We start from the raw sequence: 61,254 nt of genomic DNA on the forward strand, positions 1-61,254 counted from the left end.
CAGAGTCTCTCTAATTCCTCACTGGCCAGCAATAACCTTGACAGTCTGGCAGCCATGCTAAAAGGGTATCCAGTTAGCATAGATATTGGCACCACATATTTTTGTATGAGTGTCTTCCAAAATGGGAAAGTGAAAATCACTGCAGATGACCAAGGAGATACAATCAACCCAGAATTATGTTGCCTTCACCAAACACCAAACACCTAACATTCGATCGGTCAATGCTGCAAAGAATCAGGTTGCAACAAAACCAATTAACAGGGGCAAGCATCTGATTGGTCTCAAATTTGATGATGCAATTGCATCGTCAGACAAGGAGCGCTGTGTTAGCACTGTGTTTCCTGGTGGTAAATGGCATAGGTAGGGCTAAGGTCCAAGTGGAGAGCAAAGAAGAGACCAAAAGCTTCTGTCCGGAGGAAATACCTTCTATGGTCTTGATAAAGAGGAAAGAAATTTTGAAGCATGTCTAGGGAAGACTGCTACAAATACTGAGGTCGCTATACCAGCCTACTTCCATGACGCCCAATGTCAGGCCATCAAAGATGCCAAAACCACCTTTGGTCTCGATGTGCTTTGAACCATCAATGAGCCAACTATTGATACTGCTGATGATAGGTGCTGAGAGATATATGTTGTTTTTAGACCTTGGAGGTGACTCTTTTGATGTCTCCATCCTTACCACTGAAGATAAGATCTTTAATTCGGGTCACAGATGAGGACCTCCTATGTGTCTGTCCAAGAACAATAGGTTATCCATTGCCTCCATATAGGTTGGGAATGTTCAACATACACTCTCTCATCTAGTAATGAGATTGGCCCCCCCATAAAGGTTTTGACTTCTATCCCAGGTAGAACACCCATTTTGAAGAGCTAATCATTGACCTCTCCCGTGGAACATTGGACTCAGTGGAAAAAGGGACTCCAATGGCTGAAGAGAGGTCAAAAGGATAAGAATTTTTTTGAAAGATCGTTGGATTTGGCAACGAAGAGAGCATTGGGTTGAATGATGAGGTTAGAAGTCAGACAACAGAGAGTTCAGAAAAGAGTGAAAAGGCTTTGATTATAGACAGCCTTCTCAAGAACTTTGCCTACAAAAAGGAGAAGAGAGGACAAATGTCAAGAAATAGTCATCTGCCTCTAAGCTGGGAAAGAAGATACTGGGCATCAGCAGAAAGAATTGGAGAAGATCTGCCACCCTGTCATTACTAAGCGGTATCAGAATGCAGGGAACTTGTTAATAACAATGTCTGGCGGACTCCTAAGGGCTAGAGCAGCCTAATCTGTCTTGCCTGTGGGTTCTTTGGTCAGCGACTCTAGATTTTCTGATCTGGCTTCTCATCATTTTCCTGTTTCAAAGCAGTGAGGTCCTGGGGTGAAGTTATTCACCTTTATTTGATGATGAGAAACCCCCAAATCCACATTTCCATCATGTGTAAGAACTATAATTACTTTACAACAGTCCCATAGTCCCCAAATGGTTCTTTGTTGCAGATTTCCCCAGTAATAAATTACAGAGTCCTGAAAACAGTCATATTCGAATTAGTTGGGGGGGGGGGTTTGGAGGGGGGGTGGTGATGCATTTCTTCTTCTAGATCTTCATCAAGGTCACAAGCACCCTGTGAGTGTCCCACAGGGCTCCCTCCTGAGCTTTTTTCTCTTCTCATTCTATAATCTTCACTTGGTGGTTTCAGCAGCTTCCATGGATCCACTTATCATCCCCATGCAGATAATTCTCAGATCTATTTATAATAATAAAACTAACAGCTATGCTTTAAGGTTTACAAAGTGCTTTACAAATATTATTTGAATACAAATCTTTATCCAGGTTTGAAACTTAGATGTCATCCTTGACTTTTTGCTCTCTCTTACCCCTCCGGGTTCAATCTGTTGCCAAGATTTGTTGTTACTTTCACAACATCTCTCCTATATGCCCTCTTCTCTCCAGTGATAACCACCACCACCCTGGTGCGGGTTCTCCTCACCTCACATATGGATTATTGTGATAGCTTTCCTATACTCTACGATCTAGTAACACCGACTTCCTTGCTGTTCTTTGCGCATGGCACTCCCAGTGGCTGGCCTCCATGCCTGGAATTCTTTCCCTCCTCATTGATATACTTTGGTTTCCTTCAGGACCCAGCTAAAACCCTACCTTGTAAAAGAAGTCTTTCTTGATTCTCCTTACTACTCACGCCTTTCCTCTAAGATTATATGCAATTTATCATGTGTGTGTGTGTGTGTGTGTGTGTGTGTGTGTGTGTGTGTGTGTATAATTGGTTTGCTTTGTAAAACAAAACCAAATACAAATAGGTACATTTGTCTGAGGAGCTATTTTCTCTCAGGTCCTCAAAACTGTCTCAAGCTGCTTTTCTCACACTTGTTTTCTTTTTCTTCCCTTTTCAGTAGGTAAGAAGCCACATTAGAAAAGGAAAAGTACCTTACAATTATATTGCTAGACCCAAGAGCAGCGCCTTCTTGTATACAGTAGGTGTCTAATACATATTGTTTGAATTTTCAGTTTTCCTTAGACTGGGGTCCAGAAAAGCCTGGCAAGGTTCCCCCCATACACACACACACATACAGCACCTTTTTTCCTAACCTAAGCCAATAGGAATGGTAGAAGGGATGGTATTAGTCACCCAGGGAATGCATTCTCCACACCCACATAACCTTTTCAGCGTCCCAGGTTCCCACACCATCCAAGTCAAGGTAATAAATGTCTATTGGCTATGCCCTCCAGCCTCAAATACCTCAAATACCTATGGAATTCAAGGCATTATGAATCATTCCCTTACTGCATTAGGGTCTGGGATATAAGGGGGGCTGTCTCTTGTGTGAGGAGGGATCAGGAATGTAAGGGGATAGGATGTGAAGGAGAGTGTGTGGATCTGGAATATGAGGGGTGTGTAGAGATGGGTCAAGGATAGGAGAGGGTCTGGGACAAGAAGGGGATGGGATGGTGGGGGGCATCGGTCTTGTGTGTGGGTCTGGAACTTGAGGGTATGGGGAGGTCAGGTATGTGTGGTGTGTAGGGAGGTCTTCAGTATATGTCTGGCAGAGGGGGGTGTGATGAAAGGGGTGGGGGTCAGGGATGTGAGGGGTGAGGGGGCCTACAATATTAAGGGTGCTTGGGGATCAAAGATATGAGTGGTGCGGTCAATCAGGGACATGGAGGGTGTTGGAAATCTGTGGTGGATGTATGGGGGCATCAGAGATGTAGTGTGTTTGGGGTGAAGGAGGTCTGGAGTGATTTTTTTACAGGGTTTTAAAAATACATGGTGAGGGTCAGGGCTGTGAAGGTTTTAGGACTCAGGGCTGCGAAATGGAAGGATGCCGTTTGGGAGAATGAGGGAAAAGAGGGGTTGGGGGGCTCCTGTGATCTGTGTGAGGAGTTCAGGGACAAGAGGGGTTGGGGGGCTCCTGTGATCTGTGTGAGGAGTTCAGGGGCAAGAGGGGTTGGGGGGCTCCTGTGATCTGTGTGAGGAGTTCAGGGACAATGGGGGGCTCCTGTGATCTGTGTGAGGAGTTCAGGGGCAAGAGGGGTTGGGGGGTTCCTGTGATCTGTGTGAGGAGTTCAGGGACAATGGGGGGCTCCTGTGATCTGTGTGAGGAGTTCAGGGGCAAGAGGGGTTGGGGGGCTCCTGTGATCTGTGTGAGGAGTTCAGGGACAATGGGGGGCTCCTGTGATCTGTGTGAGGAGTTCAGGGGCAAGAGGGGTTGGGGGTTCCTGTGATCTGTGTGAGGAGTTCAGGGACAATGGGGGGCTCCTGTGATCTGTGTGAGGAGTTCAGGGGCAAGAGGGGTTGGGGGGCTCCTGTGATCTGTGTGAGGAGTTCAGGGACAATGGGGGGCTCCTGTGATCTGTGTGAGGAGTTCAGGGGCAAGAGGGGTTGGGGGGTTCCTGTGATCTGTGTGAGGAGTTCAGGGACAATGGGGGGCTCCTGTGATCTGTGTGAGGAGTTCAGGGGCAAGAGGGGTTGGGGGGTTCCTGTGATCTGTGTGAGGAGTTCAGGGACAATGGGGGGCTCCTGTGATCTGTGTGAGGAGTTCAGGGGCAAGAGGGGTTTTTCAGTGTGTGGGGTCAGGAACGTGAGGGGAGGGCAGGTTTGTTTGGGCAGGTCTGGGAGGTGGGTTGTGAAGGTTAGGGAGATCTGTAGTATGGGGAGATCAGGAAAGGGGGTGCAGGCTAACTGGGGAGGGCTGGAGGTCACAGATGTGCATAAGAGATACAGATGTGGGGACCAGGGATGTGTCTGGGAGCAGGTCAGGAATGTGGGGTGCAGGTTCTCTGGGATGGAGATTGTGAATTTTGGGGAGTCATGAATATAGAGTATGAGCCATAGGGAGTGAGTCTGGGGGGAATCACACGTGTGGGGTGTGGGAATCACACCTGCGGAGTTAGGGGTCAGTAATGTGGCCTGGAGGCCATGAGGAGAGGAGGCCTCTAAGGGCAGTGAGGAAGATTAAGTCTCAAAGTCCTACAGCTACTTTTGGGGGGAGGGGGCTGGGGCTGCCCAAGCCCCATCTCCTGGGAGGATTGGCCCACTAGGTTTTGGAGGGAAGACAGTGGCTCTGGTTGCCCCCCCACCCCCACCCCAGCTTGTGGCGCCAGGCTCTCCGAGGCTTTCCAGTCTCTCCTAGTCCCCAGAGCTGATTGGTCAGCTCTCGGCCGCCTCCCTCGAGGATTGGCCCTCTGGGTTTTGGCGGGAGGACAGTGGCTCCGGCTGCTCTACCCGCCCCCACCCTCCCCCTCCCCACGCTTGTGGCGCCAGGCTCTCCGAGGCTTTCCAGTCTCTCCCACTCCCCCAGCGCTGATTGGTCAGCTCTCGGCCGCCTCCCTCGAGGATTGGCCCGCTGGGTTTTCGCGGGAGGACAGTGGCTCCGGCTGCTCTACCCCCCCCCCCCCCCCCGCTTGTGGCGCCAGGCTCTCCGAGGCTTTTCAGTCTCTCCCAGTCCCCAGCGCTGATTGGTCAGCTCTCGGCCGCCTCCCTCGAGGATTGGCCCGCTGGGTTTTGGCGGGAGGGTGTGGCCCCGCCCCGCCTGAGGCTCCGCTCGCTCTCTCACTTGGCACCTGCTGCAGCTGCTTGAAGGACGTGGCACCCGGAGCTGGGCCTGGGAGGAGAGGTCCCCGGCTGCCCCGCGAGGGAGCCCCGTGGGGACTGCTGGGTCTTTGCTCTCCTCCGAGTGTGACAGCCCCCGAGCAGGAGTCCCGCGCGGACAGTCCCCCAGCGCTCCCTCTCCTCGGGGGGTTGGCTCTCAGGGGCCTCTTTCTTCCCTCAGCTCCCACCTTGACACCTGGGCTTCCCCCCGCCCCCGTCAGAGCCCCTCCTTCCTCCCCCTGGCTCAGCACCCTCTCTCTCCCCCCAGGTCCCTCAGGATGAGCAGGGACAGCTCCCCAGACGGGAGCCCCGAAGAAGATGAAGGAGAGAAAGGGGGGCCGCGATGTCAGGTGAAGAGCCTGCTCACCGAGGGAGGGGTGGGGCCTCGGGTCAGAGATCGATGGGACCCCTCAGAGCCACGCGGGGCCAAGCAGGGAAGAACGAGGACGGACGTGGCTGGGACATTCCCCGTTAAAGGAAAGGAACGGGAGAAAACCTCCCCTCCCCCCCAGCCCATCCCCCACCGAGGCTCTGGCTCCCTGGTTTTCTCCACGACCCCCAGGACCATTCCCTACACTCATCCACCTCCCTACTGGACATCGCCACACGGATGCCCCGCCGAAATCCAAAAAGGAACCTGCTCCGGCCCCTCCACCCTTGCCAGTCACCGGGTTGCAACCCAACCCTCCTCCTTTTCCCTCTTCCTCAGCTGTCACCCCTCCCCCTCTGCAATTAGGTGCCAAGGTCTGTCCACTCCAGCCCCTCCCCCAACGGCTCTGTCCAGCATCATCCCCTCTCGCCCTAGTTAGTGCCCCTCTCCCATCCAGCCTTCCCACAGCGTCTTCCCGAAGCTCAGCTTCCTGTTTAAAGCCCTTGGCAATCAGACTGTTTCCAGACTCCTTGTCAGGCATTCTACATGCCATCCAAACCAGCCTTATTGCGTATTCCTTAGTTTTCCATCTACTACCTCCTTGCACTTGCACATTTCCCATGCCCCAAATGCCTTCCTTCCTCACCCTCACCTCAGCCTTTTAGAACTTCAGGTTCAGATTAGCTACCACCCCCCCCCATAGGAGACCTTCCTGTTTTCCTTCTAATTATTAGTGTTCTTCCTCTCCTTAAATCATCTTGTATTATTTATATCTGTTTACATGTTGAATCCCTCAGTGAGACTACAAACACCTTAAGGGCCAGAATGTTTTTCATTTTTGTCTTTGTATCTCCATCGTCTAGTGCAATACCACGCACAAAGTAGATAACAAATATCTGTTGGATTGAATTGCATGCCCAAGACAGTGTCTTACGTAGTAAATTGAGGAAATTTGAAATGTTTATGATCATTGGTCCAATCTGAGAAATGGGAGGAGACGAGAGGACAGCATGATCCTTTACCTGGAAGATAGCATCTCACTAAATGTCCTTAGAATTCAGGTGATACTTGCTGACACCTAGTGTTTTCACTTCCCTAGGGAGAAGACACTTTCAAGGATATATCCACATACTTCTCTAAGAAGCAGTGGGTGGAGCTGAGAGAATGGGAGAAAGTCCGGCTTAAGAACATAAAGCAGAACTATGAGGCAATGATTAAAATAGGTAATAGAAAAAGTTGGATAAGTGGACCAAAAGAGAGAAGGGTGTTAACCAGCCCTCAAATGCTCAACCCACACCCACCTTTCTCCTCCACATACTTTCTCAGCTTCCACAATTTATAACATACTTTCCTTCTTTATTCAATGATCTCCTTTAGGCTAGGGCCTGTGTCTTCATGGTTGTTTTTGTTTTTGTTTTTTTGCATTCTCTTGATGTTTACCAAGCTCAGTCCATATTTTTGCATCCCTTGCAGTTTCATGAGCTTACTGACACTATCTGCCCACCCTTAATGCTCCACTGTTGTTTTTCTTATAGATGAAAGTGGTTTGGTTTTCTTTCAGGTCTCAGTGCCCCTCGTCCAGCTTTCATGTGCAGGCAAAATAAGAGAGCCAAAGTAGAGGAATCTGGAGATTCAGATGAAGAATGGATACCTAAGCAGCTAGGTAAGGACAGGATATGGTTGGGCCTATAGGAAGGAGACTGGAAATAAATGAAAAACCTAACTTTTCTCCTCATCCTGCTCTTAGGAGCCATGAGGTACAGTGCTTCTCCCAAATCCTTTGACTAAATTAAGGATTTATTAAGGGCTATTATGTTAGACATAATATTGTTTGTGCTATCGTTAGACTTCTAATTTTCACTTGTTAAACTGCAGTTCTTTCAGAAAGCTTTTAAGGTTTGATTTCACAGTTTGTATTGGGCTAAATCTTTAAGAAGAAAACTGATTAACAAAATAACTTATTAAATGAAACTGATTAAATTAACTTGTGGTTAATTAAAAATTAAAAGCCATAGGTTTCCTTCCCAGTTGTTGGGGGTGGGTGGGAAAGGGAGCCTCCAAGGAAAAGGGGCTAACTTTTTGCTGTTTCAATGCATTTCTGAGGGCCACCTTTTAATTTTTTTTTAGAATTTTTACAACTTTATCAACATGCAAACTGATCCTAAGCATAAAATAAAAGTAATTTAAGATGCATATATATTTATAACATAAAAATAAGCATTAATGACGGGCTTGTTTTTAGATGCAAAGTTTCTCAAAACATGGTATCTTTCTAATATGAAAATGTTATACATGATCGCACATATATATCCTATATCAAATTGTTTATCGTTTTAGGAAGAGGGGAGGGGAAGGAGGAAGGAAGAAGAAAAATTTGGAACTCAAAATTTTGTAGGGGGCAGGTAGATGGCACAGTGGATGGAGCACCAGCCCTGGAGTCAGGAGGACCTGAGTTCAAATCCAGCCTCAGACACATAACACTAGCTGTGTGACCCTGGGCAAGTCACTTAACCCCATTGCCTAGCCAAAAAGAAAAAAAAATTGTAAAAATGAATGCTAAAAATTGTCTTTACATATAATTGGAAAAACTATTAAAATGATGTCTTTGATAATATCATAATTCATAATTCTTTTTTAAACTACTTATCTTTTTTTTTCTCACAATAATCTCTCCTACTTCCTCCCTTCTCTTTCCCTCATATCACCAAGCAAATTTTAAAAATTCTAAAAAGCAAAACCCTCAATATATACATACATATCCTGGCAAAACAAATTCCTTCGTTGGTTGTCTCCAAAAGTGCGTATCTCTTTTGGTGTTTTAAGTTCATCACCTCTATGGAGGAGGTAAATGGCATGTTTCATCTTCATTCATTTGGACTCATCATTTCATTGATCAGAATTTTAAAATATTTCAAAATTATTTTCTCTATAATGTTATCATTGTATAGATTGTTCTCCTCCTCTCTCCACCAGTTCATAGAGGTCTTTCCATACTTCTCTAAAACTGTCCATTTTGTCATTTCTTATGGCACTACAGTCTTCTATTACATTCATATCCCACAATTTGTTTAGCTGTCCCTAATAGGAGAACCCTTAGTTTCCAATTCTTGGTTATCATGAAAAGAGCTGCTGTAAATATTGTTATATAGGGAGGACCACCTTTTTTAGTCTTCAATCTGTTCTTCCTTCTCTTTGCTCAGGATTTCTATAGTGTTTTTAATCTACAGTCTTCTGCCCTCCTCCCAAACTTTCTCACATATCCCTCACACAACAGACATCATGTAGGAAGAAGAAATGCTAGATAATTTGGAGCAAATTTTTAGCTTTTACTTATGAGAAACAGCAGAATGTGTTTAATCTGTAACAGCTCCCCACTCTTTGCCTCCATTGGTCCAGGAAGCTTTATAAGAGGAAAGAGCTGGTCTTCCTAGATAACAAAGAATGATCTAAGCTATCTAGAGACAAAGAAATAGAGTGAATCATTATTACCCAAACTTTCCTGGGGCCAGAGAACACTTACCCCACCTTCTAAGAGGCAATGGCATAATGAAAGTGTATGAGCCTTGGAGTCTGAAGAGACCTGAGTTCAAAATCTATCTCTTCCATTTATTAGATGTGTGACCACGGGCAAGTCACTTCACTCTCTGAGTTTGTCTGCTTTCTAATATGGAGACAATCACATTTGTTCTAATGCCTTTTAAGTTTGTTGGGAGGATCAAATGAGATGTTGTATGTAAAGCAGTTTGCAAACTTTAAAGTTCCATACTAAGGTCAGTTACTATTAATCACCACTGGTAGAAACTTGTCGAGAGATAGTGTGGATGGATCTCAGAATACTGGGCAAGACACCGTGCTGTAATCTCATGGCAGAACTTGAATTAGAATTCCACAGGATGGGCAGTCAGGGACGTATGGTGATATGCATTCTTGTAGGAAATAACCATATTGATGGAAACCACAAATTCATTGGAATATTGGAGTGAAAACCTATCCAGAATGAATTCTTGGGGAGAATGGAGCAGATAAGGCCTAGTGAAGTTATATATTCTTTTGGTTAAATATAATAAAAAAAGTATTCATTGATGTCGAAGAAGAAAGTATAAATGCGGTCATGTCTGTAAACATTAATATACAAAAATCCAGTTTGCAGACTACACTTTGAGAATCGGTGGACTAAATTTTCTTCAAGGATAATCTGTTAGCCATGTAGCTTTATTTTTCTCAGAGACTTTATGAATCTTTCTAGGGTTTGATAATGGCTACAAATCAAAAATTTCTTTTATTTCTCATTCCCTTTTTAGTGAAAACCCTCCGGTTCCCATCAAGAGTAAAACAGAGGACACATCTAAGGGTAAGTTTCTCCCAGAATCTAGTGGCCTCAGCCCAAATACTTGATGCTTACTAGCTGTGTGACCCTGGGCAAATCACTTAACTCCAATTTCCTTTTAAAAAAAAAAAAGAGGAAAAAAAATTAATTCTACTTCAAAGGACCATGATTGGGAGAGCTAGAGGGGAGGGGGCAGAAGACAGAAGAGAAAAATCCCCTCTCTACGTCCAAAGAGTCATTGGGATCTTCTACTGCTGGCTCCAACTGTTAGACTATTGAATTAACAACTCAGCCTTTTTTTTTTTTTGGTGAGGCAATCAGGGCTAAGTGACTTGCCCAGGGTCACACAGCTAGTAAGTATCATGTGTCTGAGACTGCATTTGAACTCACAACCTCCTGACTCCAAGGCCAGAGCCCTATCCACTGTGCCACCTAGCCGCCCCTCAACTCAGCCTTTTTAAGGGCCATTGGGGCAACCAAATTTTCAGCCCAGCCAATGTTATTGCCCCTTTCCACTCCATTATGGAGAGATATTCCCACTGTGTAAAAGGATAATAGGGTATTACCACCTTTTTTTTTTTTAACACATTAACACCTGATCATTTGTGGCTAGTCAACTGAGCTGGGGGTAGGGGTGAGCAGAGGGAGCAAATACCTCCTTATATTCATGTTAAAATTAAGTATAATAGTGATTATAGACATATATATATATATATATATATATATATATATATATATATATATATATATATATATAAGCAGTGTTGCTTGCAGGAATAATCCCAAAATCTGAAATAGTTTTAGAAAAAAATTTATTAGGTCATTTGGTAGAGAACAGGGAGACAGAAAGGAGGTGTGATTCCCTTTCCTTCAGGCTCTGGATCTAGACAAGGGTACCTGCACGCAGTTAAGTAATTTTTCCGAGAGGACAAATTGAAAGCAAAGTAGATTTAGATGGATATCAGTAAATATAAACATTTGAGAAAATTTTGACAAAGCCAAAACACAAAAGGAACCTAAAACATAAGCTTGGGTGGATTCAAAATAAGACCTGGGTGAGGGGACCCAAACAAAGACTATTTGGGATGGATCTAGGATCTGGGGGATCCCAAAATTCCTTATAGCCCTCTCTGGCATTCCTAGAGAGTTACTGAGGTCAGGGCAACATTCTGGGTTTCAATAATGTCTAGTTAAATAAAATTAGGTCCAAACAATATTAATAAATGATAAAAAATTATCCATAATTCCCTCTTTTAGGCTTAAAGCCCAACATTCTCATATCAGCAAAAGCATAATTACAGACACAGAAAGTTGGGTTATGATTTCAAAGGGAGTTGATTGAAAATAACCCTGACTCAATGGCATCTTTCTCACTACCTATCTCATCAAGAGCTCGATAGAATGCTTTTTAAGTTGGAGTAAGAGCCAGATTGGTGACAAACTTTTCCCAATGTCTCATAATCAGAGGGATCAATTTGAATAAGTCTCAGGGGGTATAAATCAGGTAACTTAAACTTACACTAGGAAACAAGTGTACTGTGGCCATGAGTAAAACAAAAAGAATCATAATCCCATATTTCCTTCAATGTCATAAAAGCTGAACAAGCTTAGCTTAGCAAAGACATAATTTCATACATCTTTTAAGGGAACAGACCTTGTTAAACAGACTCTATAGGTAAACTAAGTCAGGTTACAGATTAAACTATATTTAGAGGGTTCATGATGATTGATTAAGAGGAGAGATTTACTACCGTTTAGCTAGGGTAGCTAACAAATAACTAAATCACTATGAAGCTCAAACTTCCCTTTGTCAAACAGTTAACATTATTTTATAAGTCAAGTTTTGGTAAGATGAGGTTAATAAAAACAGAAAACAGGCTTTCAGTTGACAAAAGATGTAGGAGGAATGGCCCTGATCCCTGAACAATAAATAAAAGGAATGTGGGCATACCTTCCTTGCAGGCAAATATAAACCCATAAAACCAAATAGTCAAAATAATACAATAATGATTGTCAATAACATAAAGTCTCCTTGTTCTTGGTAATCTACTTCCAATGCCCATGTAATCATCACATTTCATTGTGAGTCCCAACCGTCACATGTAGTTGTCTGAATCTTGGAAATATCTTCCCTTGAAAATTCTGGAATAGGCCTTGTTCACAAGGCAGCTCTTTCAGGGGCTCCTCCTAGTAGATCTACTTCTCTGGTTTCAAGTCACTTGCAGAGATTCCCTATTTAATGTTACTAAAATCTACCAGTAGCAACGACTTAATACAATTTAGTATAACCTCCTAAATTTGATTTTCCAGTAACTAGTTCATGTGGTGAAAACTAGCTCAAACCTTATGGAGCTAATTCTATTTGCAGTAGAGCTATAAGAAGAACATAAAATTAAGAACTCATAATTCATCTTAAAGTTAAAAGAATTTTAGTTTTTACATACTACTTGCTCTTTCTACCTTTACATGAAACCCATGCCTGATATGGACAATGCTATCTGTGGGTTGAAAGAAGAATCTTTAAAAAAAATCCATTGTTAAAATGAGTCCTTCTGTCTCAATACTAGCAGAAACTTCAAAATAGGAAAACACATGATTTTAAAATTTCTTTACAGTTATTAATGCAATTTTATATGTAAAAATCTTTAATCCAATTTTGAAAATGTATTACTAAAACATCCTCGTGGCCTAGGTATCCCATTAGAAACATTTGGATGTGTATGTGTGTGCATGCATCTTAGTTCTTAGGGACAACAGTCTCATCTTGTTTTTTTCAAACTGAAGTTTACTGCCCCAATAAAATTTAAAACTTTTACATCTTTATTCTGTTCCCCCTTTTTGAGGCTATATATTGTCCTCATACCATCCTGAACGAATGAGATATTTTATCTTATTTATGAATATGTATTCCTTCAAGGACACAGACTGACCTTACATAAGCATAACAGAGGGAAAACTCCCTTAGCTTTCTTTGATTCCAGGTAAGAGTCTTAGTTAACAGCTAGTCATGCATGCAAAGTTCCATATTATTCACAGGATATCATAGCCAAGTTCAGAATTAACCAGGTGGGAAAATTTCTTATTCAGAAAGGAAATAGCACAATAGGGAAACTACCTTTGCTTATGCAAGATCATCCTCTCACCCTTTCCAGGCACAAACATCCATTCTCAGACTGCATTCCCTTTGAGCAGCACAGGATCTTTCCCTTGAATGATGGACTATTGGCTTAATGATGGACTATTTAGACAGTCATACCTGAAATCAAAACTCAGAACAATATCAAATTATAGTCCCAAGATATTTTACCTACAATAGAAAATTTCACTAATCATAGCTTAGGGCTAGGTTATCACTTTTTTTCATGTTGCAATAACAATGAACAATAAACATATATAAGGTGTTATCTTATTTATCCTTCCTAGTTTAAATCTATACTGAAGCAAAAATCATTAGGAATTAAGAATAATCACATTCTGGAATTTCACACATATAGCAAATATATGATAGGTCATTCAAAACCCAGAAGAATACTATCCCCCAGATTAGCAGATGTCTGTATTGCCTGATAACTCTAAGGGCAATATAAAATCTTTGAATCTAAGATCTGTTGTTATAAGTTGACTCAAAGATGTAACTTCAGTACATCCAGTTTATTATGTAAAACCTATATCAGATTGTGCGCTGTCATGGGGAGGGTGGGGGGAGGAAGGGGGAGAAAAATTTTCAACTCAAAAGCATATGGAAGTGATTGTTGATAAATCAAAATAAATTAATAAAAAAAATACATCCAGTTTATTAACATTAACATTACTAATTTTCATAAGCAATGGTCAAATAATCTATCAGATAAAATTCACTCTTTACTACAAGCAAACTTGTAAGTTCTTTAGAACTTTGGAACTTGTTGTTAGCAGCTTCTCTCCCAGGTCAATGAGATCTTATGACCAAATAGAAAGTCCGGAGGAACCTGACAGGTAAGCACAACTTAAGAGGTCTGTAACACTTTATTTTCACTCCAAATAGTAAGTTGCTATCCATTTCAAAGCAAAATAGATCCAATTAAATATTTAACAGTTTTAAACTTTGTGACTACATTATTTAACAGTTAATTCAAATATCATGTAGACTAAAAAAGTGAAGTTAATTTTCTAATGATACAAATGTATCACCCTCTAGGTATCTCTTTTTAAATTAACAGCATTTCTTATACAATGATTTCCCAAAAATCATAGTATAAGAAATATTAAAAGCCTAAAAATAATATAAACAATATTATGTATTTTAAAACATAACACAAAACCCTTTTGGTCAACCAAATAACATCAATTCAGTTGAATGCATTTCTGTGAGGCAATCGGGGTTAAGTGACTTGCCCAGGATCACACAGCTAGTAAGTGTCAAGTGTCTGGTCTGAGACCGGATTTGAACTCAGGTCCTCCTGACTCCACGGCCAGCACTCTATCCACTGTGCCACCTAGCTGCCCCCCCCCCCGAATGCATTTCTGAACCTTCTTATATAGAAAATCATTATCAATTTGGCATTCTGTACCAATCATATTTAAAGCCAGTATAAAGTAATTACATGTGACAAAAATAATAATAAGCTAACATTTAAGTAGTGCTTTATATACCCACACACTGTGCCAAGCATTTTACAGTGTATCTCATTTGATCCTCACAAGAACCAAAACAAACAGAGGTGAAGTGACTTACTCAGGGTCACACAGACACACAGTGTCTGAGATGGAATTTGAGCTCAGGTTTTCTTGATCCATGCAGTTTTCAAGCATATTACTTCAGTGCCAAATATTAAGTATATTTTGCACTAAATTCTGATTTATCACAATTGTCCTAATAGGAGAACACATCTCACTGTAAATAAGAGCACATTGTGATTTAGTCTCAGGACAACTTTCAACCAGATCCAATTTGGATTTACAATCACAAATGATAACATTTAAAAATCTCAATTTTCCCAAGGGCCATTAGCTTAAATTACAGAAAGTTCTCGCTTTACTTAAATTTACATTATATAAATTTAACTTTAGGGGAAGAATTCTGAAAGAAATCCATACTTCCAAAAAAACACCTATTTTAACTTTATAGTACTGTGCTCTCGCTAGCTCTCTCTCTCTCTCTTGCTCTCCCCCCCCCCTCTCTCTCTCTCTGTCTCTCTGTCTCTCTGTCTCTCTCTGTGTCCTCTTGCTCCCTTGGGCTCTGCATTCTACAGCCTTCCACCCTCCCACCAAAAAACAAAGCAAATCAAAAAAATCCTCTCCAAGTGAAAGCGGAAGAATAGACAGGCAGGGTGCTGCTGGATCTGGAGCTTGGCTTGAGACTTCTTATGCTATAAAAGGAGATCTTTGCCTGGTCTGCCCACAGCCCACATGTCCAGCCCCTGTGAATATATCTTCCATTCAATTGCTTTAACTGCATGTCTGTCCCTGGCTCTTGCTTGTCTACTGTCCTCTCTTGTCTGTGTCAGTATTCAGCCCTCACGTGTCTAACCCTATGTGTTTTTCCTTTTGGTTCTGGCCACATCTCCCATATGGCTAGCCCTGGCCCTGGCGGTGTTCCTCCTTCTGCTCTCACTTCTCTGCCCCTGGCCCCCACATGTCCTTGAACCATATAATGGCCCCTTCCTTTCAATGGCATGGGTGCCCAGCCTCCTTCCTGGCTTCCTTCCTCCTTTCCTTCCCTATGTCCACAAGCAAATTTGCATTATGTAAAAACTGTTTTACATAGAGGTCTACAGAATGGTCCACTTATGTAAGGTAAGAATTGTCTGCGTAGAGCCTAGTGCTTTCAGTTAGCTCACTTTCAAAGATTCAGGGTAGCAGTCTCACTTTCCCCTCTTTTTCGAGCCCATGAGACTCTAAGAATTGAGACATACCTTTCTAATGATCCTTCAAAGACAGAATTTTAGTATGCTATAGTCAGATAATTCTATACTATAAATTTATTTCTATAGTTTCCACTTGGTAAATATTATAACTTGATAGAATAGTGTCTATCTAAGATTGCTAAGCAGCATTTTCCCAAAAAATTTCTTCTCTTATCTTTAAAAAAAAATTAACTTCTTAAACCTCTTTCCAAAACTCCAAACTCTTTACTTCGCGTTACCCTCTATTCATCAGTGCAAATGGTTCTACCTTCCTTTAACATTCCCTCCATTCTCCTCTTCTCTACTTGCTTAAACCTCCTCTCATGATCTTTCTTCCTTCTTTTCTTCCAGTGGGCTTTGAATAAAGTCCTTCCAAACTGAATCTTTCCTTTTATGTTCTGATTCCATACTTCACTATAGTCTCACTACTTTTCTTAAGTCCATCTCATCTTATTTTAACAATCATATTCTGATCTAATATTCCACTGAATCTCTCCTATACAAATGTCTTTATACAATACTAATTAACTGCTAAACTTTTACTTCTCAAGTTGCATAGTCCATTTCAATTTGAGTGATTTAGCTATTAGTTCATCTAAACAATCAAATTCTGTTGAACCATTTCAGACTATCTTCAGCTCTGTTATTCTCTAGTAGATGAAATCACCTTCACTAAAAACAGTACATCTATCACCTTCCAGGAAGAAAAGAGAGATATTTGCTATTTGCATTAAATCTTTAGCCTAGCTACAAACCTCCTAAAATCCACTAAGATATTTCAACAGTTACAAAAGCCTTTAAACCATATTATGGGAACTTCTAGTAAAGACATTACATTTCAGTTACAAATTTTAGTTTCTAATTAGTTCATAATGCCATAAATTTCTACAAACCAGGAAAAAAGATTTCCTTTCTTTACTTCTGCAATCTCCAATCTGGCCAGGGTTGCAAAGACAAAGAGAAAGAAGGAATGTTACAATTTTCCTCCTTATTCTCCACTGAAAATCTAATTAAAAAAAAAGTCAGTGGAAATAAATCCCTGTTCAATATTATAGGTAGATGGGAGAACTGTTTTAGGTATGAAATTTCATAAATCTTTCCCACCCTTGTAAGTTCCCTTTCTGTGCTTTCTTACCACAGTCTTTTTAGGTGACTAGGTGTTCCCCTTCAAAGTTCTCCAAGGTAAACATGTCTTTATTTGAACAAGAGAACTTCTGAGGTAGAAGCCCCATCAAAATCTACCTCACTGCCTGCTAAATACAAGTTTCCCTCACCAACATAGGATTATCCTAAGTGAACGAGTGTAGAACTAATGCCCATGGGCAGCTACCAGTCACAGACCAGGTATCTCAAGAGAGTTGAGGAAAAGGACGGAAGAGAAAGAAAAAGAGAAGAGGGGGGGGAAGCTCTACCAAAGAACCTTCAGCTTAATTTTAACCATTTTTTAGCAGCTTCTTACCAAGCCCTTGAGTGATCAAGTCAAAGAGATTACTCATTTGCAGATCAGCGCAGCCTGAGGATTTAAGGGAACCTAAAATCCCTTGCAGCTATCTCTAGCATTCTTGAAGAGTTACTGAGGTCGGGGAGACATTCTGGATCCAAACAATCTCTAGTCACATAAAGTTGGATTTAAACAGTATTCCCAAACAAACAGTTTCCCAAACAATATAATAAAGCATTGTCTACATTGTTGTAGATTTGTGGTATAGTTTGAGATCTGGTACTGCAGGGCCCCCTTCCCTTTTTTTTTTTTCACTTATTTTCTTGATAGTTTTACCCTTTTGTTCATCTAGATGAATTTTCTTACTATTTTTTTCTAGATCTATAAAGTAATTCTTTGGTAGTTGGATCAGTACGGCACTGAATAAGAAAATTAATTTAGGTACTATTATAATTATTAATCTTCCTACCTTGGCTTTCTCATAAACAATGAATATTTTTCCAGTTATTTAGATATGTATTTATTTATGTGGAGAGGTGTTTTAAAATTATTTTTTATTTTTTTGTAATTGTGTTCATATAGTTCTTGTGTGTTTCTTGGCAGGTAGGTTCCCAAGTATTTTATACTGTCCACAGTTACTTTAAATGAAATTTCTCTTTTTAGCTCATCCTACTGGGTTTTATTGGTAATATGTAGAAATATTGATAATTTGTATGGATTTACTTTATATCCTGCAGTTTTGCTGAAGTTGTTCATTTTAATTTTTTTAGTTAACTCTTTAGGGTTCTCTAAGTATACTATCATATTATCTGCAGAAAGTGATAGTTTTGTTTCCTCCTTGCCTATGTTTTTCCCTTTAATTTCTTTTTCTTCTCTAACTGCTATAGATAACATTTCTAAGTACAATATTGAATAGTAATGGTGTTAATGGATGATCCTAGTTCTTTTGCCTTCTGGAATATCATATTCTAAAACCTTCACTTCTTTATATTGGTAGTTGATAATCTTGTGTGATGCTGACTGTGGCTCCATAGTACTCGAATTCTTTCTTTTTGGCTGCTTGCAATATTTTCTTCTTGACCTAGAAGCTCTGAATTTTGGCTATAATATTCCTGGGGGTTTTCATTTTGAGGTTTCTTATAGGAGGTGACTGGTGGATTCTTTCAATTTCCATTTTGCCCTCTTGGTAATTTTCCTTTATAATTTTTTGACATATGATGTCCAGACTCTTTTTTTTTTGTTTATGACTTTCCAGTAGTCCAATGATTCTAAAACTATCTCTCCTCAATCATTTTTCCTGGTCAGTTGTTTTTCCTGGGAGATATTTCATATTTTATCCTATTTTCCCACCTATTTGACTTTGTTTTACTGTTTCTTGATGTGTCATGGAGTCATTAGCTTCCATTTGAGCAATTCTGATTTTCAAGGAGTTATTTTCTTCAACAAGGTTTTGTACATTTTTAACCAAGTTATTCTTTTCTTGCATAACTCTCATCTCTTTTCCAATTTTTCCCTTTGTTGCTCTTATTTGGTTTTTAAAATCTTTTTTTTTTCCTTTTAAAAAATATTTTCTTACCTCTAGGAATCCTTGTTGGGTTTGTGTCCAGTTTGCATTTTTCTTTGAGACTTTGCTTGTAGATATTTTCAAGTCATTGTCTTCTGTTTGTGTCTTAAGCTTCCCATTACCATAGTAACTCTTTATAGTCAAGTTCTTGTTTTGTTTGACTTTGGGTTTTAAGTTAATATTTGTCTCTGTTCACTAATGAGGACAGGCAGGGAATGAATCTGGCCTGAGCTGTCCTTTTATGTCTGTCTGCTGTTTTCACAGCTTTGGCTGGGGTCTTGCAACTTTTCAGTGCCTCCAAAATGGTGTGATCCAGGGAGAAGTCTGTTCATTGCCCTTCTCGTCTGAGGTCTACAAGTTTCTAACTTGTTTGGGTCTGTTGGCTTGGTTGTGGTTGAATTTCAGTAGACTGCTGCTGGACTCAATCACTGTTAGCCTGCTAGGAAGTTAGCAAATTTAGAGAGACTGAACTACTAGCTCCCTTTTGGTCTTAGTCTCCTGCCCTAGTTTTTCCATTGCAGGCTTATGGACAAGTCTAAAGGCTAGTCACTGTTCTTCTGGGTTCAGAGACACACAGCTGTGTTTCTGGAAATTGTTCTTTGTTCAGTATTCAGCCAGGACACCTCACCCCCATCCTTGCTCACTAATAATCACTCCTCTCCACCCTAGACCTGTGACCTAGAGCTGGGTAATGGGTGATAGAGCTGTCACATAGCACCTGCTCCCACACTCAATGGGTTCCCAGGGATAACTTTCTGCCCCAGTGTTCTGTCTTGGCCTCCTTTCTATGCCTGGGTGCTGAAATGTTCCTGTCCCCTCTGCTGCTAATGCTATGCTCCTAGCCATTCCCCACCCCAATGTCTGTAAACCTTTCAGTCTTTCTAAGTGTCCTGGACTGGAAAAATTATTCTATGACTTTTGCTTGGCTTTCCCAATTAGAATTTGGTCTTCATTGTTTTCTAGGAGTCAATATGGTGGAGAGAAAGCATTTTTTCCTAGTTCATCTAGCATTCCTCTTTCTAGATCTAGAGTGGAGACTTATCCTCTCCAAGCTAAACATTTATGTTCAACAAAAGCAAGGCAAAATGACTACCAGAAGAATTAATGTCAACAGATTAGAGCTATTCTCTGAGTGGGAACAGTTTGTTGCTAACTTGGAGGGCAAGTTGAACCAACACACAGTTGGCAACAGAAAAGGAGTGGGCAACTTTCAGAGATGTTGTATACAGCACTGCCTCGGTCACTACAACTGTCATCAATCAATGTTGGAGCCATGCTTGCCCAGGTTTTGGATAATTGATGATGCTCTCGAGCAGTCCCCAGTGGAGTGAAACAAGACTGTGTGCCTGCTCCCATGCTTTTTAGCATGATGCTTCCAGCCATGTTGTCAAATGCCTTCAAGGAGGATCAATATAGCCTCAAGGTCAGCTGCCTCACTGATGGTAGATTCTTCAATTTGAAAAGGCTACAAGCCAAGACCAAAGTGGAGGGAGTGTTGGTGCAAGATTTTCTGTTCACAGATGATTGTGCACTCAATGCAGCCTCTGAAGCTGAGATGCAACAAAGTATGGATTGATTCTCTGCTGCTTGTGCTAATTTTGGCCTAACAATTAACACCAAGAAAATACAGGTTCTCCATCAGCCAGCACTACGCCATCCATATGTGGAACCATGGGTTACAGCAAATGGAGAAGTTTTGAATGCTGTGGATAAATTCACTTACCCTGGCAGTGTACTTTCCAGGGATGTACACATTGATAACGAGGTTGACACATGCATTGTCAGAGCTAGCTCAGTGTTTGGGAGGCTCCAAAGGAAAGTATGGGAGAGAAGAGGTATTAGACTGACTACCAAACTGAAGGTCTAGAGAGCCATTGTGCTGACCTCATTATTGTATGCCTGTGAAACCTGGACAGTCTACTAGTGCCATTCCAGGAAACTGAATCGCTTCCATTTGAATTGTCTTAGGAAGATTCTGAAGATCACCTGGTAGAACAAGCTACCAGATATTGAGGTCCTTTCTCCAACTAAACTGCCAAGCATTCAAACTCTACTGCAGAGAGTGCAACTCCAATGCGCTGGCCACATGAATACCAAATGTATGCTTGTCAAAAAGACTATTTTATGGAGAACTCACACAGGGCAAGTGCTCACATGGTGGTCAGGAGAAGTGATACAAGGATACTCTTAAGGTCTCTCTTAAGAACTTTGGCATTGATTGGGTGACATGGGAGACACTGCCACAGGACCACCTAGCATGGTATGCTCTCATCAGAGAAGGTCCTGTGCTCTATGAGCAAAGCAGAATTGAAGTAGCTCAAAAGAAATGCAAGATGTGCAAATTTAGTGAATTCACCACAAATGTTCACATGGATTATTTGTGCCTGACCTGTGGCAGAGCATTCTGAGCTTGTATTGGTCTGATCAGCCACAGTCAGACACACTGTAACTTGACTCTAACATAGTGATGTCATTTTGGTCTTCTTTAAAAATGAAGGAAAACAATCAAAGATGTTTGGAATCTTTTACCTGATCTGGAGGTCAGATTCTCTTCTATTATTAATATCTTTCCTATCAATTTATCTGCTGATGGTCAAAGTCTTTAACAACAACAACAACCTTCTCAGTACCCTTGACTGCCTTTCACCTCTGATTGGAAGGCTGGAGGGCAGAGCAATAGACTTCTCCCAAAACCTTCCTTTATAGAAGGCTTTAGAACTTTCCAGCTAAACTTCATTTTCCATCAGCTGCTCTGCTTTGGTTTCTACTTTAGCTTCCTTTTGTGTATTGTTTTCTTCCATTAGATTGTAAGCCCCTTGAAGGACAAGGACTGTCTTTCTTTTTCTTATTTGTATCCCCAGTACTCAGCACAGTGTCTGGCATATAGTAGGTGCTTAATAAATGTTTATTCAATATATTTAGCCATTTAGAGATGATTGGTAAATTTGAAGAGAGCAGTTTTGGTTGATGGGGTTGGAACCCAGACTGTAGAGAGTTAGAGAGTAAAATGAAAGAAAACAGAGGCGTTGATTATAGAAGACCTTCTCAAGGAGTTTAGCCATAAAAGGGAAAAGAGATATAGGATTATAGTGACTGAGGATGAATTGGGTGACAGATGCACATTTATAGACAGCAGGGAAATGGACAGTAGACCAGGAGAGATTAAAGATAATGGAGATGATAGAGGGGACAATCTACTGCAGAAGATGAAATGGAATGAAATCAAAGAGCCATTTCTTCATGTGAGACAGGGACAAAGGTGATAGTAGTAGAAGATGCAGACTCAAGGAGGGTTTGGGACATGGCCACTATGTGGATTTATTTTGCTTAACCATGTTTTTTTTTTCTGTTACAGAGGTGTTTTTAAAAATGTTCTTAATTAGGGAGAGTTGAGGTAGCAATGGTAATGTCAAAAAAAGAGTGAAAAGAAGAAAGGACATTGAAAAATTTAAATAAGTATTCAGAGGAGTATAGAAGGTAGTTGAGAAGGAAACATAATCAGGATAGTTTTGAAAATAATGTGTTGAATTTATTATATATTTTAAAATTTTGACTCCAGTTTCTCTTCCTAGTTCTAGTTCTGCATCCCCAAATATCTATTAAAAAATTTCAAACCGACTGTCCCAGAAACATCTCAAATTCAACAGGTCCAAAATTAGAAGAACATCTTGTATTGAATTTGTATCAGCTCATCTTTCTTTCAAAACCCAGCCCTCTACCAAAAATTCTCTATTTCTGTCAAAGATACTGACATCCTTCCTGTCTCCCAGGTGCATAATTTTTGTGTCACTCTTCGTTCCTTAACTCTCCCTCTCTCCTCCCCTACGTATCCAAGCAGTTGCCAGATCTTGCTATTTCTATCTCTATAACATCTCTTACAACTGACTCCTTCTCTCTACTCAAACAGCCATCACCTTAGTTCTGACCTGCACCTCTGTCTCTTGGATTGTTGCAGTGGTCTCCCAGTTGGTATCCTTGTCTCTTTCACTCCATCCTCATATGTCTACCAAAGTGACTTTCCTTAAGTGTAAATGCGACCATTTACTTTACTCAATAAACTCCAATGGCTCCTTATTGCTTCTATGATAAGGTACAAATTCCTATTTATTTCTGTAAGCATTTATTATCTCTGCCTCTCACTCCCAATTGAAGAATGTACAAAAGACAAAACCCTCATAACAAATATACATAGTACAGCAAAATAAATTCCCATATTGGCCATGTCCAAACATGTATTTATCATTCTGCAGGTTGGAGCTACTAAGAAAAGAGGTGCTGGGATATAGATCTGGTAGTAGTATGACAGTCAAAAGGTAGGCACAGCACAGTAACTTTCTGGGCATATTTACAAATTATTTTCCAGAATGGCTGGACCAATTCACAGTTCCACCAAAAGTGCATTAGTGTGCCTCTTTTCCTATATTTCTTCTAACCTTTGTCATTTTCCTTTTTTGTCATCTTTGCCAATCTGACAGGTGTACAGTGGAACCTCGGAGTTGTATTATATACTTTTTTTAAAAGCAAGCAGTATCAGGGCAGCTAAGTGGCACAGTGGATAGAGCACCGGCCCTGGAGTCAGGAGGACCTGAGTTCAAATCTAGCCGCAGACACATAACACTCACTTAGCTGTGTGACTCTGGGCAAGTCACTTAACCACAATTACCTCACAAAAAAAAAAAGGCAAGCAGGATAGAACAGAGATGAATGGTTTCACGTATGATCTTCTCTTTTGTGTGTTCTACTCTATGTATAGAAATGCTCCTAGGTTTTGTTTTGTTTTGGTGTTTTTAAGTTCAGAACAGAAAAAAAATGAGAGTGGTTGAAAGGAAAAGCTAAACTTCTTTCCCACTGCAAGCCTGGAATATGTCAATCCTCGGAGCAAAAGCTCTGAGGGAGCATAACTGCAGTGATCTCTAGGCCAAGGCTTTCTGCTCTTCCTGAAAGGGCACAGGAGTGCCTCGGTTAAGAACTGTAACTGACATGGAAGTGACCCAGAGGGAACAGCGACTGACCTACCCATCAGAGATGTTGTGTCCTAGGAAGACCAAGCCTAGCTGAGCAGCTGGTACAGATCATATGGCCGCTGCTGAGCTTCATTAGGACTCTTCCAAAAGAGATAGGACGCTGAGGCCTATGAGTTGGGGAGAGTTGCCTCGGTCACCTGGGTTATCTCACTACTTTAAGTTTCTACTCACTCTCCCCGTGGGCATGGAATATATTTATGAGAGAGTTTGTCCCAGGTTTAAGTGGAGGGGTGTTTGTAACTGCAGTTCTTGCTATGCCATTTGAATAAATGCCTTTGGTAAGAGATAGCTGAATCTACTTGTGCGCTTGAGCCTGTACGTGTAAGTATATACAGAACATACACAAAATGAACATAAGCTAATTATGGGAGGAGCAGCTGAGGGCAATGAGAAAGGCTTTATATAGAAGGGGGCACTTGAGCTGAGTTTTGAAGGAATTCAGGTATTCGAAGAGGCAAAGGTGAGAAGGGAGAGTTTCCAGGCACAGGGCACAGCCATTTCATGGCACAGAGATGGGGGATGGGGTGTTTTGTGTGAGGAACAGCAAGTAGGCCAGTGTAGCTGGACTTGGGAGTGATGTTTAAGAAGACTGGAAAGGTCAGGGGTCAGACGTGTTTCCCTTCTATTAAACACTGTGTAGGGTGGCGGGGGATGGGGAAAGGTTTTGGAGTAGGGAAAGGATAAGGGAGTCCTCAGTCTGAAAGGAGAGACATAGGTCCCCACCCTGGGTTGGATAACTGTTGGCCTGCTAGTGAAACAATGCCTCCACTTTCAGAGAATTCCAAGTTTGATGAAGACAGAACAGACATGAAAATTAATTAAATTTAAGCATAATCTCAATAAACATCAGAATAGAGAAGAGAATCAGTAGGTTAAAGTTATATAGTAAACAAACAAAACAAAATGCTGGCTTTGTAGAATCCCAGCACTCCTCTTTAATGAGCAGGTCATTTCACCTTTCCTCATACTCATTCTCATCTTTAAAAACTAGGAGGTTGCACTATATGATCTTGAAGGTATCTACCAGCTCTGACTACTATGATCTCATCAGGAAAGTCTTCCTGAGGACGAGGAGTTTTGGTGGAATTATGAAGGCAATGGATTGACAACATTGCTTTTACTCTATTTTCTCTAAATGAATTTCTGAGGACTACCTCTTCAGTCTCTAGCCTGCACTCTTTCCTCTTTCTCCCCTCTATGATCAGTTTCCGTTATTCCTTTTATATCTTTCTCCAGACTCAGATTCATTTCTCTTTTCTGGTCCTACTCCCTACTCCTACTCCTGAATCCTTATTTACCTGGCTACCCCTCCACAACTTCCCTTCCCATCATAAATTTCCACAAATACCTGATTCCTTCTTTTTCTACTGAAGCACTTACCACTGGTGTTCATTTCCCCTCACAGATTTTGATGAGCCTTCACATATCACTTCTCCGCCAGCCCGCTCCCCTCACTGTTGTGTTCCTTTTCTTCAGTGTTGTTAAAGGAGTTTAGTGTGGAATAACAAACATTAAAGAGGGAAGAGAGTGAGATAAATGATATGTGTTTCCCTCAGAATGAGGAGATGGCCAAGGAACTAGCTGACCCCAAGGCAGAGGGAATGATGGATTTATCTGAGGAGTTGAAGACAGTAGTCATGAATAACCTGACCATCTCAGAAATCAAGAAACAGATGGGTCAGATGGATGGAAGCTGTACCACTAACCAACTGACCGAGGGAAAATTGGGTAAGAGGAAGAAATTAAGGAACTGATCCCTCTGATATCCCTATCTGAATTCCCTATTTCTGCCTTGGTCGAGGTCTTGCATGTTTGTGACAGGTCCAGGGCACATCTTGAGCTCAGTCTGTAGCCAAATGAGAACAGACAGTCAAGGATAAGTGGTTGTCCTTTTATGAAGGAAAAGGATTGAAAATCTGAACCTGAGAGAGGGGACAGCCTGTGCCTGACACTGGATCATGAAATAGCTGTAGACAATCAGGCACCATTCTTGCCCTGCCCTTGCCCCTGCCCTTCTTAGAGCTGAAAATAAGAGATCCCTGTAGGGAGTTTAAGAGAAAGGTACGTTTTCTTACCTGACAGAGACCACTTCTTTGCCTTTACTTTATTCCCACCACTACTGTCATTGACCCTATTCCAGAGTGCAGAAGAAAAGAGGCTGAAGTCCATATGTACAATTTGAGGGAACGAAAGTATCAAGTGTACCAAGAAATCTGGGACCCTCAGGATGATGACTACCTCTGTGAGTAGCCCTCCCATTCCTCTCTATCAAACATTTACCTTTTCCTAGTGCCAAGACGCCAACCCTGCCAGATTTCTCAGGGTCAGGATAAACATTTCGTAATGATGCCATCTAGTAGCCTCAACTTCACAGTCATACCTCTTCCCTCCTCAGGGGATTGTGGGCTTCCAAACTAATACCTAGTTTCAGCTGTTCCTAATCCTAGTCTCCATTGCTTGCCTTCCCCAGTCTGTGAGGAGTGTCAGACTTTCTTCCTGGAAACCTGTGCTGTTCATGGGCCCCCAAAATTTGTCCAGGATAGTGCCATGGTCAAGGGACATCCTTATTGTTCAGTCATCACCCTGCCCCCTGGCCTGAGAATTGGGCTTTCAGGGATCCCTGGTGCAGGACTTGGTATATGGAATGAGGCCTCAAATCTACCCCTGGGTCTGCACTTCGGGCCCTATAAAGGGCAAATGACAGAGGATGACGAGGCTGCCAACAGCGGATACTCATGGATGGTAAGATTGACTTCCACTCTTGCCCTCTGGCCCTCTTCTTCTTCCCCTCAATCCCAGTCCCTATTCTTGTAGAGCACTGCTTACCATACGAATGCAACTTAGGCTGATAATGCCAAGTATGGCGCACCTGGGGCTTCAAGGCTCTGTCCTAGGCACTGGTTAGAAGAAGATACATAGGAAGGAGAAAACCAGGTCCCAGGCCTCAGTGAGCTCCTGGTCTGATGGGGAGACATGTCTTTCACCCACTGGGGATTCCTCCTCCTCTATCCTGTTAGGACAAGGCATGACAGATACATGCAAAAGACCAAGCACTGTATCAGCACATTTAAGCTATCAAAATATAAACCGAATCAGTCCTATTTGAAGAGATGCAGAGTAAAGGGGTGGCAGTCTGCATGTGAAAATACATAGATTTAATGTTATTCCCTGAATTCCAGATCACCAAGGGGAGAAACTGTTATGAGTATGTGGATGGGAAAGAGGAGTCTTGCTCTAACTGGATGAGGTGAGAATAGCTGGACTCCAAAATCTAAATAGGTCAGCCCCCAGGGATGTGATTTGGCTCCCTAACAGACAGACCTCTACCCCATCTGCTTTTCCAACTTTGATTTGCCACCTCCAGGCCTTTCCTTTCTTTACCCAATAATCTCTTTACTTATTTTGGGTCTGGGGGGAAAAACTCCTGTCCAGTTAAAAAGTATTGAGTGCATCTAGCCTGGAGCTCCTGTGAGACTAGTCCCTGCCTTCCCCACTGCACCTCCCCTACCCCTCCTCCCCAAGTAAAGCAGTTAGCAAGCCACAGTTGATTATATGGTTAAGGGAATAGCTTAGTAGCCTGAATGTATGGGGCATGTGTGAACGTCAGGCAACAAAAGTCTAGTGGGGTGAGACCTTTACGGAGGCTACTGAATGTCTGGAAGAAGAACTGGGATTGCCATAGGGGCAAATCCCATGAGAAGGCCGTGTTTCAAGCCAGTGTTTTCCCTTCCCCATATGCCAACCTCAGATACGTGAACTGTGCCCGAGACGAGGAGGAGCAGAACCTGGTGGCATTCCAGTACCGCAGACAAATCTTCTACCGGACCTGCCAGGTCATTAGGCCTGGTTGTGAACTCCTCGTCTGGTATGGGGATGAGTATGGTCAAGAACTGGGCATCAAGTGGGGCAGCAAGTGGAAAAGGCCACTCACTGCTTTGACAGGTGAGCAGCTGGGGCCTTATTTTTGTGTCCTTTCTGCACAGGACCTTGGGCACGGAAGTTGATAAAACATGAGTTAAATCCAGATTCCCTGCCCATAACAGAGTGAGACCTAATTAATCCAGATTCTGTTCATTAGCAATAATTTGGATGACAATATATGTGATTTAGGGCATGGGAGTGGAGAACAGAGTTCAGATCTGCGATTTCATCTCTGTATGGAACTCCCAATGTAGAAACCCCTTCCTCCAGGGCACACTGGCAACTTGTCTGTAATTTATGTCCTGAAGACATTGAAAGTTTAAGTGACTTGCTTATGACGTACCCAAGTCAAGGATAGCACGTGAAGCCCAGTCTTCCTGACCACAAGGTCAGCTCTCTCTTTATGACACCTCTCATGCCTTTTATTGAGCCAAAATATTAAAATAACTTTTTCCTTTTCATAGAGGATCAGTATTCTTTCCAACCAAATCCTCAAAAAATTAAGGATTCCTTCTGTCTCCAGTCTAGGAATTTGTTTTTATGTAAAAAGACTTGCAATTTATAAGGTAGGCTCCACTGAGTTACCATTTTTCATTAACTTCATTTCATTTATAGGTCACTTTATAACATATTTAAAAGTAACCAAACTGCATTCTTTCAGAAGTTTTTATAATTCAGTCTTTTCACCAACTCAAACTGGTTTTCTCCCAAGCCTGTTCTTCATGGCTTATTATACATTGATTCTCCTTCAGACCCTCTTGGGCCCAGGTTTCTCCCCAGCCCCACTTTCCCATGCTTGGAGTGAGGCTCTTTCTGACTCAGCCTCCAAGAATCATTAATTCAAGATTCAAGATTCATTTCATGCACCACTTGCTACATGAAGCCCTTCCAAATCCCCCCCTGTGGCCAGTACCTCTCACCCCCAAATTCCTTTGCATCCATCTTTTAGAGGGTTATCCTCACACCTGTTGCCTCTCCCCAGAATCTAAGTTTCTACTCTAGTAGATGTTCTATCTTTGTGTTTCCAGCACTTTGAGTGCCTAGCCATAGTAGGTATTTGAAAATACTTGTTGATTGACTATGAATTAGTGAGGTTTATAGAAATGTTAGAAATTATGGCCCTGTGATTATCAACAAACATGTATCCACACATCAAAAAACCCAATTCATTTGATTTTCCTACATAGATGCATGTAGATTTTTGACATGGCTACCACATCCATTACCTCTGGGTGCAAGAACGGTGGACGGTGGTCTCTCCCACACTGCACACATGCAATCAGTCTATTTGCACATCCTGATACTTTCTGTGGTGCCAACTGCTAAGTGCTGAATTTTTTTTTTCCAAATCAAGGCTATGGCCACAAAGTTTTAAGTTAATACTGATATTTCAGTGTTTCAGAGTGCTGATTTCAGCGTGTACTTCCTCTACTGCTGCAGATTATTGCCTCACTGTGACTTTAGCAGGCAAGACTCATTTTGCAGCCAATCTGGTTATAAGCCCATCAGAACTTAGCTTGGTTGGTCCAGTTTAGGGGGCACCCAACAAGCTAAAGCTTGTGCCCTGTTGGTATAATCTTTGAGAAGCCATGAGGAGGCGAGCATCAGAGTAAGATACTAGTAGAAGAATCACAGGAATAACTCATATAGGATGTTACAATTTACAAAGTATAATTTTTGCTAGCCTCATTTTACAGATGGGGAAACTGAGGCTCAGGGAGGCTAGATGATGCGCCCAGGGCCAAAAAGAGAGCTAGGATTCAAATGCAAGTCTTTTGACTCCAAGGACTTCAATGTATTTTTTGACATAGCACTTCAGTTCAGGCAGCTCCTACTGAATATCACATGCAGCCTGTTGGAATTATATTGCAATCAGCACTGCTTCAATGCTGTTTGAACTCCTATATTCTAGGTCCTCTATAGGTCCCATTCATTGTCCAATAGGGGTCATTGACAACACTGAAGAAATAGTACCTAACGTGCCTTTGGATGAAAGAGACTGTAAGCAGGGTCACAAAATGGAGCAGAAGTTTCCCTCAAAAAGTAATTCAGGTTGTGCCTTATCTTAGCCTCCCAGAGGAGAAATGTCATCTTTATCCAGACCAAGTCCCATTATGATAGCTTAAGTGAACTCTGTTCTAGGTGAGGGGACACTGATCACCTACAGTAAGAGTTGTCATAACCCCAAGTGGCTCGTCAGGGAATACAAATGGGGTTGACTCAGGGATTTCAGAGGCAAAGCATATCTATCAAGACATTTGCCAGAGGCACATGAGAATGATAATGGATGCAGGACATGCTAGGGGGCAGCAACATGGGAAGAAAGAACGGGAGGTTCTGCAAACTGTCATCAGGCAGTAAGGAAAGGCTTTGACTCAAAATTTTCTTCTTCTTTAGGGGAAAGCCCAGGAATCTATCTTTGCCCTTCCTGCCCTCTGGGCTTCTCCACTCATGCCTTCCTCAGTCAACACATGCTGTTCAAACATCCCCCTCAAGCATTCCTGGATTCAGGGACAGGAAATAATTATGAGCTAGATCTCCATCCAGACCAGCTGCTTCTACCTGGTTACAGGTGTGTAAGTGACAAAGCAGAAATGTTACAAAAAGAACATTCTAGTTCCTTGTGCGGGAACACCAGACAAGTGGATCTGAGGGAAATGCATAGGCTGCCTCAGAGCCTGCAAGTGAGAGAGAAGGAAAGCAGCTCTGGGGAGTGGGATCTCAGCAGGATCCAGGGGAAGAGCACTAAAAAGACCGCACTGGCATTCCAAGAGGGAGATAAACAAGAGTTTGGGCCATACAAGTGTGGTGAATGTAAGCAAGAATTTACATACAAGTCAGTCTTCATCAGACACAGGCGGACACACTCGGGAGAGAAGCCTTACGTGTGTGAGAAGTGCGGGCAAGGATTTGCACAGACGTCAAGCCTCATCACACACAGGCGGACACACTCGGGAGAGAAGCCTTACGTGTGTGAGAAGTGCGGGCAAGGATTTGCACAGACGTCAAGCCTCATCACACACAGGCGGACACACTCGGGAGAGAAGCCTTATGTGTGTGAGAAGTGCGGGCAAGGATTTGCACAGAGGTCAAGCCTCATCACACACAGGCGGACACACTCGGGAGAGAAGCCTTACGTGTGTGAGAAGTGCGGGCAAGGATTTGCACATAGGTCAAACCTCATCACACACAGGCGGACACACTCGGGAGAGAAGCCTTACGTGTGTGAGAAGTGCGGGCAAGGATTTGCACAGAGGTCAAACCTCATCACACACAGGCGGACACACTCGGGAGAGAAGCCTTACGTGTGTGAGAAGTGCGGGCAAGGATTTGCACAGACGTCAAGCCTCATCACACACAGGCGGACACACTCGGGAGAGAAGCCTTACGCGTGTGAGAAGTGCGGGCAAGGATTTGCACAGACGTCAAGCCTCATCACACACAGGCGGACACACTCGGGAGAGAAGCCCTATGTGTATAGTCAAGGATTTACCCATAAGTTAGACCTTAGCATATGTAAATGAACTAGCGGGACATCTTACACATGTCAAGGACTATGGGCTAATTTGCCAAATCTGATCAAATATAAGCATACAATATAAGTACACATAGCCTGTACTAGGTGACACACATAGGAAGAAATGGGATCCGTTCTTCTCTGGTCACTGCGAGGCAGCATTCAAAAAGCCAGCCTGACTACTGCCTAATCACTATTCTGAGCATGGGGCAAAGAGTAACTGAATAGGCACAAGGCTCTCAGCAGAGGGATTTGAATAGTTAGGAAATGTTCTGAGGTTTAGTTTGGAGAGATTATGCTTTTCCTGTGTTTCTATTATGTATTTCGTTACAATAAACTTTTCAAATCTTTATGCCTTAACACTAAGAAAGGATGGGGGCGGGATTGGTGGAGAAGACAGGAACCAAGAGAAAGGCAAAGAGAGCTCTTAGCCTAGGCTTAATACCTCATTGTGACTTGGCCCAAATGTGGATTCAATCTTGTAAATTTATTGAAGAAAACAATTCCATACATGGAGAAAGAAGGGGACTAGCCCCTGGGAGCTGTAGGGGTACCTGGGGAGAGTAAAATGGAAGAAGCCCCTGGACTTAATCAGGGGTCACTTGTAGAATTCATGTTCCTGCTCATCCTTCTTAATGACTGTTTTGTATGCCTTCTCAAAATCTTTGGCCAGCACAATGTATCGATTCTCACGAACAGCTAACATTCCACCCTGGAAGAACAGGGAACCTGGAGTTAATACATGAGTCTTCCTCAAAACACACCCACATCTCAGACATGTATATTTAAAGACGAAGGATGAAAATGCCTTCTCTTTCTCAGCACCCTCAGACCTGGAAAGGCCATGCTGACAGGTAAAAGGTGCCACAGTGCACAGAACTCTGGGTTTGGAATCAAGAAGATGAGTTCAAATATAGCCTTATACACTTACTAGCTACATGAACCTGGGCAAGTCACTAAACTTGTTAGCCTCAGTTTCCACAACTGTAAAAATGTGGATAATAATAGTAACTAGCCTGCAGGGCTGTTATAAGGATTAGAGATTATCTGTAAAGTATTTAGCACAGTACCCGTCATATAGTTGCCACTACATAAATGCTTTGGAGAAGAAAATGGCAAACTACTCTTATATCTTTGCCAAAAAACAAAACAAAAAACCCAAATGGGGTAATGAAAATCAGACACAACTAAAAAATTGAGCAACAAAAATATAAATGCTTATTCCCTCTCCACCTTGTCTTATTTTTGTATCCAACCCTGTACAAAACATAGCGAAAATGACTTTTAAATTACTGAGATAAGGGAAAATGGGGAAAAAACCAGGCGTAGTAGGTGATCTATACACATCTATTAAGGCAGAATAAGGGTTTTGATGGGGAGAAAAATCACTCACCTCCTGACAGATAGAATTAATATCAGCTCCAGAAATCTTATCTGGGCGGGCTACATCTATGGGAGGAAGAGTCAAGGAAATGGTTCTTTGAAGAACATAGAGGCGGGTAACTGGTCTCTAGTTGGAAAACCAGGGACTGCCCTTCACCTCCATTTTCTCCATGTAGAATATAAGGCATAGTGGTAAAGACTAGGTGACTTTTTACCACTGGGGGATGGCAAGTTGGGGTGAAGGTAGGGGAATAGGATGGTAGGGAATAGGATGGTACACAGGTAAAGAAAAAAGTTCCTCCCCATATCCGTCCTTAGAACAGGATACAATCTTCCAGATCAACCTCCTCCGAGAGGTTCATCTTGCTGGTGATAGTAGAAAAAATTAATCTTTTCTGTCGACGGTCAGGCAATGGAAACTCAATCTTACGGTCAAGCCGGCCAGGCCGGAGTAAGGCAGGATCCAGAGTGTCTGCCCGGTTTGTGGCCATGATCACCTGGTATTGGAGAAGACATCATGCCCTCTTATCCTCCAGACCCCTATCCTCCCAGAATTTCACATGGCCTCCCAACCACCTTTTTGGCCCTGCTCCAGTACCCTTTCTGTTTCCCACCCAATCCTCCAACCTTGACATTGACATTCTGGTCAAATCCATCCATCTGATTCAAAAGCTCAAGCAGGATCCTCTGAACCTCCCGGTCAGCTGGAAAGAAGGTCCCACAGTCAGTCCAAGAGCCCTCCTTCCTGGACTGGAGTCTGGGACCCAGCTCCTGGTCCAAGTTCAAAACCCATCCTCCCTCCCAACCTCCAGCAGCACATTTACTCACCCCCAGTTTGAGCATCAAATCGCTTGGTAGCAATGGCATCAATCTCATCAATGAAAATGATGGCAGGTGCATTCTCTTTGGCCAAGCGGAAAACATCCCGAACCATTCGAGGTCCCTCACCTAGGTACTTCTGCACAAATTCTGAACCCACAACCCTGATAAATGCAGCTGGGGGTAAGAAGGCACAAAATCACACCTTTTCCTCAGAAGCCTGAAATTCCCATCCTCCCCTGTGTTCCCCTATCACAGGAGAGGGGAAAACAAGTCTAGTAGTAGGTTCTGAATAGGGGGAAGGGAAATAAGCATTTATGAAGAACCTACTATGTGCTAGGCAGTGTGCTAAGTGCTTTACAAATATCGTAATTGGATCCTCACAGTAACCCTGTAGGGTAGTGGTGATTATTATCTCCATGTTACAGTGGAGGCAGAAGTTAAGTGATTCGCCCTGGATCATGCCGATATTTACTAATATCTAGGGCTGGATTTGAATTTAGGCCTTCCTCACTCCAAGCCTGGCACTCTATATATACACTGTGCCACCTATAACAACAGGAGCAGAAAAGAAAAATCTACTGGCCACAGAATTTACAGGGCTACCAGACAAGAACAAAGTATTTTTCACGTCTCTAAGTGCCTCCGGTCCAGAACTACTGAATCAGAGTCTGGCTAAAAGAAGAAGGGAGAAAGGAATCAGAAACTTAAAAACTCCTTTAAGGCAAGAACTGATTTTCCCCCTCTTCTGTACCACCCACCTCCCCACCCCCCAATACCCAGCATAAGTACCTAATAAATGCTTGTTGTCAAAATGAGGAGACAGTAAATCAAAGCGATGAACTCAAATAAAAGAATCCCATATTTGTGGACAAGGATCTCTCACCTGTTGTGTGATGGGCCACAGCCTTTGCCAACATAGTCTTTCCACAGCCTGGGGGCCCGTACATAAGGACTCCTCGTGGTGGGTCAATTCCAATCTGAAACCCCAGAGAAGAGCAAGTTAAGGAGTCCAAGCCAAGGTTCCAAATATGCACTTTACCCCTATTTCTATGCATTCTCCTCACCTGTTTATAGAGCTCAAAGTGGGTCAGCGGAAGTTCCACAGCCTCCCTCACCTCCTGCTTCTGAATATCCATGCCTCCGATATCAGCATACATGACATCAGGCTTCTGGTCTGGAGGGACACACGACCTTAAGACTTGGCCCTTCGTAGTCAGGACTCTGTTCTCTCAAGGCAGTACAAGGCAGAAAGACTTGACTCACCCGGAGAACTTGGGTCCGAATCTCAGGGCTTACCTGGGTCACCTGGGCAAGTTATTGAAACCTTCCCGAGTTACAGTTTCCTCCCTCTTTAAGAGGAGGGAGGGTGGACTACGTGGCCTTTTAAGTCTCCGTTAGCTCTAGATGGATGATCCTCGCCTAAGGTGGCAGGCTAAGTCAGATATCAGCAGGGGTAAGGGAGGCTTTTCTCCTCACCTGAGGTCAGCATCATGATGCTGCTATCAGCTTCTGGGGGCAGAACATCCACCAGAGCATTGCTGTGTTTGTGGAGGGCCACAGAAGCATTGGGTTTCAACAGCTCCCTGTCAATGGTGCTGAGAATCCGGACATAGTAATTAGAACCTGGAGAGAAAGGTAAGGAGGCAAGCGGGGAAAATGAGGCCCATCTTTGGCCCCTTCCCTCCCATGCACTTGCAAGCAGGGACTCACCCGCTGGGCAACAGGGTGAAGTCTCCCACTGGTACAACAAAGGCTTGAAATGGGACCCCTCCCCAAGGGGCATTGGGTCAGCTCAGGTCTCAGGAGAAGAAGGGCAGCCAACCTGATACTGAGGGGTCACTCTCAGCTCTAAAACTCTCCAACGGGAGGGTGCCTGGGCCTCAGTTTACCAGTGGTGGAGCCCACAATGGCTGTGTTCTGGTCCACGGCCTCCAGAAACTGCCCGATGACCAGGGGGATGCTCTGGATGCGCTTCACCTCCTCCTGAGCGTGCAGGAACTCCTTCTTCAGATTCTTCTGCTCATCCTTGATGTACTCCTCCTGCACCTCCAGGAACTCCAGCTCTTGCTGCAGTTTCTGTAGGGACCACCAAGGCGGCGGCGCTCTGAGCTACCACCCGGTGTGCGTGGCCCGGGGCCGGCGCTGGATACGCGCAGGGCGGCGGGCACCGAGGGCTTCCCCTCCCAGGGGGGCGGCCGGGGTCCCCGTGCTCACCTTGTAGCGGCTGTACAGGTCCTCTAGGTCCTCGGGCTCGGGCCCCAGGAAGGACAGGCCGGTCTGGGGCCGGGAGATGGACAGGGCCGGCAGCTCATCCTGAGGGCCGGGGAAGAGGAGCGAGGGCGGTCACCTGGGGTGCCGGCCCCGCTCCTCCGTGCCCTGGCGCCCCCAACCCGGCTTCCACCGCCCACCCCCTACCCCGTGCTCCCCCGCTGGGGCCGCCGAACCCACCCCCACCCCGGACCTGCGCCTTCTCCACTAGAATGCCGATCTCCTCCATGGCAAGCGGGCCGAACCTGGGCCTCCGCCGGAACTGCCTCAGTCATTGCTTCCGCCGCTGTTCCGTCACCGGAAGTCCAGCCCCTCCGCAAGGGCCTGTGGGAAGTGTAGTCCGCCTCCTGGGAGTCCGGAAGGCGTTCCTCCGCGGTCGGCGTTCCCACCACCCCCACCCGGATCAGTGCGCCCTCCCCAGCCTTCCGCACGGGGCTTTGGGAAGTAGAATCCGGACCCCCGACCTCTAGTTCCCCTCTCGCCCCACCCGCAGTTCTGGGGTCACCAGGAGGTGAGAAGAGGCTGTCGAAAAGTTCTACCGCCCCCTACGGAGGGGTAGGAAGGCGCATGCGCGACCCGGACCTCGAGGCTTCTTCGGAGTCGACGGGGGCCCCGCGGCCTACAGGCTGGAGCGAGGACCTAACTTTGAATCCCACCCCCGGCACTTTGTGGCGGGGCGACCCTGGGCAAGGCCCGAACCTCTCAAAGCCTCGGTTTCCTCCTCGGCCACGGGAGGATCCATGGCAGCCATTATTTCTCGCCCCACCGGTGGGTCGTTCGGCGAGCACCCGAGGAGCGCGGGCCCTGGGTTCCAATGCCGCGTCCGACACTTACTGTGTGTAGCGAAAAGGGCTTACTGCTGGGCCTACACCCCCTCCCCCCAGAACTCCGCGGGGTGCCTCCGAGGTTGTATTTCTTAATTTGATAATTGGACCGAGATAAAGCTTCCCCAGCCCAAGGGGCCCAGCGAGGTCCCTGGCCTCCCCCAGTGTACAGCAGACCTCCCGTGACTGCCCAGTGGGCAGCGCCTCCCCCATCCTCCCTCCCCGCTGCAGTGCCCCTGCCCCCTCCCCAGGGCTGGTGGGTGACTGCAAATTATTGCTACCCCCCCAGGGGTCACTGCTGATTACTGCTACCCCCCACCAGGGGTCACTGCTAATTACTGCTAACCCTCCCAGGAATCACTGCTAATTACTGCTAACCCCCAGGGGTCACTGCTAATTACTGCTACCCCTCCCAGGGGTCACTGCTAGTTACTGCCAACCCCCAGGGGTCACTGCTAATTACTGCTAACCCCCAGGGGTCACTGCTGATTACTGCTAACCCCAGGGGTCACTGCTAATTGCTGCTAACATCCCCCCCAATGGGTACTGCTAATTATTTCTACCCCCAGGGGTCACTGCCAATTACTGCTAACACCCCCCCCCCCAGGTGTCGATGAGGTGCTTGTGCTTGTACTTGGACCCAGTTTCTCCCTAGTCTCTGAAACACTGTCTCTGACAACCACTCCCCAGCGCAAGGACACTGTGCCTAGCAGTTACTCATGCTGGGCCCCAGCACCACCCTTATCTCTCTCCCTGGTGCAGCTACACAGAGCTGGACTGCTCAGGCCCCAGTCCTCAGATCATGTCTCTGGAAGCCTCCCAATTCCTTAGTAAGTTCCTGTCTTGTGAGAAAGCTTTCCCTTGTTGTAGCCCATTCTCTCATCTAGACAGAGGGAGAGGGGTGCCTTGCCCAGCCCAAGGAGTTTTGTCCTTGGCCAGCCCAAGGACTCTTCCTCCTGCCAGACTCCAAAGATCCATGCCTCTGTCATCTCCCTCCCTGTCCAGTATACTCCCTGTACTTTCCCTTCCATAGCCCCCAAAGACACCTGCACTTTTAGATTACCTCATCAATGTCCCTGGTATTCCTTTCCCATGCCCTTTTCCATATAAACCCTAGCTCCATCCTCAGATTCCTTAAGAATCCTTGCCTGCTGAAAAGCATAACAATAAATCTTTGCCACCTTGACTTGAAGAATGCTTGAGTCTGTGAATTCATTCCAGACTACTAGACCTGTACTCTGGTCTTTGAGGGGTCTCGGTCTCTGAGACCAAAACAGAGTCACTGCTAATTACTGCTAACCTCCCCCCAGGAATCACTGCTAATTACCACTAATATTAGTGGGTTTCCACTTTCCCTAGTCCAGGTGCATTACTCTTTGCTTCCCCTTCCCACTTCTGGACTCCTCCTTACTCCTTGTCCTTTGAAGGTGAGGAGGTCATGTGGGGGTGTATGTGTACCCCCACACCTGGCTCCTTCTCCCCTCTGACACCTCTCATTCTCTAGTATCCCGCTCAGAAACACTCTTGTGTCTGTCTCTCTCCCCCTCACCCTGGGGGCCCTCGAGCCCCTCTCTCCCTCTTCGGCATCCACAGGCAGCTCTGTGGACTGGCTGCGGATGAACCAGAAACGAGCCTTCAGAGGCAAGAGAAAATCGGGCCTCTGCTAAGTGAGAGACTGAGTCAGGAGGCCTCCCTGAGGAGGCCTGAGCATCAGGCCTGGATCGAAGAGGCGACCTTTGGGGACAGTCCACATCCTGGAGCTTAGGAAAGACACTTGTGGAGGAATAAAGCTCGCACACAGGATGATCCATCTCAGGGGGTGACGCTTCACAGAGGAAATAGTCCCTGAGGACAAGTGGGAATTTAGCCATGAAAGAAAGGGTGACCGGGGTAATGCCAGGCATGGAGAAGAGTACGGAGCCCATGCCTTTGACAAATGTGCCTCTTGATCCTCAGGACAACCATGGGAGGGAGTTGCTGTTCTAGCTGAGGAAACAGGCAGACAGGTTGAGTGAGGGCTTGAGCTTACACATGTGGCAAGTCTGTAAGGCTGGATTGAAACAGGTCTTCCTGACCCCCGGCGAAGTGCTCTGTGCATCTACCTGCTGCCCCGCTCCCCTTCCCTCCCCCCCCAAAAAAAAATCCGTATTCTGCATTTTTGGCCCAAACCTGTCAGACTAAACTTATTGATTAGATTATTTTAAGGCCCTCTGCTTAGAGAAGAGTAGAGCTCTGCACTGCTTTTGAAAATCTCCAGGGCTCAAACCTTAGTCTGGTTACAATGTATAGGGGCCACAAATAAAGACGAAATTTCAAGATCAAAATAGGAGTACAAAGTTCTTACAAGTAGTTTTGTTTCAGAGGCACAATAGCCCAATCCCTTGGTGAAGGCGAGGCCATATTCTTTTCCTTCTTTTGGGGGGGTGGGGCAAGGCAAACCTTGGGGCAAGGTAACTTGCCCAAGATCACACAGCTAATGTCAAGTGTGTGAGGCTGGATTTGAACTCAGGTCCTCCTGACTCTAAGGCTGGTGCTCCATCCATTGCTCCACCTAGCTGCCCCAGTAGTAGTTTTGTTTCCAACTGATTAGACCTTTTATAAGAATATAATCCAGTGCAGAACATTGTCAATTCATGTCAGACCAAGGACCTCAGACAAAGATATTAATATATATATGTGTATGTATGTGTGTGTGTGTGTGTGTGTGTGTATGTATATGTAATTCATATTTCTAAATATGGGGACCCTCGAGCCCCCTCTCTCCCTTTTCCACATCCACAGGCAGCTCTGTGGACTGGCTGCAGATGAACCAGAAACGAGCCGTCAGAGGCAAGAGAAAATCGGGCCTCTGCTAAGTGAGAGACTGAGTCAGGAGGCCTCCCTGAGGATGCCTGAGCACCAGGCCTGGGTCAAGGAGGCGACCTTTGGGGAGAATCCACATCCCGGAGCTTAGTTACTCAGCGTGCCGGCGCTGTGTAGGCCTCCAGGTGGTGCTCTCGCCCTAATAGAGTAGGTATTCTCTTTTTTGCTGGGGAGTGGTTCTCTTGGCTTTTCGTAATCCTTACTCAGTATGAAAGGAAATAACTTCTAGTGTTTGCCGTGCTTTCCCACTTTTTCATAAAGAAAACTTTATTTGGTACACATGGACAATTGTGAATATCATAGAATTGCCCAGTGTTTATCAGAACGCAGTCACATAAATTAGTTAGACCCTTGACTCTGTTACTTGCCAGCCGGTAAAGTAGTCTTATTCTCCTTTGAGTTTTTAGAAGATCCTTGTGGGTAGCCTCCATTTGAATTCTTGCTTTGGATTTGATAGAGGGAAGAACTGAGAATTCGGATTCATAGAGATAAGTTGTTAGAAATGGAATGAAAAGTTCTGGAGTCCATTTGGTAAGACTGGGAAATGCTTTTACAAGGGTTACAGTTTTGTAACTTTACTCATTGGATATCAAATCAAAATTGTCCCTGGACCCATCGAACAAGCTCCTTGTGTTTGTATGGTAGGAGCCCCAGGTCCAGCATATGGGCACAAAAATTACCAAAAAGCCTTTTTCCAAGTGGCTTCCATCACCCCCTCCCTCCACCTCTGCTCTCACAGAAACCTTAATTGCTTTTCCAACTTCAAGACACTTTTAAAGACTACACATTCACACTGTAGGTCAGAATGCCTTTAATGAAATCAAAAGTTAAAAAAAAAAACTCTAAAATTTCCCAGGGGCTGTTACAAGGAAGGCCTGAAATTTCCATTTTTTAGCATTTGCAGCTACTCCCATTTAAATCTGCACTGTCAGTCACCTTCCCCAAGGCAACAGACACTCTCTGAGGCTGGGGAGGAAGGCTTTCAAGACATACCCAAGAAATTTTTTTTAAAAAGTTAACAAAGTGAGAAACACAGAGTTGGAAGTGGGGAGGCGGGGAACGATTTAAAATGTCATCTAGTGCAATCCAGATGCAAGAATCTCTCTAGCATCTCTGATAACTGGTTATCCGGGTTTTAGCAAAATAACAAGAGTTAGCATTTATACAGGGCATCCCGTAAGTCTCAGTGTATTTTAAAAACTTTAATAGTTTTAAATTTTTATGGTTTGCAAAGTGCTTTACAGGTTAAGCACCTTGTCCATTTTCACATGTCTGAGGCTGGATTTAAACTCAGGTCTTGGCTTCAGGTGCAGCAGTCTATCCACTGCACCCCCTAGCTGTAGTTCACCTTCACTGATCGATGTGAAATTACTTTCCCTCTTCCAGTAACCAGATCACAATGCTGTAGAATGAAGACTATATTGGGGGTTTTCTTTAATCTCATTTTCATATTTCCTAGAAATATTAAGAAATAAATACTTCTTCTGTCTAAAAATCCCTTCCTGACATTGCCCTGTTTGAAAGCATGCAGAAGGCCAATAATAAAAGACCTTTCTTAGGGAAGCGAGCTGAGAGTAGAAAGCAGACTTTGTGCCAAGTATCTCTTGCCTGGTTAAGAATGTTGCCTTCCCATAGGGCATCTAGGTGGCGCAGTGGATGGAGCACTAGCCCTTGAGTCGGGGGGACCTGAGTTCAAATCCGGCCTCAGACACTTGACACTAGCTGTGTGATCCTGGGCAGGTCACTTAATCCCGATTGCCTTGGCTCCTTCCCCCCCCCCAAAAAAAAGAGAGAGAAAAGAATATTGCCTCCCCTTCACCAAGGGATTGGGCTATTGAGCCATCTGAAAACAGGCTCTTTTCCCATGCCTGAGAAAGAGTGGCCTTGAGGACTTACCTTTCTCCATACTGAAAAAGGAGATGATACTGAAACTGATAGTGTCTTTTCAATATCCGAGGGGAATGATCCAAGAAGGAGTGTTAACCTCCAACTATATTTCAATGTACTGTGATTTTTCTTCTGCAAGATTCCTATAAAATTAACCTCAGCTCATCTTGGGGGATGGAGGGAGAGGAAGGGAGAAGGAAACCATACCAGTCTGGACATTTCACTCCCTAGACTAGAAATGATTTGAATGTTAGGTTCATGTCAAATTGAATAAGATTTGTGCCTCAATCTCAAAACTACTAATATTTTTTTCTTTTACATCAATGACATTTTGGGATACAAAATGCTTTTCTAGTTAAACTTCTACCCTTTCTGGAGGAACATGGAATTGTACACAGTTTAGTAACAAGAAACTACCAAGTCTGAAACAACCTTTTTTTTTTTTTTTGGTTAGGCAATGGGGTTAAGTGACTTGCCCAGGGTCACACAGCTAGTAAGTGTTATGTGTCTGAGGCTGGATTTGAACTCAGGTCCTCCTGAATCCAGGGCCGGTGCTCTATCCACTGCGCCACCTCGCTGCCCCAGAAACAACCTTTTTTTAGATTGAAGGATGCTGCTCCATTGGGGTCAGAGGAAGCAGCGAGCTTTTCATGAAAGTAAATAGCAGTCCTGGCTGAAGAAAATGGCAACCCTCCACCCTGATATCTGTGGGAGAATGTGTGTGTGTGTGTGTGTGTGTGTGTGTGTGTGTGTGTGTGTGTGTGTGTTGGCAGAGATCTTGAAAATATAATGGGATTGCTGTGTTTACTCTGGGGGTCTGGCTGGGTCTCCACTATATATATATGGAGGTAGAGTCCTATAATTTCAGATTTACAGATGAGGGGACAGCTTCCAAGATGGCTAATTGGAGAGGGTACAAAACCCAAGATCAGTCTCTGCCAATAGCCTGGGCAGCACAGAGATGTGAGATCTCAGATCACTTAGTTGGACCTGGAGGCTCCCAAATGGTTCATGGGTCACTTAGCCAATAAACTTTTATTTAGCATCTGGTATGTGCCTATCACTAATAGTAAATGATGGGGTTGGGATCTGGGCCCCAGAAAGGAAAAACCCTGGACTTTCTCACGTGGCCAAATCTTTGGCATTAGCCTAAGGCTATAATCCCATCAACTGGCCTTTCATTGTGGCTACACCCAGTCTCCCAATTCTGTTAACCTAGCCTGGCCTTCCTTTGCCTTACCTCCCTTATGTATGGCCATTTCCCACCCTTAATCCTAGCTAGGCTCCATTCTCCCTTGGCCTTGAGGTCCAGGTCCCAGGAGTTCTGTTCACCCCAGTTTACTGGCCACTCCTAGGTCCCTCCCACAGTCTTTCTGTATATAAGGCCCACCTTGTCTCTATTAAGATGCCCTGATTCTTATAATCTAGCCACTATAGAAGCAGCTATAGCATGGGTCCCACTGACAATGGCCTTGGGCTCTAGGGCAACCTTTGCCTGGAAGCATCACCCAGGTTCAGCACATCCTGCTCAAGGGGATGAAGCTGGCCTCCAAACTTGGGGAAGCATGCTCTTTTCAATTTGTAGTTTTAACTGTTAATGATGAGATGTTGAGTCTCTGTGAAAAGTAATTTGGAAGTGCATGTAACAAAACTGAAGTCACCTGATTGGTAATGAGTTTGTGTCATGTTTCAAATTGGTGAACTTTCTGTGTCAGTTATGTCAAGCAACTTTTCATAATTTGGTTACCGCTAAAATAATTTAGCTATTGCTGGTTATTGTTTTAATGTGTAAACTAGCCAAAAAGCTTGTTTGGGTTATGTATGGCTTGCTGAGAATTTGCAAGTGTATAGAAATCTCTAATGATTGGCTTTTTACGCCAGGATAAATTTGGGTTTGAGATGTAAATCCTGGAAAAGTTTTTCCTTAACTGTGATTAGTAAAACTTACTGTTTGAGGTAAAAGCTCCTAGGATTTTATTTTGGGTCGTCTGATGGATCATAATCTGTCGATAATCAATAATCCACCATCTGAGAGAAATGCCACAAGCTACTCAGAGAAGGTGATACTGGTAGGATGTCAGCAGTGGGAAAAGCTGAGAGGCTAAGAATGGGAGCCTCCTGGCATAGTTTCCCTATTATGTTCCTGTGAAAAGGAATGTTTCTTACCTGGCTGTTCCTGAGTCTGGCTATGAGGTGGATTTGATACTGCGTGGTTGGAAAACTGAATTATCTGAATCCAAACAGAGCTATCCTCTCAAATTTGGGCCCTAAATCTAGTCCCTGCTTTATATCTGGGCCCTGCAGTTTTTTGTGTCAGATTTATGTCTTCTAGACTATGGGCCATTCACCTACAGTTGGTAGCAAACAGTGGGTACCAGCCAATATCCCCCTCATCATTCCCTGGATGCAGCCTGTTCTCGGTTCCAGTCAACCTCCTCTTTGGGACCTCCTGGGCAAACATTTGGGGGGGGGGGGGGAAAGATGGTGCCTGCCCTTAAGGAGCTTACAATCTAAAAGCACACAAAAGGAAGCTGTGAGGAGTGGGGGAAGGTACCCAGTGTGGGTTACCTGATGGATTCCAGTCCAAAGGACTGCAGCCAGGTGGGCAATGAAGGGGTGCTTGGCCTGGAGGAGTTCTTTGCTTCACCCTCTGGCTCTCCAAATCAAGGGAGGCAACATGAACAGATGGGGGTAGCACTTTTTTTTAAATACAAGAGGTCCCATTTCTGGATCTAATAGCCATGCTTCACATTTCCCAGGAATTCTAGGGCAGTGACTAACTAAATGGAATGGCAGAAATAAGACTGAAAGCTTGTCTTTCTTACCTCTTCAGTGATGGGGTGAGCTCAAGCAGAGATCTTCACCCCTCATCCCAAAGGGAATCTGACTCCCATTTGTCTGTAGACCCCAGCTCCTTGTCTCCCTCTGAAAGCCCTAGCCCCACCTTTTGGCCTCACTCAGATGCCTTCCAGTTCCCTTCATTATCTATTCCCACTGTCTATTCAATCTCTCAGACCTTCCAATCAGAATTCTTACCTACACCCTTTTCCCAGCCCCCTCCGCTGGACACCCAAAGTGATTTTATTATATATAAGATCCACCCTGGCCCCCATTCAGATGCTGAGAATCTCTCATGCCCTAAAGACTGAACTGTTGTCATGCCAGCTCATCCTTACATCCTTACAGTGTCACCTGGCCTATGTGTTTTATCACTAAGAAACTTTTCCTCTGGCTGGAAGAAGATTTGAGTTGAATTCATTCAGCCAGGGCTCGGCGTCACAATCTCGGGGGTTCCCAGCAGCACCCCACAAACCTCTAGACCTCTTCACATGGGGATAGTGGGCACAAACTTGGAGAGACTCAACAGGGAGGTATGTGAGTAAGGAATGTCCCTGAGGTAACTCATGGCTCTGGATGGGAGACTCTGAGATCTGAGCGTCATAAAAAGACAATAATACATCTCACCTGCTATGTGGAGCCACATCTGAGCCTCTCCACCCTCCTCATGGTAAAGCTGGAAGCTACCTTCAGGCTGCTTGATAGCCTTTTAGTGACAACAGAGATCTTAAATCTAGGGTCTTCAGAGACAGTCCAGTATTTCCCACCCCCCCCCTTAGCTGGGCACTGAGTCAACTGTAGCTCTCTCAGCAAAACACTTCTCAATCTGAAATCTCCAGTGCTACTAGGTCTGCTCACTTGGTTCTGAGGTATTTTCCCATTTCAGGTTATATTATATAACATTATATTTTAATATTATATTTTAATATTATATTTATAATATAATAATAAATATTGATATGTGATTATAAGATTTAATATTACATGATTAATTTTTGGAAACAGGAAAAAATCTTGACAATTTAGAGGCTTCAAGCAAAATAGTGATAAATAACAAATTACAAAGTAAGAGATATAAAGCCATTAGCAGGATCACCTAACAGGGCTCTTTTGTCTCTAAATAGTCTGACTTCTGCCAAAGAAAATGACCTTGAGGCATGTTCTTTTAGTGAAAGAATAATAGAGACTGCTTTATATTATATTACTTTATGCCATATTACATTACATTAATTAATCTCTCTTTTCTTCAAACTAATCTTTAAATTCTGTCTCCCATCTTTGACTAACTCTTGCCTCAATCCTAGGTCCCCTTTTGTGAAGTGACTCAGCCAGTGAGAAATTCACATTTGGTCGCCTATGATAGGTAATTTATAATCTTTCCATAGTGGACAAAATATTCTAGTGATCCTGGCTTCCTTTTCCGAGTCCACATGAGAGTCATAATAAGCAAATAAGTTTCTGGGAAACAAGTCACCTGGGTTGTCTTTCTCTGAGAGGCCACGGCCTCTCAGCTGTCTGCATTTCTGTCCTGCCAGTGAGGGGCTGCTTTTCTCCTCACACAAATATCTGTTTCCCTGCCCCCTTCCAATACATAAAAATGGCCAGCTAAGAAAAGGGAACTTTTTTACACTTGTTGTGCATTATGCAAAGAGACATAATGGAGACAGTGCAGAGAATGCACTGAAGTGGTCAGAGGGTAGGGGGTACTGACCTAGATGGTGTTAACTTCCTCAGTGCTCAGCAGTGAAACTTTTCCACTTCCTTGGACTTCTTGAGATTGCAAAGAATTAGAAACAAAACAGGATATCCTTACTTGGAAAATGGATTAAAAGAGAGAGAGAGAGAGAAAGAGAGAGAGAGAGAGAGAGAGAGAGAGAGAGTGTGTGTGTGTGTGTGTGTGTGTGCATGCGCCCCTACTTTCTCTCCTCTCACTCCCTTCTTAACCTCTTACAATCTGGCTTCCAACTGTTATAAAGATGACCTCAGACTCAGTTCCAAAGACTGGTGTCTCAGAGACTTATTAAAGAGGTTGAAGTGCGTCCTTTCGATTCTCCAGAGAAGCCAGCACACCTCCTGGGGAGAACAGAAATACCCACTTAGAAGGAGCCAGAGCAATCTTTATAGTTAGTAATTGCCTAACTCCTCCCTTCTGGATCAGGATTGGTCCTAATCCTTCTAGGTTACAATCTTCCTTATATGCCCCACCCCTAACATACATTATGTGCCTAGAATTGTGTTATCACTCCCCCCTTGGACAGAGAAGTTAGCCTGTCTTTGCTGATTTCTTATCTACTTAAGTGGAAACTTAACTCTTTCATTTCTCATAATCCTTACCTTTTTTTTTTTTAAGTAAAGATCTGGTTTCCACACCTTCCCAATTTCTTTATCCTCTAATCTCCTTAACATGATTTCACATTCTCCATCACTGGGGAAAGTCTCGCTGACACATAAGGTATCATCATCCTTATATTGCCAGACCCTGCCCTCTGAACTGCCACTGTGGGTCCTCCTGGGATAATCTTTAGTGAGGGATGTCTCTATCAATTGTTGTGCCAGTTCCCTAGTGCATGGAACCGCACAACGTCCTACAGCAGTTAATACTCCTGAATGGATACAGCCATTCCTTTCCACTTGCCAAACCAGGATTCTGACTATCTCTTTAATCTGTTATGTGTCCAAAAGTTTTCTGCCAGCTCCTCAGCTAAAGTGGTTGCAATGCCTTAGTGATGGTTCTATCTGGGGCTGTGCTGCTGCGTGACATTTCATCAAGGGATCTTGGGGACTTAAAACAATATGGGAGAAGGGAGGAATTGGTTGACTCATTGACAAAGTAAAAAGGGGGCAGTCCCCTTATTAAGTACAGAGGCAGAGAACCAAAAATACCGATAACTTGTCCATTTAAAGCTTCGGAAGTCTCAACTGTCTGACACTCTGGACATCATCTGGCGAAGTCCTCTGGTCCAAGTGCTGTTCAACAGTGTCCAGCAGACTCTCTTCTTGTAGAGATCCTCCTTCTTATGTTCACTCTCCTACAAGATTGGTCTCAACACAATTTTTAAATTACCTTGCCAATAACCAGGGCAAATAGTGAAAGTTAACTCAACCCCCATGTCTCCACTATTACAAGGTCAAAATTGGAACCTTGGTCAATTGTCATATTTTAAGAAACCCAAATGAGAAAAGTTAGAACCTACCCTTACACTCTGCATTACTTCTAGTTTTATACCTTGCATTAATTCAGTATTCATTCCTATTCATATTCCTCCATCAGGAGGATGAGATTCCACTAAAGAATTAATAAGACTTCAGTACATAGTGTAATGCAGAACATTATTTTACCATTTAGGTAGTAGAACCCTTTAGGCCATGGAAAACTCCAAATTCCTTAGCAAGACCCTTATCTGGCTGCTCAGGCCACAGCCCTCAGATCATATCTCTGGAAGCCTCCATTGTGAGAAAGTTTGCAGAGCATTATCATATCTACACAGAGGGAGAAGGGTGTCCTTGACCAGCCCCCGAAAAAACCTCTTCCTCTTGCCAGACTTCAAAGATCCATCCCCCTCCCTGTCCTGTATACTCCCTATATAAACCCTAGCTTAACCCCTGATGGGGGCTGCTTGATTTGGACGTGAATATCCCTGGCAGCCACGCGCTAATAAAGTCCACAATTTAAAATTAGCTTGGGTGGTCAACTCGCTCATTTCTCGGTATAACAATAGTGGTTAATTTAAAACCAGTACACATCAGATACTAAAACAATCCCAACTTCTAGTCATGTACAAATAAATAATCCTTAATTAAAATGGATGCTTCTTTCAAGGCATTTACAATATAAGTCACAAGCTATTCTTTTAACATTAATTAATTGTATCAAACTGAGACAACTTACAACATTAACATTAAGTATTAACTCAGAAGCAGAATAATGTCCTAGTTCCACAATCTCCTGGCCTAATTATCCTCATACCACTATGAGAAATTAAAGGATCTTGACTTATACAGGAATATACTAGTAACATATCAAGACTGAATACTTAGCTCTGTAGTTCTGGGCCAAATCAATTTTATACTTGCATCTTACTATAATGACCTCAGATGTTCCCATATCAATCTATTTTTTTAATAGATTCGATATTCATGCTTACAAAACTTATGATTATAGGAATTTGCTATGAAAGAACAGGGAACATGTAAGGGAACAATGCTTCCTATGTATGATGACCCACTGCATTGAGTCAGGCTTAAAGTCTGCCAGGTATCCTAGTGGGGAAACTGAGTCAGGAGAATCCTACCTCAGCCATGCAGAAAAGTGATTCTCCCAACCTTCCCATGAGAACACTCTCTTGCAGCTCATAGGTACAACTCACAAACCTCTTGGCAGGTTGCTGACGTCATGGGTCAGTAGCTCAGTCAGTTCCTTGTTAACCATACCTGGAGTTAGACTCAGAACAATAGTTCATTAACAGTCCCCAAGAACTTGGATATAGCAAATTCTCCTCATCAGGGTTTCAGGTGTGACTATAGTTTCACATTAATTAGGGAACATCTCCAAAGTGAGCTCTAAGTAGTTCGCATACCTTCCTACACATGTTCTGGTTCCTAATAACATCCTAGGTAAAATCAAATTTCCATTAAGATCATAAGTTGCTACTCTAAATAGATTTGCCTTTCTGTTTCTCAAGTTTATTTATCTTTCTGTAACCATTCTTAATCTGAAAGAATGAGACACTTTCAGAGCTTGAATCCTATGCATAAAAGTTCAGATAGTAATTTTAACTCTGCTAGGCCATGGAATGAATTCAGATCAAAATAGTAAGATCTTCCCTACTTACATCTTATATGCTTTAGTATTAATCACTAGTCTTAGATCTCTGATGCTGCTTCCATTGAGACTATTTCTCTAAGAGCACCCAGTTAAGTCCAATCCAAGGACACAACAAACCCAGGAATGAAACTCTAAGTTCATAGTAGGTTTGGACATAATTTTTTGACAAATAAAAAGTTAATAGGCCCTCTAAAAGAATATCAAAGATTTCATCAAAACATTTTCTTCATAAAAGTATCTCTTTTTAACTTAAATTCAGAAATACATAAGCAGTATATTAAAAACTTGAAAACAGAACCGATTAAAAATCTTTCTTCCTGGACTCCTTCACCAGGTCCAACAGTCACCTGGGGCCACTCCCACCCCAATAGACTGGATTTTTTTTTCTATTATCTATGCTAGCCCATTATTGTTTTTTTACTGGTCTGATAACCTCAGGCCACATCCTGATTCAATCTCAGTGACACTCCCAATCAAGGAATTTGGTGGATGGGGGCCTAGATTTCCTAGGCCCCCCAGAACGCGCCTTAAGAGCCTGGCCCATTTGGCCCATCCCCCAACAAACCCAGTCTTTAGCCTAAAGAAAGCCTGGGTTAAAAAAAAATTTTTTTTAATTTCTAATTGAGCCCCTGATATATGAGAGAATATTTCATTAATTCCAAATCAATACATATCAATAAATTTTCCACAATAAAATATGTATGTACCACAGGGCATACATCATAAAATTATTTCCACAATTGTAATAAACTTTGAAACAACCCATTATCACTTTAGATGAATGTACTCCCAAATTACTTTGCACAGAGAATCATTCATCTCATCATTAATATGTTGGAACTATAACTTTAAACCACAACATATTTTTATAATAGTCAAGATTTTGAATGAAAACCTGCTGTCATATTAAATATCAATGTCATTATTGCTTATAACCAAATATACCTCACTAGGTATTTAACAGTTTCACATTATCTCATTTTTATCACTAAAAGACCCATTCCAGGTCAAGAGTTACTTTAACACCATTTCTATCCCACAATGGTCCCTCAAATTTTACAATCTGAGAGTTTTAGAAATACAACGCAATTTAGAAATACAGTAATAACTTAAACCATAAAATTCAGATAACATCAATTGCAATTTCCAGATTATCACATATAGAAATGATCACTCTTATTACTTTTAGTATTTTTAACAATTACATGCCACATCTAACATGCCATTGATTTTTTTTGTCCCATAACAACATTATTATTTTTTTCTTTATAGAACAGTAAACTTAAATCCAATCAGATCCAAATTTATAATTGCTAATGATAAACATTCAAAAACTTTTTTGTTTTAAATCCAGTACTCTTAGCCCTTTAAAAGGAAATATCCTCCACAAATTTATATATTCCCTTAAAAAACACATGGTGACGTTTCCTGCTCTAAATAATTCTCTCTCCTTTTCTTTCCTACTTCCTTAAGGGAACAAAAAAAAAGTCCCCTCTTCTTCTTAGAAGCTTATCAGATAGAGCCACCTTCCTGAAAATTTCAGGCTTCAGCAATTTGAACAGGGCCTAACCTCTATAACTTTATTGGTTTTCAAATCAAGCTACATTTTCATTTTTCAGTCCTTCTATTTAAAACAGACCACTCCCTAATTGTTATAAAGATGACCCCAGACTCAGTTCCGAAGACTGGTGTCTCAAAGACTTTTTATTAAAGAGGTTGAAGTGTGCAAGTGAAAAAAAGGAGAGCAAGCTTTATAGTTAGTAATTACCTAACTCCTCCCTTATGAATCAGGATTGTCCTAATCTTTCTGGGTTACCATCTTCTTCACATGCCCTACCCCTCACATACATTGTGTGCCTAGAATTGTGTTATCACTCCCTGCCTGGATGGAGAAGTTAGCCTGTCTGTGCTGATTTCTTATCTACTTATGTGGAAACTTAACTCTTTCATTTCTCACACGACCCACCTCATTAGTTTGAAATCTTAACTATTATAAAAATATGTTGTGGTTTAAAGTTATAGTTCCAACATATTAATGATGGGAAATCTAGGCCCCCATCCACCAAATTCCTTCATTGGGAGTGTCAGTGAGGTTGAATCAGGATGTGGCCTGAGGCTATCAGACCAGTAAAAAGACAAGGAAAGACAAGGATGAGTTAGCATAGATTTTCTCTCCTTCCAAGGAGGTGTGCCCATGAGAATCGAAATGATGCACTTCAACCTCATTAATAAAAAGTCTTTAAGACACCAGTCTTTGGAACTGATTTTGGGGTCATCTTTATAACAAAAGGCACCAGTAATCTCTTCTTTGCCCAACCCAACCTCCTCTCAATCCTCATCCTTCTTGACCTCTCTGCAGCCCATCACTGGCCCTCTCCTCCTGAGTCCTCTCTCCTCTCTGGGTTTTCATGCCCCATCTGACCTTTCCTCAGTATCTTTCTCTGGGTCATTGTTGCTTTCATGTCCTTTGTTTTCACTGAGGGTGAAAATTATTTGGGAAGGGAAAAACAAAAATTATTAGATAATTGCAGAGTGTCCTCAGTTAGCCTGGGTCACCAAGCCAGCATGAACTACTTTCCAAGACAGAGAGAGAACTGGTGGGTGAGATTGGTAATCCACTGTTTTCAGTGACTGTCAAAAATTGTATGAGAACAAGAGAACAAAACAGAGGATGGTGTCCTCTAATTATAGGCCAGGGGAGGCTGTGTTTTTATTTCTAGCATGTACCTTTCCTTTTTTTTTTAAATTGTAAAAAGAAGATTTGTTTTATTAGGTTTTTTTTTAATTGCAGATTACAAGTGGAAGCTTTACTGAAAAGTAAATTAAACAATATTCAAGTCCTCTGATGTAAAGCAATCAAAGAAAAATTTTAGGGAGAATTTGACTGCCAAGGTCAAAGATTCTATGAAGAAATGAAAACAGTTTATGAAACCAACATTCCCAGGATCCTCAAAGAACAACTGCTCCAACTTATTGTAAATGGGTGCATACATTAAGGATATTAGCAGTTCTGTGCAACACAAAAATTGGTTTTCCCAGGAGACAGCAGCATAGACTCAAGTTTGTTAAACAAATACATTACTCCAATGCATCTGGTAACTCAGCAATTTGACACTTTTTTGAGGTTGATAGCTAAGTTTCTTATTTTTTTTTTTGTTAATTTATTTTGATTTATCAACAGTCACTTTCATATAGCATGTACCTTTCCAAGAAAGGACTTGTGATCTATGTGGCTTCCTCATTCCAGACTCACCTCATTTCCTTTCCAACCAAGTTATAAGGTTGGGGAATTAGGAGAATGCCAGAGACATACCTGTCTTTCAGCAAAGCATTAGATAAAGTCTATCACCCTAGTCACATGAACAAGATGAAAGAGTTGGGCTTGCCTCAAGTGAACAAGCAGAGGTAATGGGGGTTGCCATGAGTGATTTTCATACACACACACACACACACACACACACACACACACACACACACACACACACACGATGGGGTAATTTTGCAATGATTTGTATAGAGTGAGAATATTTACTTTCCTACCTTTGTTGTTGGCAGACTTGGCTTCCCTTTAGAGAAGGCAGTGAAAAAGCTTAAAGACCACCTCTCCCTCACCATGCTTTCAGAGAGCATGAAATAGTTTTTGAAAGAATAAAAGAAGCCATTCAAGGTGAAAGGAAGAAAAGAAAAAAGGAAGGAAGGAAAGAAGAAAAAGGAATCCAGTATTCAGAGAGGAATACTGATCTCTGTCAGAGTGAAGAGTGCATGTGAAAAAGGAAAGATTATAGATTTAGAGCCGGAAGACTTAAAAGGTCATCAAAGGCAACTCTCATTTTTCAGATGTAGAAACTGAAGCACAGAGAAATTAAGTGACTATGCTGTGTAAGTTTCCTCCCATGCCTTTCAGGATAGAGAAGAACTCAGTACTCTGCTCATTTGGAGTGACTCTATCAGAAACACATTTATTGATTATCTAAGTCTAAGCATATCTGCTTGGATGAGTATATGTGGGATGCCACTCAAATTAAAGAACACACAGAGGTATCCAAGGAGAAACGGAAAGTTAATTTATTATTATTATTTCAAGTCTTGAGATTTGGGTGTCCCTCCACCAGAATGCGCTGATGAGGGGAGACAGAGTACAAGAGCTAAGAACCAGATTAAATACCCTAATGGGCAAATCCCCCTCCCACCAACTGGCTAATATTTGGCTCACATTCTCAATGTCCATAGAAACTGAAAACAAAACAATGAACACAATATACATATCTATATTTCTTAGTTTGCTGAAGTAATACCAAAGAAACAATTAAAAATGTGCAGTCAAGGTCTGTATAGCCAGGTCACCATGACCGAAATATAGCAACAGGTGTATCAACAAAGTACAGGGGGTGCTTCTTCAGGAGTTTCAGGCTCGGCAAACTTTAACTACTGAGCAATGGCATGGGGGGGGGACTTGGGGTTCAATTCCTGTACATCAGGTGATTTCTAGTAAATCGAGACTTAGGCCTGTCGGGCTGCTATGCCTGCCTTGAGTCTAATGCAATTTCTATTTATTCTTCTAAGAAGTTTTCACGGGACCCCTCATCCCACTCAGCCTTATCCCAAAACTTAATTACACTGAGGAGTCTTCACTGGGTATGTCGTCACCACAACTTTACCACTTATAATTTTGTAGTAATCATAAAACAAATGCAAAATTCCTAAGTCAAGATTAAACAGGGGTATACATTTTAGATGAAGGCTTTTAAGTGGCTCAAAGATGGTAACTTAACAACTTTCAACCTATTCTTAGCTGCTACTCTTAGGTGCATTAGTCAAAGGGTCACCTTATTCTTATTCAGGCATCATCCTAATTCATTTGAGAAATCAAGAGTTCCACCCTGAACTTTGACTTGGTTTTCCTTTACAAACTTTTTAAGCCTTTGATAAGGATGTTACAGAAAAGGATTTTGGACTGGAACAGAATACTTGTATCTCACTCAGTCATTTGGCATTTATTTATTAAGTACTTAATATGTTCTAGGCACTGTGCTAAATTCTGAGGATACAAAAAAAAAGCAAAAAATATAGTCCCTTTCCTCAAGGAAATAACAGTCTAATTAAGGATTCAATATAGAAATAACCCGGCACATACAAAATAACTGTAGAGTAGAAGTTCGTTTCAAAGGGGAAGGCAGTCTGTAAGGGACACCAGGAAAGACCTGGAAAAGATGAGATTTGAGTTGTATGTTTAGGAAAACTAAAAGTCAGAGATGAGGAGGGAGTGAATATTAGACATAGGAGACACAGTATAGGAGATGGAGTATTATGTGCTAGGAAGAGCAAATATGGCATTATAGCTAGGTCACAGAGTGCATAAAGGAAAGTATGTAAAAAGACTGAAAAACATAGAAAGAGGCCAGGTTATGAAGAGCTTTAGATGCCGAATAGAGAAGTTTGTATTTGGTGCTAAAGGAAATTGGAAGCCATTAATGTTTGCTAACCGGGGAGGTGATGTGGGCAGATCTCTGTTTTAGGAAAACCACTCTGTCAACCAAGTGGAGGGCATATTTATTGAAGAAGGGGAGAGAGGAGAGGATACTTCACCCTAACCCTAACCCTAAATTACAAGAGTTGGCAGCAGATTGTGGACATGGGGCGAGTGAGAGTAAGGAATCAAGGGGTAGCTAGATGGTGCAGTAGATATAGCACTTTCCCTGGATTCAGGAGGACCTGAGTTCAAATCCTGCCTCAGACACATAACACTAGCTGTGTGACCCTGGGCAAGTCACTTAACCCCACTGCTTAGCCCCCCCCCCGAAAAAATAGAGAATGAGGTGTTAAGGAAGACCTTTTGGTTTTGAGTCTGGGATACTAGGAGGTTTATATTACCATCAGCAGAAATAAGGAAGTTCTGAAGAAGGGTGAGCTTAGCGGAAAACATGAATAATCCTGTTTCGTTGACACCTACTAGCTGTGTGACCCTGGGCAAGTCACTTAACCCCAATTGTCCCCCCCAAAAGTCCTGTTTTGCATATGTTGAGTTTGAGCTGCCTATGGGACATCCAATTTGAAATGTCCAAAAGGCATTACTGTATTTGGTGATGTGGGAATGCAGTTCAGAAGAATGGTTGGGGCTGGACATAAATAGCTATGTGAATCATCTGCTTAGAGATGAACTGAAGCCATGGGAACTGAAGAGAGTTTCAGTCCTAGAGTATAGAAGGAAGAGAGGACCAGGACGGAACCTTGGGGACACTTGGAAGTGCACTTATAAAACATGAATGGCTTGTGATTATGCCCCCAGGTAGAGAATTTTCACAATGGTCTGTTCTGGGAAAGGTTACCTTCTTCCATGAGGTTCCCAGAGATGTCCTACAGCTTTATACCACGAAGGGACACTAGGAAATACACTGAATGCACCAAAGGTGGTTGGGAGAAATTAGATTAAATCAATCGTATGTAGTCTTAATTTTTTTTTTTAATTTCTTGAGACTGAGTCTCCCTATATCATCCAGGCTTGTCTGATCCAGCACGAAGACTTCAGCCCATTTTTCTGATGAAGCTCAGTTCATGCCTTCTTGGGCTGCCTAGGGGATTATCATATACAAATATGTATAAATTTAGTGCCAAGTGTAGTAGGGACACCAGATTGACTTTAACTCTCCTGCAGCTTGGAATTCTTAAACTCATTTCCAGTTCTAGTGTAGCCTGTAACAGAACAAAAGAACAGATTAAAGATAGGTGTCCATCATACCCAGCTGAGGTAAGGTGGGGAAATGGGATAAGAACCATGAATTTCTCCCCAGCTCCCACAATGTATCTGGTGTGGTTTGTTTGGTTTTTTTTTTCTGTCAGTACTCTAGACCTTCGCTTCTTAAACTGTGGGTCTCAACCCCATATAAGATGTAACCGAATGTGGCCAATGCTGAAAAGGTTTCTATATGTTCAAGGACCTACAATTAACTCAAAATCAAACACGTAATGAATCTGAGGTGTTTCCTTTCATCTGGGAACTTCACTGCAGCCTCGGTTCCGAATGCACAACTGCCCGCTTTGCACTGTGCATGCCCTCAGGCCACGCAAAACTAGCAAACGCTGCCAGACACACCCGGGCGTAGATTCGAGACTATTTATACGTTATGAATTGCAGTGATTTTACTACACATACAAAATCTTAAATGAATTTTGGTTTGGGATTAGGACAGAATTTCCAACAATTTCCAAAATGTCTCTAAACATACTCCAGCCATTTTGTACTATATTAATTATAAAATCAAAATATCCGTCAACTCTGAAAAACGTTGAAGATGCTCTACATCCTGCAGTATCAAATATTCCACCAAGATTTAATTCTTTACATAAAAATAAACGAGCACATCTGTCTCGTTAGTATGCAGATTTGCTTTCATCTTTAATAAATAGTAGAATTATTTATATACCAACGAATTGTCTTAAAACAATTTTTTTTTATGATTTATGATAAGTTAATATTTGATTTGTATGCCTATTTTATATACCTGTATACCTGTGGTGTGTAAAATTTCTTGGGCAAAATAGAGTAGATAATATTTGTAAAGTGGACAGAGGTATCAAGATGGCATATCCTGAATAGGAAAGCAAGGGGTATTACTGAGAAGGCCCCAGGCTTTGTGGTTGACAACTCTGTGTCCAATCAGGCCCCAAGTTGCTAGTTTACCCTGAACCCAGGGTAGCCCCATCCACAGGATTTGGGTCTCCCTTTGCAAGGAAGAAAGAGACATTGATTAGGAATTAAAATAGGATCAGTAGGACTCTTCAGACTCATAATTGTTGTCATTCATAAACTTCCTTGGTTTTCCAAGTCCTGGTGAGTCAAATTCTCAAACAGATAGCTAGCCTATTTACCAAGAACTCCATTTTTAAAATTTGTTCTTTACTGTGACCAAAACTGTCTAAGAATTCTTTGATAGGTACTTCTAGGAGCAGCAAGGGACTCAGTGGATAGAGCACTGGTCCTGAAGTCAAGAGGACCTGAGTTCAAATCCAACCTCAGGTCAAACACTTGACACTTATTAGCTGTGTGACCCTGGGCAAGTCACTTAACCCCAATTGCCTAAAAATAAAAAATTTTTTTTAAATATAGGTACTTTTTCCAATTATTACTACAGCAGGTTTTTTAAAAAGAGAGAAAGAGAGAGAGAGAGAGAGAGAGAGAGAGAGAGAGAGAGAGAGAGAGAGAGAATGACCAGTCAAGAACCACTGGGATTATAGCTAGAATTTACACACTGTTGCTCTTCAGTGTTTCAGTCATGCCCGAACCTTGGTGATCCCATTTGGGGTTTTCTTGGCAAAGGCATTGGAGTGGTTTGCCATTTCCTTTTCTAGCTCATTTTACAGATGGGGAAACTGAGGCAAACAGGGTGGAGTGACTTGTCCGGGATCACACAGCTAATATGGGTAGGATCTGAACTCAAGTCTTCCTGACCCAGCCCTCTATACGCTATGCTCCCTAGCAAACTAATCAGTTAATTACTTGAGCTAAAATTTGATGTCTCAGCTTAATTCTTCAGGCTCTACCTAGTTATGTGATCTGCTTATCTTAAGTCAGTTAAGAAAATTAAGCCAAAAATTCTCTTATCACAGTCTATGTAATCTTGGAAAGCCCTTCCCACATGATGTCATTGCTCCTTGGAAAACAAGGATTAACAAGACCAGTGTAATCTGGGTCTAGACCGAAGTGTGGAGGCAGAACCCTGATTCAGACTCATGACACCAGGGGTGGGGAACCTTCCACCTCAAGGCCACATGTGACTCAAAAGCAGCCCTTCAACTAAATCCAAACTTCATAGAACAAATCCCCTGAGTAAAAGGTTTCGTTCTCTAAAACTTGGACTCAGTTGAAAGGCCGCACCCAAGGACCAGAAGGCCATGTGTGGTTTGCCCATGCCTACTACACCAACCAGAGTCATATAAAATTAAATTAAATCGATTGAGTTCAAGTCAATTGATTCCGTACAATTCAGTGTAAGGGAATAGGAACAGGACTGATGATGCAGTCTTCCATGTGATGTGATGCTGTGCAATAGAAGAAACCTTCTCTATAGTTCAGAGTGTGCTCAGACACTCTACAACTGACTCCAGTCTGCTGACCACATGATTCACAGAAGAGTCTTTTTAATTGACTGTGCAGCCGAAACTTGGGAGCATTCAGAACATACTAGCCAGCCAGGCTCATCCTCTGGCCTTTGGCTCTTCCCAGACTGGCCGATGTATGAGAAGTTAGGAGGCCCTCCCCTCAGTGGGAAGAGAGGCCTCAGGTCTTCATCTTGTTTCAGCACCTGGTCCAGAGGTTGCCTTTGACCCAGATCTGAGCACAGTGTCTGTCCCAAAGTAGGCACTTAATAAATGCTGATCGATTTATAGATTGACTCTGTTGGGTCTGTTCTTTATTGACTTTCATTGATGGGAATTGGATATGGCCATAACCATATGAGCTTCAAAAGATCAGGGAGCCACCCAAGGAAGCAATTCATGCCAGGATTTGCTGGAAACCGGACAGTGGGGAACAAAGTCTTCAGCAACCCACCTAGGCCATTCTAACGGTAGATGTTGGGGGGGGGAAGACTAGAAAGAGAGAGAGAGAGAGAGAGAGAGAGAGAGAGAGAGAGAGAGAGAGAAAGAGTTGGATACATGGATGAATAAGAGATGATATATAAAATATGGAAAGAGAGAGAGTTATATGTTAAAAACTGGCACTGGGCACTGAAATACAAGTAAAAAAGACAGTCATTACCCTAAAAAAAGAAAATCAAACAAACAAAAAAACAAAGACCTATGTTCTAATGGGGGAAATTTGCACATGAAAAGTGAATGGAAAGGTAGGAAAGGGAGGAAGGGTCCCTTTATGGAGGCAAGGCTGCTAGGGAGATTTTAAAAAATCCTGAGAGAGAATTGAATACCTCATGAAGCCGTGGTTTTGGTCAGAGACTCATCAGAGAAGAGGGCCCCAGGGCAGGGGCATCTTCGGGGAGAGGAGGCTGCTGGCAAGGAGGTAGAAAATTCTAGAGAGTGAGGAGTGGTGTCAGGAGCAGAGATGCAGATTCACCTGCCCATCGACCATGCCACATTTGAAAATGAATTTGCTGTGGCAAATGCTTTGTAGAAATTATGTTGAGTTTGAGCTCACTCTCCCTAGGGCCTGAGTTGGGATAGGGGAAAGTGTGCCCCGAGATGTTGGGGAGAAATGTTTATAAATTCAGTGCTTACTGTATCTTTGAAAGAAATAGCCATTTACAAATTCTAATTGATATTAATTGGCTAAATGGACCTGGGGGCTAAGAGTAGGGAGGAACAGGCTTCCTGCTGAGATGGCTCCCTGAGCTCCCCAACACCAATACCAGCAAAATCTTGATATTCACAAATGGCAATAAACTACTTTTTCCACCCCAGAACAGTCAAAGGCAGCTAGACGAACATGGTCAATAGCTGGTTTGGGGGGGGTGGGGGGAGGCTTCTCAGAAAGCTGAACACTTGCATGACTTAGAAACAGGATGTGAGACAGCTAGAGATACCTCATCAGCTACCATGGATCCCTCTTGAGTGGTCAGGAAGCCCCACAATAGGGACCTGGGAGGTCCTAGGCAGCAAGTAGAGAGCAGTGTGGTCCCATGGGACTCAGACTATTAAAAGAAACTGGTGGTACAGTGGATGGAGCACTGGGCCTGGAGTCAGGAGGATCTGAGTTCAAATCTGCCTGCCTCAGACATTCACTTGATCTGTGACCTTAAGCAACTCATTTAGCCTGTTTTCTCAATCTGTAAAAAGGGGGTAATGACACTACATACTTCTCAGAGTAGATTCTAAGGAGTTTCCTTAGATGGCCTCTTAGACAACTGAGAAAATGACTGAACAAACTGTGGTATGTGAATGAAACAGAATATTATTGTGCCATTGATAAATGGTCAAAGGATATGAAGATTGAAGATAAAGAAATCAAAGCCATCTATAGTCATATGAAAAAATGCTCTAAATCACTACTGATTAGGGAAATGCAAATTAAAGCAACTCTGAGGTACTACCTCACACCTATCTGATTGGCTAATATGACAGAGGGAAAATAATAAACATTGGAGGGGATGTGGAAAAATTGGGGTACTAATGCACTGTTGGTGGAATTGTGAACTGATCCAATCCTTTTGGAGAGCAATTTGGAATTATGCCCAAAGAGTAATTAAGCTGCTTATCTCCTTTGATCCAGCAATACCACTTATTAGGTCTATTTCCAAGTGGATTAGGGAAAAAAGAAAAGGAACTCTATGTTCTAAAATGTTTCTAGCAGCTCTTTTTGTGGTGGCAAAGAACTGCATATTGAGGGGATGCCCATCAATGGGGGAATGAATGAGTAAGTTGTTGTCCATGTAACGAAATGCTACTCTACTATAAGAAATGATGACTGGAAACACTTGCATGAAATAATGAAGAGTGAAATGAGCAGAACCAAGAGACTGTTGTGAGAGAAATGATTACTGATAATCAATGATTTGAGGAGATCCAGAGTTCCCTCTTTTTCTGTACTCCTCAATTCAAAGTCAGTCTCTTGAAGGACATTACTAATAATGAGATTGAATTAACTCTCCTTAATCTTGGTCAGACCCCACCCAACCTTACAAGGAATTTAATCTAAGGTGAAACCCCCAGCCCATTGTCTTCTGCTCAGGCTTGGGTGGGTGATATAGATTCTTTGTCTAGATTTTCCCAGGCTAAGGATAATTAGAAGCAAATGACACAATCAAAATTAGTAGGTCCACCTCTCATTGTAATATTTATTCTCCCATTAATTGTTAACCAATCCGAGCTCGTTGCCACCCTCAGGAACACTCACTCTTCCAAGAGCATATGAACTGTGAGCCCACCACCATGAGGGGTCTTTGGCATTCAAGAGTGCCAATGACCTGTTTTATTAATAAAAATGCTAGCAGCGTTAATAAAATGACTAATTATCTGGAATCTATGTCTCTCAAACTTCTTAAAAATCACAGTGATATACAGTAACAGCAATTTTGTTTTAAGAACAATACTGAGTGAATAAGTTATTTTGATTATTATAAATACCCAAATTAACTCCAAAGGCCATATGAAGGAAGATACTATCTGCATCAAGAGAAAGAATTGATGAAATAGAAATATGTATAGAATGATTTTACATATATTTACATGTTTGTGTACAATGGTAGCCATGGGGGGGGGAGGGGTGGAGAGAAGGAAGAAAAAAAAGAAAAGAAAGAAATTTACATAACTTTATTATTTATTTAAAAGGAATGGCAAGTTGTACATAATAGACTTGCAAATTAAACTATGTTGTGGAAAGTCTTGTTTTATTCCATAAATTAAAAGAAATAAAAATTTAAAAAGAAAATTTTAAAAGAATGTTAAAAAC

At 42.8% G+C, this 61,254-nt stretch overlaps 2 protein-coding genes across 3 annotated transcripts; one reads left to right on the forward strand and one right to left on the reverse strand.

Moving 5' to 3' along the window:
* Positions 1–5,067: 5,067 nt before the first annotated feature.
* On the forward strand, positions 5,068–31,447 carry PRDM9 (PR/SET domain 9). Its single transcript, XM_020977022.2, has 11 exons — positions 5,068–5,124; positions 5,368–5,449; positions 6,569–6,692; positions 7,031–7,132; positions 9,771–9,820; positions 25,267–25,438; positions 25,851–25,952; positions 26,181–26,452; positions 26,890–26,957; positions 27,459–27,652; positions 30,029–31,447. The coding sequence occupies exons 2-11, from the start codon at positions 5,378–5,380 to the stop codon at positions 31,153–31,155; spliced, it is 2,283 nt and encodes a 760-aa protein (XP_020832681.1). The 5' UTR covers positions 5,068–5,124; positions 5,368–5,377; the 3' UTR covers positions 31,156–31,447.
* Positions 31,448–31,616: 169 nt separating this feature from the next.
* On the reverse strand, positions 31,617–36,151 carry PSMC4 (proteasome 26S subunit, ATPase 4). Of its 2 annotated transcripts, none has more exons than XM_078146345.1 (11): positions 35,867–36,151; positions 35,568–35,666; positions 35,243–35,429; positions 34,830–34,976; positions 34,418–34,527; positions 34,237–34,330; positions 33,360–33,527; positions 33,159–33,235; positions 32,860–33,028; positions 32,542–32,597; positions 31,617–31,860 (listed from the first exon to the last, which is right to left on the reverse strand). In XM_078146345.1, exons 1-11 carry the CDS (start codon positions 35,894–35,896, stop codon positions 31,747–31,749), a joined length of 1,251 nt encoding a protein of 416 aa, XP_078002471.1. In that variant the 5' UTR covers positions 35,897–36,151; the 3' UTR covers positions 31,617–31,746. The 2 variants fall into 2 exon arrangements, with proteins under 2 accessions (XP_078002471.1, XP_020833070.1); XM_020977411.2 differs by having other exon boundaries at positions 35,815–35,923.
* Positions 36,152–61,254: the final 25,103 nt, after the last annotated feature.

Source organism: Phascolarctos cinereus, unplaced genomic scaffold (assembly GCF_003287225.1).
Source record: "Phascolarctos cinereus isolate Bilbo 61053 unplaced genomic scaffold, phaCin_HiC Scaffold_726;HRSCAF=1367, whole genome shotgun sequence".
Lineage (NCBI taxonomy): Eukaryota > Metazoa > Chordata > Mammalia > Diprotodontia > Phascolarctidae > Phascolarctos > Phascolarctos cinereus.

Excerpts from the sequence above, each read along its gene's own strand:
- PRDM9 (XM_020977022.2), top strand. The coding sequence starts at position 5,378 with ATGAGCAGGGACAGCTCCCCAGACGGGAGCCCCGAAGAAGATGAAGGA. Across the intron at positions 9,821-25,266 it reads AACAGAGGACACATCTAAGG|AATGAGGAGATGGCCAAGGA; the intron begins GTAAGTTTCTCC and ends TGTTTCCCTCAG. Across the intron at positions 25,439-25,850 it reads ACTGACCGAGGGAAAATTGG|AGTGCAGAAGAAAAGAGGCT; the intron begins GTAAGAGGAAGA and ends ACCCTATTCCAG.
- PSMC4 (XM_020977411.2), bottom strand. The coding sequence starts at position 35,850 with ATGGAGGAGATCGGCATTCTAGTGGAGAAGGCGCAG. Across the intron at positions 34,528-34,829 it reads CATCATGATGCTGACCTCAG|ACCAGAAGCCTGATGTCATG; the intron begins GTGAGGAGAAAA and ends GTGTCCCTCCAG. Across the intron at positions 33,236-33,359 it reads ATTTGATGCTCAAACTGGGG|CTGACCGGGAGGTTCAGAGG; the intron begins GTGAGTAAATGT and ends CCTTCTTTCCAG.